Source organism: Jatropha curcas, chromosome 4 (assembly GCF_041381405.1).
Source record: "Jatropha curcas cultivar XTBG-Jc1 chromosome 4, XTBG_Jcur_1.0, whole genome shotgun sequence".
NCBI classification, from domain to species: Eukaryota; Viridiplantae; Streptophyta; class Magnoliopsida; order Malpighiales; family Euphorbiaceae; genus Jatropha; species Jatropha curcas.
Window position 1 is genome coordinate 2,087,478 of NC_143154.1, and position 72,089 is coordinate 2,159,566.

At 29.9% G+C, this 72,089-nt stretch overlaps 5 protein-coding genes and 1 long non-coding RNA gene across 10 annotated transcripts; 2 read left to right on the top strand and 4 right to left on the bottom strand.

Annotated features, from left to right (window-relative positions):
- Positions 1-12,787: 12,787 nt before the first annotated feature.
- On the bottom strand, positions 12,788-16,764 carry LOC105629025 (endonuclease/exonuclease/phosphatase family protein). Of its 4 annotated transcripts, none has more exons than XM_089720146.1 (11): positions 16,488-16,764; positions 16,260-16,371; positions 15,958-16,176; positions 15,781-15,866; positions 15,582-15,697; positions 15,398-15,478; positions 14,831-15,031; positions 14,423-14,574; positions 13,615-14,324; positions 13,217-13,325; positions 12,788-13,094 (listed from the first exon to the last, which is right to left on the bottom strand). In XM_089720146.1, exons 1-10 carry the CDS (start codon positions 16,593-16,595, stop codon positions 13,254-13,256), a joined length of 1,857 nt encoding a protein of 618 aa, XP_089576272.1. In that variant the 5' UTR covers positions 16,596-16,764; the 3' UTR covers positions 12,788-13,094; positions 13,217-13,253. The 4 variants fall into 4 exon arrangements, with proteins under 4 accessions (XP_089576272.1, XP_089576271.1, XP_089576270.1 ...); XM_089720145.1 differs by having other exon boundaries at positions 12,788-13,133; XM_089720144.1 differs by having other exon boundaries at positions 12,788-13,325.
- A 1,715-nt stretch (positions 16,765-18,479) lies between these two features.
- On the top strand, positions 18,480-20,890 carry LOC149496653 (transcription factor bHLH121-like). The gene is made up of 5 exons (XM_089720149.1): positions 18,480-18,799; positions 19,101-19,222; positions 19,806-19,933; positions 20,019-20,486; positions 20,573-20,890. Exons 1-5 carry the CDS (start codon positions 18,675-18,677, stop codon positions 20,723-20,725), a joined length of 996 nt encoding a protein of 331 aa, XP_089576275.1. The 5' UTR covers positions 18,480-18,674; the 3' UTR covers positions 20,726-20,890.
- An 839-nt stretch (positions 20,891-21,729) lies between these two features.
- Positions 21,730-27,779, bottom strand: LOC105629011 (calcium-dependent protein kinase 28). Of its 2 annotated transcripts, none has more exons than XM_089720148.1 (12): positions 27,063-27,779; positions 25,657-25,787; positions 25,423-25,464; positions 25,152-25,263; positions 24,987-25,065; positions 24,582-24,751; positions 23,889-24,039; positions 23,660-23,775; positions 23,450-23,557; positions 23,248-23,310; positions 22,683-22,856; positions 21,730-22,221 (listed from the first exon to the last, which is right to left on the bottom strand). In XM_089720148.1, exons 1-12 carry the CDS (start codon positions 27,492-27,494, stop codon positions 22,057-22,059), a joined length of 1,743 nt encoding a protein of 580 aa, XP_089576274.1. In that variant the 5' UTR covers positions 27,495-27,779; the 3' UTR covers positions 21,730-22,056. The 2 variants fall into 2 exon arrangements, with proteins under 2 accessions (XP_089576274.1, XP_012065919.1); XM_012210529.4 differs by having other exon boundaries at positions 23,889-24,015; positions 27,063-27,777.
- A 12,644-nt stretch (positions 27,780-40,423) lies between these two features.
- On the bottom strand, positions 40,424-43,606 carry F3H (flavanone 3-hydroxylase). The gene is made up of 3 exons (XM_012210526.4): positions 43,170-43,606; positions 41,378-41,806; positions 40,424-40,869 (listed from the first exon to the last, which is right to left on the bottom strand). Exons 1-3 carry the CDS (start codon positions 43,533-43,535, stop codon positions 40,567-40,569), a joined length of 1,098 nt encoding a protein of 365 aa, XP_012065916.1. The 5' UTR covers positions 43,536-43,606; the 3' UTR covers positions 40,424-40,566.
- A 5,659-nt stretch (positions 43,607-49,265) lies between these two features.
- LOC149496654 (uncharacterized) lies at positions 49,266-49,844 on the bottom strand. Its single transcript, XM_089720402.1, has one exon. It carries the CDS (start codon positions 49,842-49,844, stop codon positions 49,266-49,268), a length of 579 nt encoding a protein of 192 aa, XP_089576528.1.
- A 5,142-nt stretch (positions 49,845-54,986) lies between these two features.
- On the top strand, positions 54,987-56,954 carry LOC110008993 (uncharacterized). Its single transcript, XR_002283812.3, has 2 exons — positions 54,987-55,077; positions 56,637-56,954. It is a non-coding gene; the product is annotated as an uncharacterized LOC110008993 (long non-coding RNA).
- Positions 56,955-72,089: the final 15,135 nt, after the last annotated feature.

Genomic DNA, 72,089 nt, shown 5'->3' on the forward strand with positions numbered 1-72,089 from the left:
TTTAGAAGTCTCCAATTTTTATTTATGTAAACTATCGTGTCCTTCTGTCTTAAAAATGAAAATTTTCTACTAAATGACAAGACTAAAATATCATTCTAGATTATCTTTTACAAACTTAGAAAGAAAGGTATTTTAGTCCTTTCACTCGATACGTAACGGAGAAAATTGTAATTTTTGGAAGGATTCACCATTTAATTCATGGAATTAAAAGTAAGGGAATTTAAAATTACTTTTGAAGAATGCATAATATGAAATAGTGTGGCTCATGTATTAATTTAGATAATTTAGATATAATTTAAGGAGTTATTTTTATTTTTCCCTTTTTAGGGTTGGCAGCAGGTTAGATATCCGTTTTAAAGTGCACTTTCAAACTTAAATTTAATTACAGTATAGATTAAATGTCCGAAATCTTTTAGAAATTTACTTTTATTATTTGAATCTATTTTAAATTATATGTTCAAACCTATAAAATACCATTTAAGTTTAAAAATATTTTTTTTTATTTTTTATTTTTTAAAATAAAATATAAGTAAAAATTATAAAATTCTATTTTCACTTAATAAAATATAATATCAATAATAAATATGATTATAATATTAATTATAATTAGAAAGGTATTTTTTTTAAGAAAAATAAATTATTTTAAATATTTTTAGAATATTAATTAAATATGTAATAGATGCCCGAACCCTTAAATTCGAATGTGATTCAAAATTCAATAAAGTTAGTAAAAATACTATTTGAATATCTTCTGAAACCGTTTATTCACTATACAAATCCATCAAATTCAGGTTAGATCAGTTAATATATCCCAAAAACGGGTGAAATTGCCATCGATACCCCCTTTCCATAATTCACAAACAAGAAAGAACTTAAAAGTTAAGATTAAACTTTAGATATTATTTTTCAATGATGGATAATTAAAAAAAAAAAATCTCTAGTAGTCATTGCTTTTATCATATGCATATCAATTACTAATTTTCTTTTTGATTGGATGAGATGTCTATGCTTTTTCCTACAAAAGAAATTTAAATAATAGAAGTGTGTCCATATTCTTTCTTTATGAGCAATTAACAAGATATGTATTATATATAAATACTCCCAAAAGAAATTAAATAATTGTTTTATTGTGACGGCTTCGCACTATAAATAAAGGTTACATAGGGGCAGTTCTGAGGCCATAAGATATTTGAAATCCTGTCTCCATGAATTTTTTATTATTATAAATTTGAAAATATCTTAGCCAAGATTAAATTATTCTTAATGGAAAGTACGAAAATTCAAAATCGCAATTAATTATCAAATTAATAATTATATAAATAATACATTAAGTCAATATAAGACAGTGCATCTTAAAAAATTATCTTTAAAAAATATTTAGTATGCATGTCATGTAAATTGACTTGAAAATACTAATATTTTTTGTGAGAAAAAATCAAATTAAATAATTTCATTAAGAGCGAACTATATATAAATATGGAGTACATATCAATATATTTCTATATTTGTGTATATAAAATCTAATAATAAACTATTTATCCAAAAAATAAAAAATACAATCTTGATTTAAAGTATTTGATTGAGTTGACAGAGCATAATATTTGTGTCATAGGTGATTACTTGCTCTACTTAGTGGCTATTCATGGTTGTTCGACTCTATTGTCTTTTTAGAAGTTTGATTGATTATATTCAAATTTCTTCCTTCTATTAGAGAGGAGATCTGCACTTTTTTTTCTGCATAACTGTCAAAATAACAAAATACCCTAAACATAATGACCATAATAGACAAAAATAACTTAGGACTAAATCTGAGAATAAAACCCCAAATTATAGATAACAATAAATCATAATATTTAAGCAACAATAATTCAGATCTATATCAAAACATACAAATTTAAGGTTTATTTAAAAAAAATAAAAAAAAGGAAAGTAGTGAGCATCGTGGCCACCCATGGAAGAAGAAAGAGAAGTTTTTAAATTTTGGGAGAAAGAGAGACACGGCTTATTAGAAAATACTAATAATTATAAGTATCAAGATGGGATATTCATGAAAAATTGTTTTCCTAATGTGATAATAATGTGATGGTGTTTGGCTAATGAGATTGATATTCATAAAATAATTCATATATATTTTGATTTTGGTTACTTTGGTTTTCTTTTAAAATATAATTCATTACTAATAATATTAAGAATCAGGAATATTCATATAGATCAGACATATTATTAGTAGCTAACAAAGTTCACTGATCTTTTAACAGACCAAAAGAATTCATAATTTTTAGAACAATAAAATTAAAATTAAAGAATATAATATTCGATATTTGATTTTGGTAATCTTCAATGGATTGAAGTGTTTTAATTCACACACATGCGCTTTCATAGGATAGGGGAAAACAAAAAAGGGAATCCAAAACTTTCTTTCTATAACTTGTAGTATGAATGAGGAAAAAAATTCGATAATTCATAGAATGAAACAATACAAAATAAATACCAAATTGTCTAATAGTTGCAAAAAAATTGAACTTCAATCACAAAAATAAGTAAATGACCTAAGGGATGGACACTATATCAAAAAATGGTATGAGATAAAAAGAGAAAATTGGATATATATTCGATCACAATAGTTTTTTTTTTACGGTAAAGAGATTCGAACTTAAATCTATAATTATTAAATAATTGTAAAAACAACGAAATTCATCACAAACTAAGTAAATGACCTAACTAATTAAATGAGCTAACTAACCTAACTAATTTCACTTGCAAGTTAATTGAATGCAAATTTATATGTGATTCATTATTAATTTACCTTTTTATTATGAAGGACAAATTAATTTTAAATGTAAGTGAAAAATTATTTCATTTTGAAATGATTATTTATCAAAACAAAATTTGGTCTAATCGTTCAAATTTGTATCGACTTCCCAAACTAGCTAAATTTATTTTTATTACCATTAAATAAATAATTTGATTATTATATGTTCAAGTTTATTCTAAACCAATTATTAAACCAGTGAAAACAGAGTTCATTGGATTGGAAGAGTCATCTGGTTCAATATGGTTAAACTGAATTTTTATATATAATATTTTTAATATATTTTTTAAATAAAATAAAAAAATATTGGATTTATAACCACTAAATAATTTTTACAAATGATAAAATGTAAATTTAATATTAAATAAAAAATAAATTAATTACCATAAAATACAATATTATGCACTACCAATCAACTTTGCTGATTGAGTTTCTGTCTTGTGGTGTATTTGATTTTCATACTACGTAAAATGTTAAAGATAAATTTTAAATTTTTGATTTTTAATCCTTCGATACAGGTATGCTAGCTCGATTAATCTAGATTTGCGTTAGCACCTTACAAAAAAAAAAAGGAGCAAAATGGTCTTATCCAAATATTTAAAGAGTGTTCATAATTAAGAATCAAACTTCAGACTTCTAATCCAAAACGAAGGAATCCTAATCATCTTATTGTATCTCATTCTAAAGTTTCTTCAATAATTTTATGGGCTGATGCTTGTGTTGTCCTTTTCAAAAAAAAAAAAAAAAAAAAATCAAACGATAACATTTGAGCCCTTAATAAATAATAAATATCATTTTTTTTTTAAATGGACAATTGGTCTAAAATAATTTTCTCGTCGCTATCAAATTCACTAGAGAAAAAGACAATAGTTGAGTCACATGGAACATTGATCCTTATAATTACTTATATCCTAACACGTGTCGCATTTCCATTTGGCATTTCAATTCTTTATATAAGTAAATTTTATCTTGAGAACCGTCCTTGCATCATTATAATGTGTTATGATTTTGTCCTGAGAAAATTAACTATATTGCAACTTTTGTCGCCAATTCTTATCTTATTACCGTCAATTCTTTTATAATCATATATATCTCACTCATCAAGTCCACCAATAAACTTCTATTTTAATTAATATTGGTATTTTATATTTTTAAAAAAAAACCAACGGCATTAGTTCGAGTAGAAAGTACTCAAATTATCAAAATAAAAGATTAAATAATCTATTTTTGTAAATTAAGATAATCCTTCCGCTGTATTTTTCTGATGCGGCATGAATATGATTAAACTTGGTGCAATAAACATAATATCACTATGGGTCTGTACGATAAAATTAACTATTTTGTTAATTGTTAATTATTTTAACATTTAATTATTTGAATAACTTTTTATATGACACTAAAAATTAAATATTATAGGCATGGGAAGAGCTCCATTAGAGTTCAAGAGGCCGTACTCCTCCCCCAAAAAAAATTAAAAAAAAAGTTTTTTTTATAAAAATTATATTTTAATCCTTCAAGATTTAGAAAAGTTACATATGGCTCCCATAAAAGTTTTAAAAAATTTCACTTGGCTCCTCTAAAATAATTGTACTAGGTCCACCCTTGGTTATAAAAGTTACTTTTTATAAAATGCTACCTTAACCTGTAAAAGTTAATTTAAAAGTTATACTATAAAACACTGCAAAAATAATGTTTAGCATTTTGATTGATCAATACGTTAAAATCTAGTTAAAAAGTTGTCGCCGAATACAGCATATGGATAAGATCATTTTAGTTTTCTTTCAACCAATTTACATGGAATCACCATTTCACTTATAAAATTTTTCCTCGGACATTCAGATCAGTTTGACAATTAAGAGGATGCTCAAATTTTCTCCATGTTTAGCTTTAATAATCAAATAAATGGTGACATCTAAAAAGTTTAATAATGCAAAAGAGAAACAGAAAGATAAGAACAGACTTATAATTAAGTCATATTGGAGCCTTAGTCAGCCTTTATCCATCTTCTTCTCTCTCTTCTTATCTTCTAGACACTTATCATAGCTACACGTAAGTAAAACATACATGTGCTAATTGAGTAAGTTGGAAATTTTTCATTCAAAAAAAAAAAAAAAGCTGGAAATTTATATTAAATTTTAAAATTTCCGTAAGAAAATTCTAAGTTTAAATATTGATTGGTGTAGGGACTTATATTAAGCATCCCTGGAAAAAAAATTTTTTTAGAAACCTTTTTTTTTTTTTTTAAATTTACTTTGAAAATACTTTTCAAATAATTTCATTTTCTACCATTTGTTTGTAAAATTGAAAATGAATTAAAAATATTAAAATTTTTAGCTTATACAACAATCAAAATATTTGTAATTATAGAAATTTTGTTTTTTTAAAAATTTCTTATTAAATATGAAAAATAATAAATTATAATAGTCGTTGGTGACTGGTGATGGCCGGAGACGAAAACGATTGGTGGTGGCTACCCATAAGCAGTAAATTAATAAGTGTGTGTATACAAGATTATAAAATTTTCATATTTTGAAAAATGAAAAGTCATTTTTCTTAAAAAATTTTAAGGTGTGTTTATTTATAGAAAATAGTTTTATGTTTTTAATTTTCTGCTTTCCTTAAAAACAGTTTTCTTGGACAATAAAAACTAGAAAACAGAAAATGGAAAGAATATTCCTCACGTGGCAAAGTTGTAAGAACACCCCACCAATCCAACACCAAAATCCACATCTCGATTGATTAATTTGGAATAAAGAAGGAGAGCGTGATTAACATCTTCTATATCATTATTGCATAAGGGGAAATTTAAAGTCATTTCCTCTTAAATAAACGAAACTGCAAGGAATTTAACCTAAAAAACATTTCCAAAAAAGGAAACTTTTGCAGGTATTAAATCAGACCAAAGACAATTCAAGTTAGACAAAACCTGAGCTTCGCCCGCTAAAATTTTTTCTAAAGCATTATCGAGAATTTTTATTGGAAAAGTAGCTCTTTTATCAAAAGTCCAAACTAGGCTGCCCTCAAAAAGATGATTCAAAGAGATGGGATCCAATAAATTTTTATCTGTTTCCACATCTGATCCTCGAAACTTCTTAATTCTCTTCTCCAATTTAGAGTCCAATTCCATTTTCCTTCTACAAAAAAACCACACTCCTTCACATAAGCTCTTTTGTTGGCCAAGTGTCAGGCCAAAATCCGATTTGAGAGTCAGTTTCGACTATCCAATGGAGAAAAGTTTTTCCTGCAGGTTTCACTCTCATTCGAATTAATTAGTGTTTCATCTCTATATTTTGTAACCAGCACCCTTTTCCATAAAACTCCTTTCCTGAAAGAGCAGTATTTATCCTCCGGACTCCTTGCAAATCTAGCCTACCAAACTGTCTACTAGTAGTAAGGATTGCCGAGCTATTCAATTTGATGGTCTTTCTCCATCAAAACTCTTTCCCCAAAGGAAAGATCTTTGAATAGACCCTATCTTTCTTATAACCCCCTTAAAAACTGACATAAAGTAAAGAGGAACTGTAGAACCGTATAAAATAACTTAAAGTAAAATAAATCAATATAAAATATTTTGCTGGTTAAAAAAAAACTAAATCATTTTTAAGGAAAATGACAATTATTGTCAAGAGAGTAAAATATTTTCGGATATTGACAAAATTATTATAACTTTATAAATGCATGTTCTTTGATTTATTGATCACCAGTAGCCACTATCACCAATCACTATTCACCGTCAACCACTAGCTACTGCAGGCCACCACTACCAGTCACCAACAACGTTCATAATTTACTATTTTTTTCAATTTTTCCTTATATTTAATAATAAAATTTTTTAAATGTGAAGTTCTTATTATTCTAAATATTTTTATGCATCCAATTGGAATGCCTAAATATCTTGTTGGAAGATTGCCTTAAAGACAACTGAGACAACCAGCCAACAGTTCCACCTACTGTCCATCCATATTAACACCAAATAGCCTGCTCTTCAAAAAATTGATTTTCAATCCTGAAACCAATTGAAAACATTGTATGATTCTTTTAAGATTGAATACCTGTTCTTTATTTGCATTATTGAAAATAATTGAATCATTTGCAAATTGAAGGTCAGAAACATCTACCTCTTCATTGCCTATAGAAATTCCCGACAAAAAGGCAAGCCTTACATGATTCATTATTTCATTTTCAACATTTTTTCATTTTCAAAATCACATTTATAATGTCGATGTTGAACTTTAGGGATTGCATGTGGAAAGTTTTTGGATCATAGTTGAAAGCGTGGCATTTACTAGAGCTTAGTACTGTTGCACATCACCCGTTGTAACTCAATCCAATTCAAGTAACTCGATCTAACAGGGGTTAGGCGGGTCATTTTTATAATTCATAGGTTGAGCTGGGTTACAGATTTACTAGGTAAACCCGTAGGCCAGACCCAACCCGTAAATAATATCATATATGTGTGTATGTGTAATTATGAATTATTTAAGTTAGTTTAATTTAGTTTATAATTTTAAATATAAATACTAAATTATTTAAATATTTAGTAGGTGTCCCCATTAAAATTGTTATTTCTTCTTTGATATAAACTTGTTTTGCAATGTTGCTAATGGAACATATTGTAGTTTAAAATTTTTTTGTATAATTATGTTAATAAGTTTTCTTAATTCTATTATTTATATTTCTTATTAGAAAATTTAATTTTCCATTATTATTGCAAATTATTATTGTTGTTAAATGTTATTGGAATATCTTGCGGTTTGTAAAGATTATTGTGTGATTATATTTTTAAGTATATTGAATTTTGTTGGTTATTCCTTATTTTTATTATGTTTATCATTTATTTTAACCCGTGAATTTACATTGAACTCGTACCCAATCCGTTTATCACCCAAAGATTCACGCATTTGATGGGTTAGGTTAAGTCAAAAATATCATTGTCCTGCATGTATGTGTTGGGTACTTTAAATCGACAAACACAATCCACATGCGGCCTACTAAGCTCTAATGTCCATGTTAATGTACAGTCTACCCATAAGAGAAATTCATATTTTAGATTTTCTTTTTTTTTTCTTTTTAGTTTAATTTATTATCATAGATTTATAACAATCTTATACAATCTATAATTCAATAGGTATGGATCTTATTCTTAAGATGGCTGAAAATTTCAGCTATTCTTCCTTCACCGTAATTCTTTTTGAGTGGCAGTGGGATAGTTTGCTAGTTTTGAATGGGAAGGTTGCCATTTGGAATGCTATTCTTTTTATATCCTATGGTCTATTTGGTTGAGAAGAAATAGAGTAATTTTTTCAAATGAAGAAGTGGATGCATTGAAACTTCTAGACATTATAAAGATGAAGAACTTTAAGATTCCAAAAGCTAAATGCAAGTCCTTTTACTTTTTTTTTTTTTTTCTGGGAGCTTTTTCACTTTGCCAGTGTGCTCTTCATTAGTTAGATGTGTTGCATGAAACTTATTAGAGGAGTGGATAAGTCCTCCTGGTGGTTTTTTAAAATTTAACGACTTTGATGGTTCTGCTATTGAAAAGCCAACTTCAGCCGGTATTGAAAGAGTTTTAAGAAATTCAGGGCTAGTTAATTGCATGTTTTACAAGGAGGTAGAAATATTAGACTCTAACCAAACTGAATTGTTGGCATTGTTTGAAGCTGTTCAGATTTTTGCTTCCTCTTCTTTGTGATCTTGACCTTTAATAATTGAATCGGACTCTAAGAATTCTATAGATTGGATGCTGCATAAAAAGAAAAAGCCATGAAAATGGTGAAAATTGTTCAACAAATTAGATGAGATGGTGTTATCATGTTCCTATATTTCTTTTCCTCATATCAGAAGATCCAAAAATCATTTCGCAAATTTCCTAGCTAAGAAAGGGTGAATGTTGCAAAAGATTTCCTTGCTTGGTTGTAATGTTGTGGGTCTTATTTATTTACTCTTACCTCAATAGTTGTTTTTAGTTGTTTTCGGGTTTTATTTAACTGATTCAAGGATTATTTTAGGTATATTAGAGAAGGCTATTGGCTTGGATTAGATTTCTAAATTAGTTAAACTTTTTTCTAATTTTCTATTCTCTAATAATATTAACAAATGTATTTGCTAATAAAAAATATATTACATATATATTATTAAATCAATTAGATTCTGACTTTAAGGTAGGATTTTATGTTTATTATATTAAAGAAGAAAAAGAACTACTAGAAAAATTAATAGTATGTAGGGTGGTTGTCTAATATATCAAAAAGGAAAAAAAAACTATTAAAGTGAAAAAAATTATAGAAATAAAGGCAAAAAAGAAATTAAAGAAATAGATAAAAAAAAAAAGAAAAATTTAAGAGAAACTATAAAAATAAAAACAAAAGCGGAAAAAAAAACTATTAAAGTGAAAAAATTATAGAAATAAAGGCAAAAAAGAAATTAAAGAAATAGATAAAAAAAAGAAAAATTTAAGAGAAACTATAAAAATAAAAACAAAAGCGGAAAAAAAAATAAATTAATAACAAGTTAAAAACTAAAAAAATGTCCGAAATCATGCACCGGTAACACTTCAACACTACTTGATTTGATACTTAGGCTCCATTTGTTTACGTAAAATAACTTGTAGTAAAATATTTTTTAAAATTTTTTGTTGTTTGGGGCGTCACAAAAATAAGTGAATGAAAAATATTTTCCCAGTAAAAAAAAAATTAAGTCATTTTTTGAAAAAATAATTTTTCATATTCGAGAGATAGAAACATTTTTTGGACATTGACAAATCTTATAAATTTATAATTTTTTAATTTATTAATCAAGGTAGTCCCTATCACCAGTCACCATTTACCAGTTGCCACCGACCACCACCACCGGCCACTGGCGGCTTTCATAATTTACATTTTTTTTTTTTTGCATTCTTCTCATATTTAACAATAAAATTTTTAAATTATAAAATTTCTAGTATTGTTAATATTTTTATGGTATTATGAGATAAAAACTTTAATATTTTTAATTAATTTTCAATATTATAACCAAACAACAGAAAATAAGTCATTTGGAAAATATTTTTCAAGGAAAATGTTTTCTATGGAAAATATTTTTCAACAAATTTTTTTCTTGCAAGTTATTTTACAGAAACAGAAACAGATGGAATATTAAATTAACATTCTTTCACTATACTAAACAACACTTTAATGAGCAAAGCTGCTTAGTTTAATGATCTCAACACAGCTCTTAATGAGATTGAATCAAAGAAGAGAAACGCTATTGTTCCTTCAACACCAAATATCCCAAAAGGTCACGAACACAATGATCCAAGGCAATGGAGAGCCTTTCGATAATACAGACCCTCCCATTAGAAACCCATTTTTCCTCCAGCGTAAAATCAAGATATTAACAAATTTAATTATTGAATTATAGACAACTAATGATACCAAAACTTTTTTTATTGAACAAATATCTTTAAACACCAATTACATAAAAGATAAAAAAAATAATTTGAAATATATAGATATTAAAATGTTAATATAAAGTTTATTTATTAAACTATTAAACAAAGTTTTTCGTTGTTCACCGCATAGTCACAGTATAATACTCTCTTTCCAAAAAAAAAAAAAAAAAAAAAAAAAAAGGTCACCGTATAAGTAGATAACTTGGTAACAAAGGTAGAGGTATAGCTACAAAGAAACTCTGAAAAAAGAAATAGCCTCAGGCCGTCAGCGAGCGAGAGAAACAATGGACGAAAACTCATTGATGCTACGGCCCGGGTTTCGCTTCTGTCCTACAGAGGACGAACTCGTTAACTTTTATCTTCAATCGAAGGTTGACAATAAGCTGCCATTTTACGCAGAAGCGGTGGTGAAAACGCTTGATGATAGAAGAGGGCTTTACAGTAACAAGCCCTGGAATATCTTTTCCAAGGAGACGCCGTCAAATGGGTACTTCTATGTTTTCACCAAGTTGATGATGCGAGAGGACAATCTAACAGTAGAGCAACCGTCAGTTTCGGTTTCATTAAATGCTTCATTGGTTGATATAATGGTTGATCATGTATGGTTTAGGGATGATATTAGTACTCTATCACCAGTTGATGATGTTGATTTATGGTTTGGCGATGCTATTAGTACTCTATCACCGGACAATAGAACTAGTGAGGTTGAATCTGCAAACTCTGATCATAACAATTAACAGTAGAACTGTTGGATCAACTAGGGACTACATAACTACTGATTTGTGGTCTACGCCACCAGAGCAATATGTGCAACCTCCTCACATTGATGATTATTCATTTGTATGGTGATAGAACTTGTGCCGTCCTGTTTTTGTATGGTTCTTGTAAGGTGGAGGTTTTTTCGAGCTTTTTCCCAAAATGGTGTTTTGGGACATGTTCTGTGACAAGAATTTACCAGAATTGTGTTTGTTAGACATTTCAAAAGTCTTTTGTTCCGGTATCGTAGTTGCAACAAAAAACAAAAACAATAAATTTTAATTTATTTTAACAATGTTTTCTCCTTGTTACATGCCAATATTTTCTCTCTTCTCTCCTTGTTACATTATAAGTGAAACAATGTCACGGTGTCAAACAGATTATATTGTATGTTAAATCGTTCACACGTAAACAAAACATATTGTTACACTAACAATGACAAAATATATATATATATATATATATATTATATTTGCAGGCTGTCAATAGCAATAATTTTTTTGCTATGCGGTTGTGTGGAATCTCACCTATATAGTGTAACAATTGAAACTTTGTGTAGAAAATGTAACAATTGAACAATTGAATCTAGCTAAAGAATATATTCCGTCTGATATTGTGACATAGTGTAACATTCAACAAGAAGAGAGAAGAGAGAATTTTGGTCCATAAAGCTGTTGTATTGTTTCACTTATAGTGTAACATTCAACAAGAAGAGAGCAGAGATAACATTAGTCTATAAAGTTGTTCGACAGCTTTAAAATAATAAAGCTTTTGAAATGTCAACAAAACACCATTCTGGTAAACACCATTCTAGTAAATATTTTTCACAGAACACCATTTTGGGAAATAGTTTATTGCAAAACACCATTTTGGGAAAAAGCCTGGGTTTTTCTCTGCAGTCCAAGTTTAGGTTCAATGGGTGTAAGGGGGAAAGCCTAATGGCTTGAGTGTAGTTCCCGGTGTTGTGGAGTTTTTCCTACCTTTTCTTTGTTGAACGCTGTAGTTAGCTTTTAATCAATGGAATTTTTCTATTCAATAGATTTCTTTCAATATTATGATTATGAATTTAATTTCCATATTATATATAGATAATATGATTGGAGAGAAGTAACCCACAATTAATTTCTTGAATTGTAGATTTGGCTAATACTTGTCTTCAATCCAGTGATACGCTGTTGTGTTATTTTCTGATTTTTTCTGCATAGGGGATTGAGAACTAAAAAGCTTGTATGCTCCAACCTGCCATATACAGTAGTAATATTTTACTTTTGAATGGAACATAAGAGCCTGCTTTTCTCCAATTCGATATCAACACAGCTGCAAAGCAACAGAACATAGGTGATCATGTTTTCTATGATGCTTCTGTCATCTGGCATCTTATTAGTCCGCTGCTCTTCATGCTGGATTGGCCAGTTTATGGCAGTATTTTTGTACTTGCGTTTAGGAATGCAACAAGTTAACCTTAATTGGTGGGGAAATGATTCAGATGGTTATGTTTAAATCTGTAATTAAGAAAAATAAACTAAACTATTTATTGTAAATGTATTCATTGATTTCTCAATATGAGCAATGTATGTTATTCCTGTAACTTTTATGAACTGTAAATGCAGCTTGAACCTGCATAATGAAACTTATGTCTTCAAAAAAATTATTAAGCGACTCATATTTGGTAGTAAGGTTTTTGATTTCACTCATTTTTTCTTAACAACTTTTGTGGTATAAAAAAAATGGATTCCTAGTTATATGCATAATGGTGGAACTCATATGTGTAAGTCTTGGAAAAGTAGAGATCTAGTGAAGCTATTTTGCCATTCAAATCAATCATCAATTGGCTCCTACACAAAAAGGTGGACTCCTATTTAAAGAGGAAAATCAAAATGCTGCAGGTTTGTGCTTATGTCCATTGCACATCCAATTTTTATCATTCTGTCTTGATAGATTACATGAATTTATGCAATTTTTTTTAAGAAAGTTTTATCTACTTGTTTCAGGAAAAAGATGGCATGAATTTAGCTCTGGATGAGACACTAGGTGACTCTAATCCACATTGTTCAAGAGTCTTCAGAGAAGCAATTGCAGCAAGAGAGGCTGCACAAACTGCAGAATAATATTTACAACTAGAATAATATTCCAAAACTGCAGAATTGAAGAGACGCTTCAGAAAGAGGAGTAAAACAAAGAGATTAAGACAGGACCAAAATTCTACAAGAAAATTGTACCTTGACATTTACAGTATAAAGCCAAAAACAATCGTCATCATTTCTGCCGGGATTTTGAAGAAGCCCATTTAAAGTAACCACAGTTTGCTTCGGGATTAGATGAAGGTCCCTACAAGAATAAAATAACAAGAAGGAAGTTATTAATGCTCGACTACTGGTATGCCATGCACGCAGAGAATATCAATGCAGCTGATCGATAACCTAAAATAGGAAAATGCATTACTATTTGCGAATTGTGACTCAACTGTCATATAGATATTCAAGCCAACAGCAGAACTATTTCTCTTGACCAAATAAGCCTACCTATGTAATCTATGTAACACCACCTAGCTCAATCTCTGAATATTGGATTTCAATAACTACTGAGTGATATATGCAAAAATATTGTGTAGAAATACCTCAGCTCGAGCACAGACATAAAATCTGCAGCCAAATGTAGAACCTGGTTTCTTCACTATCCGAGCAACACATGGTTCCTTGTGGCCTTTGCAAAGAGGTATACTATTTTGCATGAGTTGCTGAATTCTTTGCCACTCCAGTAAAGCAATATTGTTTTTCTCTTTCTCTGCAGGACCATCAATTACCTCATTTTGATCCTCTGAGCCTCTACCTGAGTTCAGTTCATCATGCTTGGGACAGCTGAATTCACCATCCTTTGCAGCAGTGTCACTTTGGTGATTATTAGAGTTAGTCGCGTCTCCCTGACTAACTGAAATATCTATTGAAGAGTTTTCAGCTCTATTGCTAGAGTCTGAACTTTTCTGGAAAAACGACCTCAGAGAGAGCTGGGACCATTGACTTTTCCTTGCTTTTTTCTTTGTTTGTGCAACAGGAATCGAATTATTATGTCCACTGCATAGGTTAATGTTACGACAACTCTGATCAGTAATATCCTTGGAATGCTCACCTGTTATCAGAATAGCACCTTCGGTGTTTGCATTCAGAGAGCAAGAGTCACTTGGGGGGAGGCCAGATATATCACTGCTATTGAATGATGCAATCAGTTTCTTACTGCATTTCTTTACAGTGACGTTTCCCTCTGAAGATGAACTTGATATACTACAGGATTGAACTTGTGTAGCCGCTTGTCTTTTCATCAGAACAGATACTGCACAAGATTGAGGACTTAATGCTACCAAATAGATGAAATGGAAATAAGTGGCATTATAGTAAGGAACATTAAAGAGCAACAAAATTTTCTCACACCAAGCGTCTGTTGGAGACCATGAATCATGGGGAGATATCTAGAAGACAGAGATGGAGTGCCATGTTGAGGAACATCAGGGATTCCTACCAAACTTGTATAAACTGGAGCATGATCTGAACCTTCCAACTTAATACCCCACCCTCCCTTCCACCTGTGTAGGGAATGTAGAGAAAATTATATTATTGCATTTGCACAGAAATGCAGAGAGAAGCTCCTATATAATTTGATTGCAGATATTCATGAAATTGAGCATGCAAAAATGCAGGCATGTAGGCAAGATATGAGTGCATAAAAAGCATACAAACGTGAGAGAAAATCTTCAATATATATTAGTAATCGCACATAAAGAGAACTATGAAGGTGTTACATCATTATTCTGCTTATTACTGTAGTTGGATCAAATTTACCTCAGGCTATTTCCAGGTTTCCATCGTTTATACTCTGTCAAGATGTCGCACTCATTGACATGGCAAGTTACAAAGTTATGACCTTGCAGATTATGCTCTTGGTGCAAGCACAACCCAGCACAAAGAATGTGGTCAATTCTAGTCCCATAATTAAATTGTTCAGCACCAGTATTTGATGGCCAGCATGTGTACGCGTCTCTCCTGTAGAATAATTAGGCAGAAAAGAACTAGGTTTCAATGCAAAAATCCTCCAGAAAATAGAAAGTTCAGTGATTATGTTAAAAGACTTTGAAGATTGAAATATTTTACTCAGAGGCATCATTCAAAAATCAGAGAAAACTTTACTAACAGAGTAGTCACACGCAAATTGAGAAAATGTGCAATTAGATAAGGAAAAAAAAAATGACAGCCAAACAACAGAATTCTTTTGTCATCAAGTGCACTGAAAGATTAGAATTTCATATCTCTTTTTACTCGAATCTTGATTTTGAACAATTCCATGACAAAACAAATAATCACTCATCAATCAGCACATACATAAATGCATGTTAAGCATAAATTTGAAACCTGTCTGGATGTTTTGCTCTGAAAACATCAAAAAAGTGGCCTCCAGACTCAACTAGCATAGATCTAAACCATCTTCTGAACCTATAAAATTATAGATAACACTAACAGTAAGACAAGTCCACATAGTCATGGGCACAATATAATAGGATACAAGCTTCGGGAAGAAAAGCAGTCCACAGCTTACTCATTTTTCTCAAAATCAGGACCTGCATCACAACGATCCATGGAAGTAGGAGCAATATTGATATCACCAACAATTAATATCCTCCTTCCCTGGTGCAAAAGACTCTCCCATCTTTTCTACAAGAAAAAAAGGAAAATGAACTTTCTCAGGTCACATGACTCATAATCCCCAGGGCTAAGGAGAAACAAAAAACAATTACCTGAAGTATCTTAAAAAACAAGAGCTTAAACTGTATCCTATCGGTATCATCACTCTCTGCTCGAGGACAATACAAATTGAAGAGAACTGGCAAATGTGCAAAACCCATTAACCCCCACAGAAAATATTCCTCATAAAAATCCAAAACTTTCAACAAAAAAATAAAAAGCAGCAATACCAAAATGAACGTGATCAGTTATAATACACCGGCCCTCGCCATCAACCTTAAGAAGCTCATCTTTGTCAAAGTCCTCAAGACCTTTAACTACTTCTGGCATTTCATCTTTCCCATTTCTAGAACTATCCACAAGACCAGTAAAACCTTCCTCTGCTGCAACTGGCAATGCAACTTCAGTACTTAAAAATGCAGACTTTACACGGCAAAAGGTAGCAACACCTACAAGAAAAGGAAAGAACAATAATTAGAGAGGGAAAGCAGAAGTTCTTTCTTTCTCTGAGGCAATTTAACAAACAGGTTACCTGAATAGCCAGTTCGGCCTTTGTCATTGGTACGAGTGCAAGAGAAGAAAGATTCATAGCCATCTGCCATGGCTAAATCCGAAGTAAGCTCCTGTCTTCTCAATTTTGTTTCCTGTTAGGATCGGATCAAAATAAAAAATAAGAAGAGTTAACAAATTGTGAATTTTGGACAAGACCCGAGGCATAAAGGACCGATATTATGGAATGGAAATATAAGAGAGTAATTACCTGAAAGCAAATGATATCGGCATCGAAAGAATTGAGCAATTTGACAAGAGAGCCAAACTGGGCGATGCGTTGTCTTAGGCCATTCACGTTGTACGTTACTATCTTCATTCTTTCTTCACCTTCTCTTTCTCCCCCCTGCGGCCAAAGCCAAGGCTGGTTGTGGTTCGGGAAGAGTTGTCGTTTGGTTTTGTTAATTCCTAAGAGGCGTTGTCGTACGGAAAATCGCCCTGCAATTTTATTAGGAAACAAACAATGGAGCTGAGAAATAACATAACTGCTGTGTCTGTAATGTGCGTAGGTTAGCCACGAACACGGTTCGGTTTCAAATTAAAACCGAATCGAAATTAATCGGTCAAAACCAGCATTAAACCATATTATATGGTTTTCTATTTGAAACCATAATTAAAATAGTGTATTTAAAATTCATTTTCAGTTCTTCATTTTTTTTAAATCAGAACCAATATTTTCGGTTTGCAACTGTGAAAAGCAAATTCTCAAGGAAACTTCTAATTTATTTTTTTTTATTTTATTACAATATTTTCAATTAACTTTAAGAATTTTTATTAAATTGGTTTAATTTTTTTTGATAATAAGTATTACCTTCGTTCCATAATACTTGTCACATTTGAGAAAGTTATTTGTTTCAAAATATTTATTACATTTGTGGTTTCAAAAAGTAATAATTTTTTTTTTTATGTTTACCCTTTGTACATGACTAATAATATTTATTTCAATTTAATAGTTTTCTTAGAAAATTAACATCAAATTAAGGGTGATATAGTCAATTACTAAATAATTTATTATAACTTAGACAAATTTAATATTTTTCTTAAAAAACGTAAAATTTCAAATATAATAAGTACTGTAGAATAGAGATAGTTAATCTACAGAATTTCGCATTTGATGGGTAAATTAAGTGAAAGAAAATCACTAACCCATATGTACAGATTAGTTACTTTAAATGAATAAGTTTGAAAAGCCAATCGATGCGTAGCTTTATATGTATTGAATGCTTGTTTTGCCTTGATTAGTACTTCCAATTTAACAAAAATTGTGAAGACATCAATTAACATTAGACTTACTTATAACTCAAAATCTAAATATAATACCTTCAATTCCAACTTAACTCAAACAATAAGCCATCAAATTTCCAATTTACTCAACAATTGCCTAAGTATAAAGGTCATTGCACTACCAAGAATTTTTTTTTTTTTTTTAATCTTATTAAAAAATTACATTATGATATCTAAAAAACTTAAAAAATTATATTTTGCACCCAAAGTTTTAAAAACTTTTTATTTCGTACCTTAAATAATTTTTCCTAATTTCTTCCTTGCATCTTCTTATATCTATATATGGGATTCAGTTTATTCTTGCATTTTGTTGAAATTAATTACTTTATTTTTATTATTTTAAAAAAACTATTTTATATATGGTGTTTGATTTCGTATAATTATATTATGATTTCATCCAAATTTAGAGATTTGCATATATGAAAAACACGAGAATCAAAAGAGAAAAAGAGTAACAACCGATTCCTATTATTACACCCTTTTACAATTTACTCAATAACAAAATAACAATAATTATTTATCCTCCAAAAAAAAATAACAATAATTATTCTTAAAACGATGTATGTGAAAGAAAAATAGACGGAAAGATTATACTCTTTCCGCAATATATAGCCTAATTTGACTTACACATTTATTAATAAAAACTAATTAATATGATTGAATTATATTTTTTGTTTAGTGGTTTTTCAAAATATCCCTTTATAATATTAAACGATGGACATCAATTGAAAATGTGGATATATATTAAATAGAGATATGTTAAGAAATTAGATAATAAATTATGTTTAAAAAAGAAAATAGAATTACATTTTGTAGCAGACGAGAAAGGAAAATGAGTCCATATATGGATAAAATAGTAATTATTCGAATAATAATTAATAAATATATAATGACAGAACGTGGTGGGCACATGCTGGGTGGTGGCTCGTGGATAGCACAAGTCGTTCTCTTTTCTGATATTGCTGTGTGGGTTTTGTTAATGACAAAGAAGCCATTTTCTTAGATCCATTTTCTACACTAAAAAATTTCACAAAAATAAACCAAATTAAACCATAGAATTTTCATTACTCATCTCTTGAATCAATTAATGTCATAGAAAGATTTAAAGAGAAAGATGGATCAATGGAAGACGACGATAAATGATTTCTCTCAATCCGTAGGAGAAGCAGCAGCAGTGGATATAGTTCCTTCGACTTCTCCCCACTCTTTGCCCACCTCCAATTCAATCCCTGAATCCAGGTTTCTTTTCCAGTTTCAGTTTTTCTGCAATTGTTAGTTTCTGTAATTTTGAACACTTGTTACGGTTGATTGTTTGATCTAGTCATTCTTTGGAATTAGGTTATGAAAGAAATCTTTTTTTTTTCCCCTCTTTTGCTTTGAACAGGCGTTTACAACTAATGAAATCGGAATTGGGGTTTCTTGAATGCTTCTATTTGGGTCTTAGATTTGCAATTTTAAGTTGAGGTGGAGATTCGTTCAAATTTTGTTATTTTCAGCTGTTCATTTTGTTTTCCTAATGAAAAGCATATGTTGTTTGTAGGCAGAGGCAAGAAGCAGAGCTTAAGGATCCAATTGCTGCAAGAAAGGTTCAAAAGGCAGACAAAGAGAAGTTGAGGAGAGACCGTCTTAATGAGCAGTTTCTGGAGCTGGGAAACACATTAGGTGATATATTGTTGTTTTTGCCCCATTCTATTGTATTTACATATCTAATGGCTGACGCATGCATACCAATCAATCTTGGCTTAGTGGTACTCAAATCATTCGGGGCTATGATATTGCAACTTGGAATATCTGATAAATATATATCTTTCTGTAATTTAAAGGCAGCTTGTTTTCTTCCATTGACCTTTCCTGCAAAAGTACGAGTGCAGCTCTAGCATGCACATCTTTACTCAAGAATATGATTGTTGTTCCGTTGGATTGCTGCAGCTTCCACCGAAGTCCAAATTATATTACAATAACATATATATTAACAAAGATAATGATTTATTTCAAAATTGACTTTGAGATTCTGTTTAGTTTCTTCATTTTGAGGTCTTTTATTATTTTGCTAATGATGGATAGCAGCTGTTGGTAGCTGTTGATGACTCAGTATTTGGGCAGAGAAATATGAATATAGTATTATAATTTAATCCCTGTTGTATATTGCCTTGGCCATAAATGTGCACTTTCCTTCTTTTTTATTATTTCCGGTGAATCTGAATTGCCTGATCTTTTATTAATTATCTGTTACACTCAAATTTAGACCCAGATAGACCAAAGAATGACAAGGCAACCATTTTGACTGACACAATTCAAATGCTCAAGGATCTAACTGCTGAAGTTAGCAGACTGAAGGATGAGTATACCGCACTATCGGAAGAATCTCGGGAGGTGATTGTCTAAATGATATTCAGTTCTAATGGCTGTGCTTTTCTGGCAAATCGTTATTGTGATAAGTTGTTTTTGTGTCAAGCAGCTAATGCAGGAGAAGAATGAGCTTAGAGAAGAAAAGGCATCTTTAAAATCTGATATTGAAAATTTAAATGCTCAGTATCAACAAAGGGTGAGAGTTATGTTTCCATGGCCTGTTGCTGATCCTTCTGTTGTAATGGGTCCAACATATTCATATCCTGTTCCTGTACCTGTCCCACCTAGCCCTATTCCCATGCATGTGTCTCTGCAGCCATTTCCCCTCTTTGGAAATCAAAATCCTGCCGCAATTCCTACTCCTTGTTCAAACTTTATTCCATACCCAACTCCTGTTAATCCTACAAATGAACAAACGTCAGTCCAATATGCTTCTACTTCTCATATTTCAAGCAAACAGGAATCTAAGAGCAAGTCGGTAGATCATCCAAGGAGTAGCAATGCAGAAAGATGCGATGATTCAAATGATGTTGGAACAGAACTTGAACTGAAAATGCCAGGGTCATCAACTCAACAGGTTACTTTTAAAGTTAGGTTATTTAGTTCTTGCAGAAATGCTCAATGCATAAAGAGACAAATCTGATTGAAAAAAGATTTATGCAGGATATGTCAAGTGGAGAAAGGAAAGGCAAGCAGTTGCAGAGAAAGGAAAGAAATAGTAGAAATGGTAGCTCCACAAGCAGGTATTCTTCATCTCATGGTGTTCAGGATAGCTCCTCTAACAGCATCGGAGACATCCCAAAATCTTCTGATTGATCTGCTGCTATTAACCTATAACGAGCCTGAGTTGGCCTGAACTGTGATCCTTTCTAGGTTTTGATGTCCCCTTGGCTAATAGGTTATAAGTGGATAAAATTCTTTTTTAACGATCTGTATGAAATTGCACTACTCTTTAATTAACCCATAAGTTTAATTGTAAAATGCCTTTTCAGTTATAACTTTAATAATTTCATTGTCGTTTTACCTGCATGAACAAAAACAATTCCGCTCTGGAGATGGGAACTATTCCATGTTAAACAAAAGCCATCATATTTGCCTTTCCAGTCCAACTACGGAAACGACATAGTGAAATAGTAATGGTAAACGAACCCAAACGACGTTGTTTAGATTATTACTTCTTCCACTTAAAATGATGGAGGACTGGTCAGCACCAAGTAGATCGATAGTCATGCCAGCAAACACAGTAATCTATACATTAAAAGAGAAGCAAATTGGCAGAATAAACTTTTATTAAATGTAATTAATTTTTGCCTCAAATTGTCTGCATCAACGAGATTCGTTTACCTCTTAGAACAACATTCTATTAAATGTTAAATTTAACACTTTTAAATTTTTAAATTTATTTAGCACATAATATTTTAACCATTTTGAACAAAAACAAATAACATATTAAATAGTAAATTTTAAAATAAATAGTTTTCAAAAGTAATGGGTGTTTTTTTTTTTTTTTTTTTTTTTTTTTTGGCTTTTGTTAGCACGCATGTCTATAATAAATTCCTGCGCTCTCAAATTTATTTAACAAGTTTTGAAGCAAATCCCACGTTTTGCTACCTTTAAATTGAAATGACATCTTAAACTACTGTCTAAGATCACTAAAACCTGCCTTATGTTTCAAGTTTAAAAATTGCATTAAGCAGCAAATCCTATCAGGAATGCTAAGAGGGAGCTTAATCAGCTTTTGTACTTAAACCACCATGCATATACGAAACAAATAAGTACAAACTTATGATTTCCAAGAACACACAATGCACACAAACTGATTTCTCAACAACAGACTACTCTTTCGTACTTTATTTGTCGTCAAGTATTACAATTCGAAGGGGCTAGACGAAGAAAGTCCCCAACGCGTCGTAAAGAATGTACAATAGTATGACCACCACACTAAGAGCCATCCTCCATAGAGAACCAACCCCTCTCCACTTAATATGATACATCCTCTTTAACATAATTTCTATCGTTGAAAACGTTTTCTAGTTCCGAAAAGAGGTAAATGGTAGAGTGATGGAGAGAAGTACCACGTTTGCATGTAATCTTGAAGTTTCTGGAACTCTCTCTCTTGTCTCGATCTTCAAAACTCCATTTTTGCTCTATACCTTTCGTGAAGTTCGTTGAACAGATGGGCTTGGTGCATTTCGTGAACTAATACTTGCAGTTCTGAGAAGCCTACGAAATTCTGGAAGGCTTATCTTACCATCTTTATCAATATCAGCCTCTTCAAGAAGTGGGTCAATGGAACCTTTTAAGCCCGTGTGCTACAAAGCAACAATAAAGCATAATCAGTATTGAAGCAAGTATTTTTAGCTACAAAGGTCATAAAAATAAAAGGATATTGTTTCCGCTACCCACGGTAACCTAGCCTTGCACAAGGATATGAAGTGCATGGTAAAAAGTATGATGGCAACAAACAAAAGATGAAGGCAGGATTATTCAATAGTTACACCTATGAGATTCTGAATACCAAAACCAAATGCATCTATTCTTTCCAACCCTAGAAATTTGATTAATTAGATAAAGCTGACGGAAAGTCCCATAAACTAGGCATTAAGCTCGCTCTTCATTTAAAGCCACAAATTAGTTCAAAACAAATATTGATCATTGAACCTGGAAAGAGCCATCTAACATATGTTTTCTGTCAACCAAAAGCAATTGATTGAACTGAAAAACACTGGTGCAGTAATTATACTGATGGATATTTGATGTAAGATTTACTGACCATTCTTAGTTCCTCTGGTGTTATATAACCATCTTTATCAAGATCAAATTTCTGAAAAGCAGCCTGTGATCGCAACTGCCACTTCTCAGAATTGTGTTCCTCTAGCTGATGCACATGTAAAGCAGCCGCAACAAACTCGGAGAAATCAACAAGTCCATCCGTGTTACTGTCGATCTGCATCAGAAAAGGTAAACGAGCTGTTAGGTCCCAGTTTCACAGGCAATGTGAAAGAAGGCTAAGGAAATGTCATATTGTTGAGAACACAGATAGAGAATAACCCTTCGGAGGTAATCACTAAAGCAACTGATCCCAGGAAAAGAAAAAGGTATATCAGCAAATGTTCTAGAATACCACTGAGGTGGCCAAACCCCTTGGCATTGATACACTGTTAGAGACCATTTTTCTTGTTCCCAGAAAGAAAAAATTGCCACTATTAACAAGACCAACGAACGTTACATGATTCATTATCCAGGGGATATAAGAAGGATAAAAGTTGAAGGCTCATTTTTCCTCCTTTCTCCATAAGAAAAATATTCTTAGACAATACATAATAAATCATGCTTACTGCTTGAAGAATCTCAAGGACACGAGAATCTTTCATCTTCCAGGGCAGATCTTTAGCAAGGGCCTGCATTAAAACGATCCTTGTTAATATAAAATTACAAAACCAAACGATCCTTGTTAATATAAAATTACGAAACTATGTACATGGGAATATAGTTCATTCAGAAATAGATACTACTGGATTAACAGGAAAACAAATATACCTGTCTCATCTCTTCAAGACTGATAGAACCATTTTTATCTACATCAATTGCATCAAATTGATCCCGAAGATCAGCCAGCTCTGCATCATCAAGTGTGCTAGCTAATGCCTGCAAGCAACGTGTCAATTATTTGTGGGGGAAAAAAGGTCTACACAGAGGAAGAGTTGTCTTTTGTCCTAGAAGAATCCAGCAAAAAGTTCTTGGTTTTACCCTTAGAGCAAACTGTTTCAGACGACTGTACTTCACAAATTGTCGCATATTACTCAGGACAGATATGTCAATAGGTATTTCAGATGCATCTCCTCCTTCTCTAACCCATGGATGTGCTGCAAAATAGAACAGCATTTAATATCCAAATGGTCATGTATATACCTCAACTGTATTGCACCATAATTTATCAACATTTATTTCTTTCCTAAGAGACAAGTCAGACACATACATAGGGCCTGAGCAGCAGTAAGTCTAACACGAGGATCCTTCACCAGTAACTTCTTCACAAAATCTTTGGCACTATTGCTTATGGTTGGCCATGGTTTACGGCGAAAGTCAGGTTTATTCCTCAAGACCTGCTTGACATTAGGCATCAGTTTCTGAAAATAGTAAATATTAACGATGAAAAGATACATATCATACCATGCAATCCAATTAAATAGGAACCAGATGATCAGAAGAACTTATAAATGATCACGTTTATACAAAATAAGAACTCACAAATGATCAAGTTTATATAAATAAAAACTTATAATTGATCGAGTTTATATAAAACTTCAATAGAACATTCAAATGTTCCTTTTCTGAATTTAAAATGTAGTTGAGTACAACACATAAGGGGGCAAGTATAGCAAATCAGAATGCAGGTTGTATAAATGGAGGAATATAGGACAGTCCATTTTTGCTTCAAATGCACAAACAGAGAACTGGAGCATAAACCATTCTACAGCACCCGTAAGTCAAGCAGAAAATCGCATATATGTTGTAAAAAGGTTGGTTATAAGCAACATCGTCCAGAAAAACATAAAGCAAATCTGTTTTTGCTACCAAAACCTTTGTAGAACACATTTCAATCACAGACGTGAAGGAAAAAAAATGGGAAAAAAAAAAGCCAATGTCCAAAATTAAGGTTGAACTACACCTCCTTAAATATACCATCCTCAGTCCTATCCCAAAAAGGGCGCCTTCCACATAGCAAAATGTAAGTGATAACACCGATGCTCCAGACATCTGATTCAGGTCCAGACCTTCGCTTTAGGACTTCAGGGGCTACATAATAGGCACTGCCAACAATATCTTGAAACTTCTTTCCTGCATTCAATTGGATAGTATGATATATGGCTTCGGCAGTTCTTGAATAGAATGATCTGAAACACTAATCATAGCTTGGCAAGAGTATTAAAGTCCCTCTAGTGTAGAAGAGAAGTATCTACTCTGTTTGTGTGTGTGTGTGCCTACGTGTACAAGCATAGGTAAAGTTGTTTGTTACCCCCATCACCCCCATATAAGCACATGTAAGATCTTCATAAGAAGAACTACTGTTCACCTGGTTTTATGAAGTCTGACAAGCCAAAATCTGTGGCCTTCAAAGGTGAGTCCACCTTGGCTGATTTGAAAAGGAAATTCTACAGGCAAGTAAAATAAGCATATCATTCTCAAGATCCATCACTCTCAATATTATGAGCATCCACATTGATTGACTTTATCATACCTCTGGTTTCATGTCTCGGTGTACCAAACCATGTAAATGACACTCAGCAGCAACTTTGAGCATCTGTCGTACAACTACTGCTGCATCTTTCTCCGAATAACGACTGTCCTTCCTGATTGAAGAAAATCAAGCAGAGGCATATTAAATCATTCTACTGCAACATGATAATATACCAAAAACACTTTTCTGACAAAAATTTTAACAAGAACAATATGTTAGAAAGATAAACTGCAGCAAAAAACAATAAATTTCCAGAAGAAAAGATTCTTACTTTGCCAATATGCGGTCTAGCAATTCACCACCCTCACATAACCTAGTGAAGAATTGTAAAAAGAAAGCAAAAGTCAACCATATAGGAGAATGGTGCAATAAATAAGAAATTAATAAATGCAGATTAATTGGGGCAAAGATTTTTTTTATTATTATTTTTTGAAGAGATGCATTTGTAGGAAAAACTGCAGTAAAAATCAATTCATGGTAACAGAACTATAACAATGAGACTTACTCCATCACTATATATACATAAGAATCATCCTCAAATGCGTTATAAAACTGCACAACATTCTCATGGCCAGTAAGTTCCCGCAATATCCTGACCTCTCGCTTAACATCCTCAACAGCAATAGGAAGAATCATCTAGCACCAAAGCCAAAAGTTAGCTTTAAAATATCATAAAAGATCTATCAACAGATGAAACTAATTAAAGGAAATTTTTCTTAGAGAACTAAAAGCCACATCGCTTATTCCATCTTAAGCTTTCAAGCTTTCAATGGCCACAAGCTAAGCAATCTAGTCTCTCTACTACAATCAGAAATAACTAAAGAGTACTGCATATTGCCTAACTGAAGAACATGAGAGAAATTTTCCACTGTACAAGAACGAGAAGACAATTTTACTAAAGAACAGATATATAAGAGCCAGGACATTCCTCTGCAACTATGATGGTCTGTCCAAAACAAAGCATCTTCCCTTTTCAGAGCGAAGGGGTAATACATGCCTTACAAAACACTTTACCCATTGTAGGAACAGATTCTTACAACTCTAAAGAAATGTGATTATAGTGTAGAATCATTAGAAAAGGCATAAAAAGGAGAACTCTTAAAATTACAGGCAACAGTCTGCCAAGACGAGATGAAAAGGGAAGACACCAAACTTTAACTAAATAGTAAACATTTACTATTGCTATGCAATAATTCCCATGGATTAATATTGATGCTACCAACAAAACCAAAGCTATGACGCTGCAAAACATGCTGTTGATTCCCCAACTAAATTCAGAATGATCATTAAATAATATTAACTGAAACGAGATAAGATCGTTGATAATTATTAATTACAAATCCCAGTTAATCAGACATAGTAAGATACAGGTAAACTCAAAGAAAATCATGTCTGAAATCTCATAGATGGAAGAATTTCTAAAACATCGGATTTGGGAACAAAAATGGGGATGGACACCCAAAAGGAGACACATCAATCCCCCAGCAGAAAAGAAAACAGTAAAAGCAACTTAGTACAAGCTTGATGTTCAAGCAAATAGAGTTCATTACTATAATTGCAAATTGAGTAAATGGGAATCCATATATAAGAAAAGCAAAAGAAATCCAAGGATCTTCTGCTCAATGTCCATTATTCGAAGCCAAATCAGAATCTTCAGTAGCCAAACCACCATGAATAATAGTAATTACAAAATATTAGATTTCTCTTATACCTCATTAACTAGATAATTGAAACCCAAGTCATTTACCCAAAAGAGAAAATTAAAATGCATCTGGAAAAGACCCCAACAACCCAGATTCGCAAATACCCAATTTAGGCTATGAAACACACAAAAAAGAAAAGCATTGAGAAAAAAAAAATCAACTCAATTCGCCAAAATTCTTTATATTTATAAATGAAAAAAAAAAATACCTTATTTTTCTCAATCTTCTTTACCGCGACACAATCTCCATTGCCCTTATCAGTGGCAACATAGGTATACCCAAATTGACCATGACCCAACAATTTACCGATCGTATATCGCTTATCAAAATCCTTAGCGTACCCAAAATCCGTGCGCTTCCCACATGGGATCACCCCACTTTGTCGCCTAGAAGTTTGCTTCTCTTTCACCTTTTGCTGCTGCTGTGATTGTTGTTTACTCTTACGAGTCTCATTATTATTGTTATTATTATCTGATGATGATTGTTTTTTCGCTGTCGTTGACGGTGGCTGGGATACGGTAGTGGTAGTGGACGTGGAGCTTTCTTTACGGTGAAAGTGGTGGTGGCCAATGATGGCCGTAATGCCGGTGTTATTGCTATTAGAACCATTGACTTTGATGGTAGAGAAGCAGGCCCCCATTGAATGAATTGATGAAACAATTATTGGTAAACCTTCATTACAATCAAAAATGTCAAAAACAAAAATGGCCAATAATTTTTGTAAATATATAGGTCAATACCAAAATCAAACTTATAAAGATAAGGAGGATGATGGGGTTTTTGGGGGGCGAAACGAAGAAGAAGATAGGAGGAAGACGAGAAGAAAGGGAGGGGATGGAGAGGGTGGTGGAGGTGGTCGTGGTGGTCAAAAGAGACTTTCTTTTTGGTTTTTTTTATTTCGTTTTTTTGTTTTGTTTTCTCTCCTGAGTTTTGACAGAGACAGAGAGAGAGAGAGAGAGGAAATTTGGTTACGGAGAGGAAATTTGGTTACAGAAAGCTAACTCCGTTTCCCGTTATTTTGAACGACATGCAAACGGAAAATAAACGTTATTTGTTAATATTTTTTTAAATAGTAGTACACTTTTTTTTTTTCTTTCCAAATAAATTATTTTCTTTTGCAATATTTTCGTTTTTTTTTTATAATTACTTACGCTTATAATATTTCAAAGTTCAATAATTCATGCACTTTAAATTTTGAGTAAATAGTAACTTTTTTGAGTCCATTGATTTTATCTCTTTGCGCTCATTTGTACTTGTTTCAAACTTCCATAACTAATTTCGGTAACCATACACAAATTTTTTTTAGAATTTTACTACAGTAACCATCCTGAACATTTAAAAAAAAAAAAATGGTCGTCCTAAACATATTTAACGTACTTTTTTTTTTAAGAATGGAAAATAATTTCATTAAGAACTTACAGTGGCCAAATCAGCCATTACATAACCATGAAAAAGAGGATGGATCTCCTCAAACCAGACTTGCTCCTCATAAAGAGCAAAGAGAGCAGATTTTGCTAAGTGGTGGGCTACCTTATTACAACTTCCACTCACAAATGTAATCTGTGATGAAATAAAAACATCTAAAAGAGCTTGTATTTGCATAACCTAGTGCCTAATTCAGACAGTGGGAAGTCCATTTGGCTGATCATATTAACAACTATCTGACAGTGGGACTCAAAGATAGCATTTGAGAAGCCCAAGTCCATTGCCCGCTGCAAAGTAAAAATTATCGCCTCCGACTCAGCTTTTGCCGGCGATAGAACATATTCTGAACGTCTGAAACCTGCAGCTAAAACCTCCCCCATACTATCTCGCGCTACCATACCAGAACTGCAGTGCCCAGTATTACTCAGAGCAGCATCACAATTCACTTTTACAATACCCGGTGGAGGTGCTGTCCATGATGGCTTCGCAGGAATCAAAGAAGCAGTGGCTACAGGAGGCGGAGAAACCTACTCTGTCATAATTCTACACTGCTGGAACTGAAGAAGGAGGGACACAGCCAACTGAGAAACCTGCAAAACGAACATCTGCTTATTTTGGAATATGATCATATTCCTGTTTCGCCAAAGAGACCAGTTGATCATTTAGATTAAAGCCCTATTCCAGCACCCATTTTGGTGATCAATCACCTCCATAACTAGTGGATTCTCTTGAAGTTGGTTTGGAAGAGACAATATTCTGTAACTATAGGTTATCCACAAACTTTAAACTATTCAAATATATAACTATTGTCGTTTTAATTTAGTAATAACTACTATAATTTAGTAAGGCTCTTGATTAGGGATGGAACCAGTGAAATTTAAGCTACCTGTATCCGCTTAAAACCCATTTAAATATCTATTTAATTAACTGTATTAAAATCCGTTCAAAATACTTTTATACGGATAATACCCATGAATTTTAACTATCCAAAGAAAAGAATACATATCTAATTATCGTCTAATAATGAATAGAATATTGACAAGAAATATTTAGAGACATTGCTTTAATGTAAAATTATGGGACTGAATGGAGAACTTCATCCTTCAAGATTTTGCGAAAAGGATTTGCTTAAAGTTGTGAATAGAGAGCATATTTTTGCTTATATTGATAATTCATCCCGAACCTATTTATAACTACCTATGTCCTATTTAAACAGATCGGAGAGAACGGGTACCCAAAAATACCCGCACCGCTTCCATCTCTACTCTTGATAATTAACCATTTTTAATTTTTTTAATAAAAAATGAGAACTATATATTTCTATTTTAGGTGACTTTATAGGATTTAAAAAATTTGTATACGTGCATATATTTCTTCCTTTAATTCACTAAGCAAGTAATAATATCATTATAGCCAAAGTAATTTTCTTTTTGGACACTTATTTAGATTTTAAGAATCTACATTTATAATTTAGGGACTGAATGCTTAGGTCTAGGGATTTGATTGAATTTTATTTTGAGACCACTTCATTATAAACAAAATAAAATTAAATATATAAGAAGTAACATTACAAATCGCTTGTACGACAAAAGTCCAATATAAATTAAACAATTATATTTATTTAATCTAACTTATACTTTAATATTATATAGATAAAAGAAAATTAAAAGAGTACAAATAAATAATGAGTATAGTTAACGTGCAAGACACATCATAAAAAAGACTAGTATATATAAAAGTAGAAATGGGTGAGAGATCATTTGGATTGCCAAAAAAATGTTCATAGTAAATTTATGGATTAACAAAAATATCAATAAAGATTTTAGTTTTATTGATTGAAAAATAAAGATAATTTAATTTTAGTTGGTCATATTAATTTCTTATTTAAATCTAAATTATGTTAGATAAACTAATAAATAATGTTATATACTGTATAAAGTATATATTAAATATGGTAAACATATAATATTTTTAAAAATTTTAATTTTATTGATAAAATAAGATAATTTAATTTTAATTGATTATATTAATTATATATTTAAATTTAAATTCTATTAAATAAATTAAGAAATGAACAACCTTTTATAACTCCGACGACCTTCCAATTTGAAATGAACAACCTTTTATAACTCTGACGACCTTTCCAATGTGAAATGAACAACCTTTCCAATGTGAAATGAACACTCCTGACCTAGTGACTTGGACAAGATTTGCAATCATAGCTAGGCACTATCTCGTTACTTGTGTGAAAACAAAAATGATTAATTATTATTTATTGATACAGTATAGTGACAAGTCATGGCTTTTATGTTTTAAAAATCAATTTCATTATTGCGTTATTCTACCGTTAGTCAACTAAATAGTTATTGACTTATTGTTATTACTTCTTTTTAGTTATTTTCCCCCTACTTTAGCATTTTTGCATATATAGACAAGGCCTACCCTTCCCTTCCCTTCCCTTCCTTTCTCTCAAGTCTGTAGTTTTTCATTTACATAAAGTATATTCAACTAAAATTATATCCATTGTGCTATGCAATAACAGATTCTGGCACATTCATATATTTCAGTATGAACCTTTTTAACCATTTTCGATTTGTTTCGAAGTTTATCTTTATTTTCTAAGTACTATAATTTTCATTTTTTTGTGTAAATGACTGGTATCTAGATCCTATGCAGGTGTATTTAGTAAAACTAAATTTGAGAGCTCTTTCCACATCCTGCGTTGCCAACTGAGCCACAATCTATAAAATTATCGGCAGCTAAAATATGATATAGTTATCTTTTTTGGACTGTTATTATAATTAAACACATTTTCACTCTTAGTTGAAACATCACATTTTCGCACGCAAAATAGTCTAGTAGTAAATGCATTTTTACTCTCCAATAGTTTCAAGTAAATATATGTTTATTCGACAATAGTTTTAGATTGAAATCTTTTTCTCCTGGTAATTAAAAAAACATCACATTATCCACATTTTTCGCCAAGAAAATTTAGATTTATTAGAATAGATATATTTGGAAGTCAAATGAGAATGGTAGTGTAATGTGAATGTTATTGATTGGTGTCTGTTGTGTAGTCCCCCACTTTCTCCATTTTCATTGGAGTGGATGCTTTGATAGTTTGATTGCCTCTTTCCCAACGACCCACCGCACTTCCAATTTCACAGTGACAGCAAAGTACAAACTTGCTGATCCATTCACATCATTATTACAGATTTTCTTTTTTAATATTTTTGGAGAAAGATTCTAATCTTTATTGTTTATCAAAACCGTGTATTTGTTGCAGCAACTTCGCATTTTATATCACAAATTTTTTTACGATCATAACTGATATCTGAAAAGTCAACTGAAATACTTTAGACCTATATAGAGGGCGATTATCCCAAAATGACGATATAATAAATACCAATTAAAAGGAAATTATTATTTTAAAAATAATTTGCAAATAATCCCCAGCCTAGTGGTTGGAGTGATGCCCTACGAGCCAAGATGTCTCAGTTCAACTTGGCAATGCAATGTTATTTCCTTCCCCTTGTAGTGGGTTTTTATTTTCTTCAATGAGCTTTCTTCGTTATGGATTGTACTGTCTTTGATGAGTTTTAAATTGTTATAACTGTTGTCGATAGTGTAGAGAGTGTAAAAATAAAAATTCATTGTACATAATATCGAACTATCGAATGGTAAAGAAAACATATATTTTAAAAATAATGTATAAATATTATAGTCGAATACTGACTGACTGATGTCTGAGTATTCCTAAGAAGTATTAATTACTCCATGTAATCTATAAAGGCTCAATTTTTTTTTTCACTTGTCTCAAATTATAGTTTTATTTTTTGTAAAAGAGGTTAATCTTTATAGTTTCCTATTTTACCTCTACTTGAGATGTATCTTTGTCAATATATATTACTCTCTCTTTACTACTTTAAATGCTCATTTAGGATTTTAAACTATATTAATTATGTTTTTCCAACCTTACCTATATATTAGGTGTAATTTATTTTTATATTTACATTTAAGAAGGGAAATTTAGAAATTATACCATTTTTTATAGAAAATCACTGAATTTTAATTATTTTTTTAATCCTTGTGAAAAAATAATGCTGTTATTAAAATGGCACGGAGGGAGTAATATATTCTCTTTTGTTAGTCACTTGGAACAAACAAAATACGTATTATTGTCATTTATATTACTCAATTTCATAACTTTGAAATATTGATCATTAATATTTCATATAGAATATACCGGAAAATTAAAATTAAAGTAAAAATTATGAATTAATCCTATTAATTATATTTTCTTAATTTGTATGAGCTCTGAAAGTAAAACTAGGTTTATTATTATGGAATAAAGAAGTAAATATATTTTAATTGTTTTTTATATTCTTATCCAATAATATGCTACTCTTATTCCTATAAGTTGTAAAGAAAGACAACCCAAACCTATCCTACACGTATTTAAAAATTAAAAACTAGCAAAAGACTTTTTGACTTTGATGAAACGGAGACCGTTTCAAAATGATATATATAGTTGAAAATTTTCTAATAAAATAATATAATAACACAAAAATATTTTTAAATCCACTTTTGTAAAATAATAGATAATTATTAAATATTGTAAATAATGTTTGTGAAAATTATTAAATCCACTTTTAAAAAATAATTACAATATATACTAAAATAATTAATTAGAAAATTTTAATTTATTATTTTCTCAATTTTTATCATGCATTAAAATCCATACAAAATTTGTAACAAAGAAAAAAAACATACAGCAAATATCCAGTGAAAACCGTCAATTATGTGTAATTCGATTAATTTTTTCATTAACGTAACAATTGAAAAATCTCGAATTTAAATATTTTGGATCACATAAATTTTTATATATTTAATAAATTAAGAAAAAAACTGCTATATTGTATTGTGCAGAGAGCCACAATCAGTAGAGTAGTAAAGTAAACGAGCACGTCTATTTATACTGTTGATTAAAGATTTAAGACAGTTGTGTCCAACAGCAGTTGCCTCTGTCCAAAGTATTACAAAATGTCTAATCAATCCAAATAGGGTTATCCTGCTAAAAATATTTCCACTACATTTTGATATAGTCCCATGAAATTTTGTGGGAATTTGCTTTTAAGGATGGAACTAATTATACTTCTGTAGAAAATGCGTTCAAACAATTTTTTTTTTTGATATTTATATTTATCTTAAATTATTATGGACTTAATATAAATTTAAATTGTTTTACTCAAAAAAAATTTAAATTTAAATTTCTTACACAACAAAGAAAATATATTTTTCTGAAAATTGTTAGTCTCATATTGATTTTATAATTTTAAAATTATTGTAATTAATGATCGATTGCCAATATAAATGTATAACTATAAAAATGTTCATATTATCGATCATATTGCCTCATTAAAATTCATTGTAGTTGAGTAAACAATATTTTTTTGGAAGGGAGTTTTTTTTTTTTTTTTTTGTAGAATAAAGAAAATATGTGAGAAAAATTCTAATATTTTGTTTGGAAAGGAGCATAAGGAAAATATTAGAACAAGGAAAATAATAGAGATTGTCAACTTTCTTTTTAAAGTTATTTTTTACCCTTGTGTTTGTATATAATGAACGAAAGAAAATAAATTTATTTTCCTTTAATTGGAAAGGGTAAAATTTTAGAGGAAAAAATTATTATTAAAAATTGATAATTATATCCTCACCTAAATGATGAAATATTTAAGAAATGTTAGAGTTTGTTTTTTAATTTAGGGTGTTTGGATAATTTAATAAAAAGCGAGTGAAATTCTCATCTTTCTCTATTATTTTCTCTCTAAATCAGAGAGATTTAAAATATGTGCGTCCGAGCGGAAGATAAATAAAATATTACTCCATTCAATATTTTCCTCATAGTTTTCAAATAAAGGAAAACAACTTTTTCTAAATTTTTTCCATGGTTTAAAAAAAAAACTAAAAATACTCTCATCCAAATAAAGGGAAAGAGAAATGATTTTTCTTTGTTTGAGGAAGGTGGATAAAATATCAAATGAAGAAAAATATGCACTATTTCCCTCTTAAATAAAATATCTTCAAATTGTAAAAAAAAAAAAAAAAGAAAAAAAAAAGAATTTAGAAAATTGCGTTGTTTAACATGAAATAAATTTTATTATTTTCCTTTCATTAGCTTCTCACCAAACAAAGCCTTAATTTAGTAAATTGTTATGCTTTATTGCACGTTTCTCCATTAACCATGGAAGAAGGCAAAAGGCACCTAACTCAAGAGGGCGAGTGGGTAAAGGTAATGCTAAACTCATTGATATAATCTCATGTACAGCATTTCAGTATAGTTTAATGTAAATTGAACAAAGATACTTTAATAATGTTGTGTTATTGCTAATATATATATATATATATATTTAACCACAGTTATCTTTAGTCCATTTGGCTAGAATTAAATTCTGCTTGTACCGGGTTACCCACTAAGGGATAAAGTGTTTTTAGTAAATATTTATTTCATCCATAAGGATCGAACGCTCAATCTCACTTAAGGGAGAAGTGCCGAACACTTATCTCAACACCCGTTAGTACAAATATTCATATATTTATTAAAGACTTGGGATGTTACAAACATCCATCACAGTGGGTCTTTTGAAAAGTTATAAAAGAAATGAAACAACGAGAAGTATATGAATCTAAGATGAAGTTGCTTGACGATTCAAGCTTTAGCCTGGTGACAAAGGTCTTATGCAGGAAATGCCCTGAGTTTGAATCCACTCTCTATCAAGGGCGGATTCAAAAAATTTAATAAGTGCGGACAATATATAAAAATAATATTCAATGGAGGAAAAGGTAAAATTTAGTGAAATTAATTCAAATTGATATAATTATATAGACTAAAATATAAAATTCATGTTATTATTGCTTAAGTATAAGGGTGCTTAATATTTTTGGTTATTATCCTAAAAAAATTGGTTATTACTGAAATTCGATGAGAAAATTTGATGAAAGAATCAGTTTGTTTCTCTATTTGATGGAAAAAATAAATTTTAAATTTCATGAAAAAACAAATTTTGTCTAATATGCTACTGTTAGTTCTCCTGTAATCTTTAAATAAAGACATCATCCTACTTAAAAACGTAACGGAGGCTTTGACTTTTAAAACGAAGACCATTTCAAAGTGATTATCAATTTCTTAATATGTTCAAAAATACTAGTAGCATATATAAACCTCATTTTCAATAACATAATTTAAATTTATATAATATTTAAACTATATTATCCTATAACTAATAAATATTTTTTAAAATATTTTTTTACAATTGGACATAATAAATAATTATCAGAATATTATAAATAATATTTTTTGAGAATTATTATATTTAGAAAAATTATAAATACATATTAAAACAACTAACTACATTTTTTTAATGTATTATTTTCTCAATTTGAACCATATATTGAAACAAAAATCATTACTCAAAGCGAATTTATCAAAATTTAAAACTTAAAATCACCATTATATAAAAGATTTTATTTGAAACTTTCATTTTATCCTAGTGTGAAAATATGTATTAAATAAAAAAAAACAGGTAGTTTATAAAATATATTTTTAATAATCATTTAATAATTCAATGATAATAATTAATAAATTTTTACAAAATAACTAGGTATGTCAAGTCTAGCCAGGAATAACTAGTAACAACTGCTACTAGTAAAGTCAACGAGTCAACGCACGTTATCCTGTTCATTAGAAAATTGTGGCCTACATGAGTTGACGTTGTCCAAATTATTTGAAATTGTCAAATCACCCAAAAGAGCTCTATCGTTAATTACAAGTAGCTTCACAAAATATATACTCGCATACAATTACAATAATTAAACCTAATACAAGTTAATTATGAATAATCTGATTGATCTTTTTACTTGTGTGAAGAATAAAAAATTTTAAATTTAACTGCTCTTGACCATAATATTTTTCACCAATTTGATAAATTAAGAGAAACACTACCCTTCTTATATAGTCCACAGTGTTATTTCGGCGTATTAAACTTTTTAATTAATAAAAAAAAATTTAATATGATAGAGTTTAAACCATTTCGAACTACAATATTTATATTAATAACTTCTATTAATTCATATAACATTTAGCTTTATGAAACGCTATTAAAACAACTAACAGCTACCAAAACAGTTAATTTTGCCAAACAGACCCTTAGTTATGGACTAAACGTAGCCTGGAGACTCCTTACATATAGGGTTGAGCAAACGGCCTGCTCGGTTCAATCGAAGTTTCTTTACAACAAATCGAATCAGACCAAAAAATGCATATGAACCGGTTGATTCGGTTTATTTTTATTGATTTTTACCATTTTAGTTCGGTTTTAAATCAACCGATAAATTTCTGTGTAATCGAATTGAACAGAGCAGCAAATTCAGTTCAAAACGAACGAACCGACCAATCGAACCTCTCTTGGACACCTAATCAAAGTGAATTGAAATGGATCAATTCAGTTTTCGGTTCGGTTCGATCATTAATTTTGCTCACCCTTACTTGCATATTCCAATGAAAGAAGTCTATAATGGTAGGAGACGGATTCTGCAAAACATGCTTACCTGAATCACCATAAACAACTAAATTAGCTAGACAATCAGCTGTCTGATTAGCTTCCCAAAAACAATGTTTAAAATTCAACCTGCCAATCTCAAGCTAAGAGCTTATTACATTGAATCCACAAGTTCAATAATCTAAATACATTACATCTTATTTTATTAGGGTTCTAAAAAAATTGGTTATTACTGAAATTCGATGAGAAATTTTGATGAAACAATCAGTTTCTTTCTCTATTTGATGGAAAAAAATAAATTTTAAATTTCATGAAAAAACAATTTTTGTCCAATATGCTACTGTTAGTCCTCCAGTAATCTTTAAAGAAAGACATCATCCTACTTAAACGTAACGGAGACTTTGACTTTTAAAATGGAGACCATTTCAAAGTGAATATTAATTTCTTAATATGTTCAAAAATACTAGTAGCATATACATTTTCAATAACATAATTAAAATTTATATAATATTTGAACTATATTATCCTATAACTAATAAATATTTTTTAAAATATTTTTTTACAATTGGACATAATAAATAATTATCAGAATATTATAAATAATATTTTTTGAGAATTATTATATTTAAAAAAATTATAAATACATATTAAAACAACTAACTACAATTTTTAAGTGTATTATTCTCTCAATTGTACCATCTATTGAAAGAAAAATAATTACTCAAAGCGATGTTATCAAAATTTAAAACTTAAAATCACCATTATATAAAGATTTTATTTGAAAATTTCATTTTATCCTAGTGTGAAAATATGTATTAATTAAAAAAAAGGTAGTTTATAAAATATATTTTTAATAATCATTTAATAATTCAATGATAATAATTAATAAATTTTTACAAAATAACTGGGTATGTCAACTATAGCCAGGAATAACTAGTGAAAACTGCTACTAGTAAAGTCAACGAGTCAACGCACCTTATCCTATTCATTAGAAAATTGTGGCCTACATGAGTTGTCGTTGTCCAAATTATTTGAAATTGTCAAATCACTCAAAACAGCTCTACCTTTAATTACAAGTAGCTTCACAAAATATATTATCGTGTGCAATTACAATAATTAAACCTAATACAAGTGAATTATACATTATCTGATTAATTTTTTCACTTATACAAGGAATGAAAAGTTTTAAATTTAATTCCTTTATACCATAATAGTTTTCACCAATTTGTTAAATTAAGAGAAACACTATTCTTTTTAAGTAATCCACAGTATTACTTCGGTATATTAAAATTTTTAATTAATAAAAAAATTTAATACGATAGAGTTTCAACCATTTCATACTACAATATTCATATTAATAACTTCTTAAATTACATTTTTTTTATATATATGGAGGAGGGAAAAACCACTAACAAAGATAGCAACAAAACAATTAGGATGTGTTCGTCAATATTATTTTAGGTAACTTTTAGCTTTTGGACTAGTCAAGATGCTAAGCATTGTTTTTTTATAGTATTTGATAATATAACATTTGAACTAGCTTTTAGAGTTTAAGATAGCGTTTTGTAGAAAGTTGAATTCATATAACATTTAGCTTCTCACATTTTATGAAACGGTACTAAAACAATTAATTTTGTCAAACAGACCTTTAGTTACTAACTAAATGCATGGCTGAGCAAACGGCAAATTCGGTCCAATCGAAGTTTCTTTACAACAAATCGAACCAGACCAAAAAATGCATATGAACCGATTGATTCGGTTTATTTTTATTGATTTTTACCATTTTAGTTCGGTTTTAAATCAACCGATAAATTTCTGTGTAATCGAATTGAACCGAGCAGTAAATTCAGTTCAAACCGAACAAACTGACCAACTGAACCTCTCTTGGACACCTGATCGAAGTGAATCGAAATGGATCAGTTCAATTTTTGGTTCGGTTCGATCATCAATTTTGCTCACCCTTACTTGCATATTCCAATGAAAGAAGTCTATAATGGTAGGAGACGGATTCTGCAAAACATGCTTACCTGAATCACCATAAACAACTAAATTAGCTAGACAATCAGCTGTCTGTTTAGCTTCCCAAAAACAATGTTTAAAATTCAACCTGCCAATCTCAAGCTAAGAGCTGATTACATTGAATCCACAAGTTCAATAATCTAAATACATTACATCTTATTTTATTAGGGTTCTAAATATAATCTAAATACATTTGATTTAAGTTTTTATTTAATCATATTTTTCGCATTTTATTTTAATACCATAATAAAGAATTTTAATCAATAACAAAAAAAAGAACATCCAATTTAAAAATCCTTGAATGAAGGCTAAAAATTAATGTCTCAATGTCTTTAGACACATGTGGTATAGAAGAACTTTTAAATGATGAATTTCAAACCATTCAATTAAACAAAATCTATGTCTCTTTCACTTTTTCTTTTTGGCTGGCGCAATAATTAGATATCTTTATAAAAACGTGGCCACGTTATTTGAAAAGATCAAAAAGATTTTTTTTTTTTTTTTTTTGAGTATTAGACGAGAGGTTATAAAGTAGAATAAAATTTTTTTATTAAAATTTAAGAATTAAATTATGTGTTCTGATAATTTTTTTTTTTTTTTTTTTTTTTTAGTTTTTACGTATCAATATCCAATGTAAAGCCAAAATCGATGCTACCAAACATGGGAGGTAATAATTATTATTTTATTTCTTTATTTTATTTATTTATAGTTGCATACGAAACGCGTGTAAGAATGCCGTGCATAGTCAATGTAGACAGAGCAGACGAATTGGGCCAGTCTGTCTAGCACGGGCTTTTGAAAAAACAAAATTAATAATAAAAAATTATACTCTCGTGCTTTCAGTAATTTTTTTTAGGTTGTCTTTTACACGTATTAGGAAATACAATTAAATTAATAATTTTTCTTACATTTTTAAATATTTTTTTATATTAAGTATTAAATAATTGATCACCAAATTTACATCATACAATTATCATATCACCACCTGTCCATCTTCATCTTTTCCCATTTATTTAATCATTTCTCACTCCAATTAGATCCTGGGCCTTGATTCCAAGTATATATGCTGGGCATAATTGAGGTCCAAAGGGCTCCCGTCAGCCCAAATAAATGGTTCAGATTTTCCAACTTCAGGCTCAACTAACGCGTTGTTTGGCAAAGAGAGAAAGAAAAATAAGAGAGGAAAATAAAAAATGATTCCAGTATTCATTTTCTTTTTTATTTTTCACTCTATGATTGGATTGGAAGAAAAATAAATGGGATAAAGGAAATTTAATTTTGTACCTTGTAAATGCAATATTTTCTCTCTAAAATAGAGAGAATCCAAATTGGTGAGGCTAGAGGAAAATTATTTTCCTTCCACCCTAATTTTCTCTTGTGGCTGTGGATTGGGCTCATTTGCCTCCATGTAAGCTGCCAAATGATAACAAATGGTTCCATTTTTACTGATTCAACACTCCGGCAATCAATACTGATCGGTGCCAATCAATTGCAAATTTTTATAAATATAGACATTCATTGAATAAGTTTTTCGGCGACACATCAAAATAGAAAAAAAAAAAAAAGATTTAAACACCAAAATTATTATTATTTTTCCATATATATATTAAGGAAGTTTAAGACACTTGGCCTTCCTCAAATATGAACAGATCCATCAAAGGCTGAAAAGAAAAATTCCATATAATAACCTTATTAATTAGCAATAATATTTCAAGCAAATATCTCCTCTATTGGTTTGCTCTCCAATTTGGATTTCTCCAAGTCCTTGATTTGCTGTTCCTTAGCCAACTTTTTGAGCCTAGCTAGCTCAAGGTCTTTGCTCATCTTCCTCCTATACATCTCTGCAAATGTAATTGGCTCCTCAAGAACTGGCTTAACTCCCTCTTCTATCTTCAGTGGATAAACTATTGCCTCTGGTGCTGGGTTTTGAAACGTGGCTATGGACAGTCTGCTGCAGTTTGAGTTCACCACAGCTTGATGGTCTGCATTCTTGAATCTCCCATTGCTAAGGAACTGCCTCATAGTAAAATACCAATATATACAATCAATCACTTATATATATTAACCCTAATATAAGAAAGAGAGAGTAATTATTTAATGAAAAAATTACTATTAGGTACGTTCTTTTATAACGTTCAAATGCACCGGTTAATCTCTACTTTTGTCGATATACACATTTACATCCTCAAGTTTTGATTCCGTTCAACTTTTAAATTTTTCTGTCAATTTTTTAAGTGTTTGCTATTAATTCGTATTGAAAAGACAAAAATACACCTCATTTAACCGTTAAATCTTCACCTCTAATTATGATATAAAAATTAGAAAATTTTATGTAAAATAAAATATAAGCATCATCATTAATGATATTTCAAAATTCAATCCCCAATAGCCCAAGATGGTCTTTGTTTTTGAGAGGAGAAATGGTATATATTGACAAAAGCAGGAACCGACTAATATATTTGATCAATATATAAAGACATAATAGAAATTCTCCCTTATTTAATAATTTAAAAGTACTCACATGACCATGATCTCCAAGATTGACAACAAAAGCACCTTCAACGGGCTGAACAGTAATCCAAGTCTTGCCATTATCTCTAGTAGCTTGAAGGCCACCAACTTGGTCTTGAAGCAAGAGGGTGATAGTACCTGGATCAGTGTGGCGTTTGAGTCCAAGAGTAAGGTCTGGCTGTGGACATGTTGGATAATAATTCACCACAACTTTTTGGTCCATATCTACACATGCCTTCGTTAATGCCTCCTTCTCTAACCCCATAGCTTCTGATAGAATCTCAAGAAGCTTACAAGCAAGGCCCATTAATTTTTCACTGTACTCTGCAGTTACTGCTCTCCATCCTTCTGGCTTGTCCGGCCACCTTGAATAGTCTCTTGTCCTAAGTGGGTATGAGAAGTATGTCACAATTTCTCTCCAATCTTGGACTGCCTCTCCCTATACATAGATTATGGTTCAGAAATGTTCTTTAGAACCAATCCAAAAAAAAAAAAAAAAAAAAGAAGAAGAAGAAGAAGAAGAAGAAGAAGAAGAAGCTTAAAAGCTCAAAACCAATCAAAAGTAAAATATGAATATTAAGAAATTGCTTTTAAATATAATGTGTCCTTAAACGGGATGTGATACAAACATTTACAGTGTGTTTCCTATTGTAAATGGAGATATCAATGTCAAGCAAGAATCCTAATCATAAATACTGAGCGAGGATTTTGAGCATTAATTACAAGATTAAACGAATTTTTGACCGAATTATTCTGTCAACCGGTTTGAGTAACGGTCAGCCAATTTTTAATGATTATTGCTATTAAGAAATATATTGAGATCGATCGAGATTAGAATTATCAATTCAATGAATAGGACAATGCGATTCAATGAACATGATAGACCTAATTGGGAAGGTATTGTTTTTTTTTTTTTGGGTTGATTTTTTATATGCATTTGTTAATAATATCAATATTAATTAAAAGAGATTATGAGAATCAAAACTTAACATGATGGTAACACTATTAAATAAAAATCCATTGATTTTGACTTAAAAAAATAATATATGGATAAAGAAACATGTGGAGGGTCCTACTCCATTTTCTTCCAAAGGACAATAATAGAAAATGAAATATTGCATTCAAATCACACAAGTAAACGATATCTTTTCAAAATAAGTAAAAAAAAAAAAAAAAAGAAAAGAAAAAGAAAGTGACACAACTATATGGCAGGAAAAAACCTAAATATTACCTAAAAATTTGAAACAAAGGATAATAAATCTCTTAAATTTGAAAAGTTATTTCCTATTTGGGAGGATAATGGAAAGCAAAGAAACGTAAGAGAAAAGATTGAAACGGATGAAAATTTAATAAAGATCTTACTTCAATTAAAAATTTGAAAGAGCCAATCAGGTGGTGGTTGGTCTCCTCACTTATGGGAAGAGTGATGTGTCGAATTTGAGTTTTGTTTTCACTAATTTATTGAGTAAATGGAAATTCAAGTCCTCTCAACCATAATATTATTTCTGCCATAAAGCCTCCAATAAATTAAAAAAATTAAATATTTGAAAGAGAAAACACAATATATTAAATATAACTTTTTTTTATTTTTTATACATTTTCCTACGTTCTTTTTCTTTGTGGGTTCAATTGATGAAATTTGAAAGTAAAGGGCTCAAATGAACTTTAAACTAAACCTAAAGGGCTGGTTTGTACTTTCATCATATATATATATATATATTTTCCCACCCGCATAACGTACTTCCGGTAAGACGACATATTTTTAGGAACAAACAGTTTCAAAATGGAAATGCATAATGTACCTGTAAATGGCTAGAGACAATAAAACCGCCTTTCTTACCGCCGGACATATCAAACCGGAGCTTCTCCTCCGGCGGTAAAGCAAAGAACTCTCTAGCAAGACGAGTCATTTCCGATATTAACTTAGTATCAACGCCGTGATCAACCACCTGAAAAATTCCCCAGTCTTCACAAGCTTCAACAATTTTCTTACATATCTCAGCTCTTTTGTTTCCTTCCGAGACATCATCAATCCCCGCTAAGGATATAACGGGAATTTCATTGCTGAATTCATTATATGCAACTTTTGGACGCTCGTCTTCGTCGCGGACGAAGCTGGCTTGGAGGGTTTTCTCCTTTGAGAGGGATGTAAGAGTCGCCGGAGCCATCGTATTTGGGTGGTAAGACTTAAAAGAGAAAGAGAGGTTTTTTCTTTGTATTTGGGTTTTAGGAGAAAAGGGTTCGTATATGTATATATTATGTGAGCTTAGGAGGTAGGAGAGAGAGGGCAGAGGAGGGTGTGGTAACTACCCAAGTACCCAACTAACTCTCAAGCTCGTGATTTGAGAATTCGTTTATCTACCAATCTCTTAATAGATTATTTATAAATGGGGGATTTTTTTTTTTTTATTGGATTGGGCTATTGGGCTAAAAACTCCATAAGTGTATTTGATTTGATTATTTATATTAGCTATAATTCATAACTAATAATTAGTTTAGCTTGTTAAATCAATTATTAATTAAAATGTAAAATGAATATTAAAAATATATATACCAATTAAGTTCACAACTAATCTATATATATAAGTACGGATAGAGATGAAACATATTGGGAATGACGCAGAGATATGATTATATTTTGTAATGATAAATTGTCCTTTATTTTGATTGTTAAAAAAAAAAAAAGAAATTATTAATTTAAAAATCTTTATTAGGAATACTAATATATAGAGGTGGCCATATTACGGTTTTAGGAACCAGAACCGTCGGTTCGAACCGGTCCCAAACCGTAACCGGAATCGGTGGGAATCGGAACCGGTTCGAACCGGAACCAGAACCGGAGATTTCCGGTTTGGTTCCGGTTCCAGATTTCTAGAACCGAAATCGGCGGTTCCAGAAAATCGATCGGAACCGGATTGGAACCTCCGGTTCGAACTGGCGGTTCTAACTGTTAGAAACCGTCAGATTTGTGTTTTTTTTTTATTTTTTTAAAATTATGTTCAAACTTTTTTAAATAAAAAATAAATTCAGTTGAAGAATTTTTTTTTAAAAAATAATTATGTTCAAGTCTTTAAAAAAATAAATTTAATTGAAGTATTTTTTAATTTTTTAGGTGTATTTTTTTTACTAATAACTTTCACAAATTTATTAAATTTTGAAAACCGCGCTTCAAAATTTAAACTTTAAAATTATGCGATTCGCCGGAAAATCGATTGGAACCGTCAGTTTTGTCACCGTACCGGAACCGTTCGATTCCAAACCGGAACCGGAACTTTTCGGTTCGGTTCCGGTTCCAGTTTTTTTGGAACCGGAACCGTTCGTTCCGGAACCGTGGCCACCCCTACTAATATACAATTATAATTAACGTGATCATATATTAGAAAGACCATCATAGTTTTAAATAATTATTTAATATTCTTTATTATTTTAATAGTCAACTGCAGCGCCACCAGTATATGAAAGACAATTGGGCTCGCCTGTGGTAATTTTCATTGCTAAAGCTCGAACTCAAAACTTTTGATTAAAGGAAAAAAAGTTCAAACTATCCCATTACAATCAACGTTGGTTTAACGTTGAAATTCGGATCCTTTAGTCGGATAATAATTTCACTCTCAGGTTATCCAAACCCATGCCCAATTTATTATTTGCCAAATTTCCAATTCTTCTAGCAAAACCTTTTTTTTTTAAAGGACTCTTCTAGCAAAACTTGGAACTTGGTATTTGTATAAGGGAGTATGATAGCTTTTAGGGTTAAAAAGAACTCCTTTTTCATACCTCTCAATCTGTGAATTACAAAGTTTATATACACAACATATAATTATTATAGAATATTTACAATAATTGCGTTTGATCCTTTCCTTATTTGCTCGATCCAATTTCTTTATTTTTCTGATTCTGATCCTTTCATTATTTGCTTGAGTCTGAACCTTTCCTTATTTGCTTGATTCGATCCTTTCCTTATTTGCTTGATCCTATTTCCTTATTTTTCTAATTCTGATTGATTTCATTATTCTTACACTCCCCCTCAAGTTGGGTCATAGGGTCTCTGACACCCAACTTGACTAATGCTTGATTGAAGATCTTTCCTGGAACTACTTTGGTGAGTATATCTTCCAACTGCTCCTCAGACCGAACAAATGGCAAACAAATGCTTCCCTCTTCAAGTTTCTCCTTGATAAAGTGTCTGTCAACTTCCACATGTTTGGTCCTATCATGTTGTACTGGATTTTTAGAAATGCTTATATATGCTCTATTATCACACAGCAGTTTGCAGGGCCTTCCTGGAGGGAAACCTAACTCTGTCAATAACTTCTTCAACTAGTGACCTTCGGCTAAACCCCGTGCAATCCCTCGAAACTCTGCCTCAGCACTGGAGAGGGCTACCACCTTCTGCTTTTTACTTCTCCAGGTGACCACGTTACCGCCAACAAGAGTGAAGTACCCTAATGTCGATCTCCTGTTAATCGGATTCCCCGCCCAATCAGCATCAGTGTAGGCTTGTATTTCTAAGTGACTATGCTTCTGGAATAACACTCCTCGTCCTGGTGTTCCTTTTGAATATTTGACAATCCCGAGTGCTGCTTCCATGTGGTCAACCTGTGGCTTGTGCATGAATTGACTAACTACCCCAACTGCATAAGCAATGTCAGGTCTAGTATGTGAGAGATAAATTAGCTTCCCAACTAGCCTTTGATCTTGAGCCCATGATTGACTATCATTGGGGTTTCAATTGGCTTGCAATCCACTAATTCTGCCTCTATGAGAAGGTCAAGTATATATTTTCTTTGTGAGATGAAAATTCCCCCTTTTGACCTCAAGACTTCGATGCCCAAAAAATATTTTAGTCTCCCAAGATCTTTCATTTCAAATTCTTCGAAGAGCCTCTCTCTTAATGATACTATTTCCTCTGTGTCATCTCCTGTGATAATCATATCATCCACATATTAATAGCTCTCCTTTCTTCTTTATAAAGAGTGTATGGTCAGAATTACTTTGACAGTATCCATATCTTTTCATGGCCATAGTAAATCTCCCAAACCAGGTCCTTGGAGACTGTTTGAGCCATATAATGCCTTTTTCAGTTTATATCCTTCCCCAGCTTTGAACCCCTTTGTAAAACCTGGAGGAGCTTCCATATAGACTTCTTCTTCTAGGTCACCATGTAAGAAGGCATTTTTCACATCGAACTGATGTAATGGCCAATCAAGATTTGCAGCTAATGAGAACAACACATGTATCGTATCTATCTTGGCCACAGGAGAGAATGTCTCTGAGTAATTTATACCATAAGTCTGTGTGTACCCTTTGGCAACAAGTCTAGCCTTATATCTTTCAATGGTTCCATTAGCACGATGCTTTATTGTAAAGACCCATTTGCAACCAACTGGCCTTTTTCCTTTCTGGTAACTTGCATTGCTCCCAAGTAACATTTTTCTCCAGTGCATCTAGTTCAACTTGCATAGCTTGTCTCCATTGTTGGCTGTTCTGAGCTTCTTCAATAATTCTTGGAATATCCTCCGAATATATTGACATTTCAAAGGCCTTTGCAGATTCAGATAAGCTCCCCCTGATTAAGTTTGCCATTGGATGTCTTGAATTTCGAGGCTCATAATTAGGGTCATACCTCTTTGGTGGCACTCCCCGATTGCTTCTTGGTGGAAGAACATACCTCTTAGTTTTTGGTACCTCTTAGGCTGTCAAATTAGTCATTTCACCAGCAGTTATATCTAAAGGAGCCTCAGGAGTGAAGTCACTAACCTCAGGTGTCACGCCCCGACTCTAATCACCAGAGGAATTGTCCGCTTTGGTGTAGTCCACGGACGTCCTACACCTCACTGTAGTCCCTGCACGCCCTACCTGCACGGTTTTGTCCCGCAGGTGAAATGGGAAACTTCCCAAGAGGTCACCCATCCTGAGATTTCTATTAAGCGAGCACGCTTAACCTTGGAGTTCTTCCAACTCTCCAGCCATTACACCAAAAGGCACCTCTAATGATTAGTTTCACCCTTTTCGATATATGATTCGATTCATTCCTATGTCCCGCATTCCACTACCCTAGCTAGCCTGCCATCCTAGGATCGCTTTGCCGGGTCGGGATGTCACATCAGGAATATCGATTGGAGAGGATTCAACATGATCTGATGTAATGGACTGTTCCATGTTATCAGAAGCAGATACGGTGATCTCGCCTACTTGCTTTGTTGGGACAGTTTCAGGCAAGATTGGACTATGTAACCAACTTAGTGGATCATTTCTAGAACTCTCCCCTTAATCACTAGGTTGGTTGTGAAAATAGTAATCAGTTTCAAGAAAGTCACAGTCCATTGTGGTATACATATGACCATATTGAAGATCAAAACACCGATATCCTTTTATATGAATCCCATAGCCAACAAAAACACACTTAATAGTACATGGGTCAAGCTTGGTGCGACTAACTTTGGGGAGATGAACATAGACTATACTACAAAAAACTCTTGGAGGTAGAGTTAGGACAGGAGGTATGTTGGTGTATTAAGCCAAGGTGGATATGGGTGTTTTCATGTGGAGAATTTTGGTCGGTAAACGGTTCATAAGATAAGTTGCCTTAGCAACAGCTTCAGGCCAATAATACTTAGGTACTTTGGATTCAATCATGAGGGCTAGGGTGATTTCCAGGAGTATCTGATTTTTTCTTTCGTCCACTCCGTTTTGTTGTGGTGTGTGTGGGCAAGAGGTTTGGTGTATAAGTCCATTGTTTCGGAAAAAGGTTTGCATTTTTTGGTTTACATATTCCCCCCCATTGTCAGAACGGAGGATTTTTATTTGTTTCTAAAATTAGGTGTGAATTAAGTTGTAAAAAGCAACAAACTTACCAAAAACTTTAGACTTATGTTTCAGAAAGAAAACTCAAGTCATTCTTGTGCAATCATCAATAAATAGAAGGAAATATGAAAAACCATTTTTGCAAGTAACAGGGGCTGGACCCCACACATCAAAATGTACTAATGAAAAAGGGATATCAGTTCTAGTGTCATTAGGATAGAAAGCTTGTCTATGACTCTTTGCCAAAATACAGGTATCACAAGACAACTGATTTTTATGAGAAAAAAACTGAGGAAATAAGTGTTTGAGGTACCCTAAGGAAGGGTGACCCAATCGTCGATGCCACAGCCAAGCCTGTCTATCCACCGTCCCATGAGCAAGCATTGCGGTACCTTATTGGTTCACTTCATCAACATAGTAAAGTCAATGTCTTTCAGTACCATGCCCAATGATCCTCCCTGTTTGAATATCCCGCAAAATGCAAAAAGTAGGATACATCAGAACCACACAATTTAGTTCTTTGGTTACATGACTAACAGACAATAATTTATATGACAGGGCAGGAACATATAGATAGTTTTCTAGTTTAAGTGTTGGTGAAAAATCAATATTGCCCGCTCCCTCAACCGGTACAAGACCACCATCAGCTGTTTGAATTTATTTTTTTCGGGGTTTAATAGGAGTATGGAAATCTGAAGCATCTGGTGACATAGTGTCAGTAGCTCCACAGTCAAATATTCATTCTATCTCTTTGAGGGTTTATTTTTAGCAATTAGGCCCATGCTAGGTACCTCTTTGTAATCTTTTGTAGCCAAAGGGATAGAATGAATGTTCTCAAAAAACTCGGGGTAAATTTGCAAATTTTCCATGCTTCCAGATCCAATTGCAACATTATTATGGGTTCTGTGGTTAGTGTCCAAAGAAACAAAGTCCACAGGGTTAGTTTGTAAAATTTCAAAATTTTGAGTCCCTTTCTTAAATTTATCAGGTGTCTCCACACTAAGAACCCTAGGATTCCCTTTTTGTGTCTCAGTCGCTTCTTTGCCTCCTCCTTTCTGTGATGCTCTGCCTGCCATTCCACCAAATTCAAGAGGCTAGTTGTCTCCCCTAGTGTCGGTGGTCCCAAGATCGCCCATCGCGACGGCGATAACTCCCTTGGTCCTCTTCTTACTATCTGGCCACCACTCAGGATACCCAATTAGTTTGAAACATCCCTCTCGGTTGTGCCTTGAACCTCCGCAGTGCGAGCATTTCAGACCACTCTTATCATCCTCCCACCGGAGTGAAGATTTGGCCTCTGTCTTGGCCGTGTCTGACCGGCTTCTGGTGGTGAAGCCACTCCCTATTCCTAAGGGGTTTAACCCTGATGATGGCTCCCCTTTCATGATCTCTCTCCGAGGTATTTCTCTTCTGATCATCACATACGTTTCTTCCACCGTTGGTAGAGGATCTCGATTTAGGATATGTCTCTTGTCCTTGTCATGCCCATCATTTATCCCTGCAAGGAATTGATACAGTATGTTCCTTTGCATTAGCCCATTGTAGATCGTGATGTCCTCAGAGCATTTCATAGGATTTGGCATTCTTCTGCCAATTTCCTTCCAGATAGCTAGGAGCTTGCTGTAAAAATTCTCGATTGGATCTGAACCTTGCTTCAGGCTATTGGCTTTCATAGTCAGATTGAAGATCTATAGACCATCCTGACCACTACTGTACATTGCCTCTATTCCCTTCCACAGATCTCTTGCAGTTGGGTAATCAAGATACTGATTCACCAAGTCGGATTCTATATTCTCTATGATCCATGTGATTACATTGGAATCTGACTGTGCCATTTGGGATATTCTGGATCGGTGGTTAGTGGTGGAGGGGCTGTGATGTGTCTGAGCCTACCTCTCCCACTGATTGCCAAATACATCAGTCTGGACCATTTGGTATAATTTTGGTTGTTTAGTTTTTCTGAGATACTCACTGTTTGACTTGTCGTATTTTCTGTGGTAGGTTTGGTGTTGTTGATTTGCTGAAATAGTTCCAGTAATTGGCTCACTGGAATAGATTGCTCCATTGATTTTGTTGTAGACGAGCTAACTTCGTCTGACATTTCAGGTAAGTTTCAATGGTAGGTGATGAGCTTAGACAGAAATTGGGTCTAATGATCGAAAGACAGGCTCTGATACCATGATAGCTTTTAGGGTTAAAAAGAATTCTTTTTTCATACCTCTCAATCTGTGAATTACAGAGTTTATATACACAATATATAATTATTATAGATTATTTACAATAATTGCAATTGATCCTTTCCTTATTTGCTTGATCCAATTTCCTTATTTTTCTGATTCTGATCCTTTCCTTATTTGCTTGATTCTGATCTTTTCCTTATTTGCTTGATCCAATTTCCTTATTTTTCTGATTCTGATTGATTTCCTTATTCTTACAGAGTCATTTGATTCTCTTATGAGAATTTTTTGGAATGATCTCTATCTCTCTCGAATTGATTCTTCAAAGAATTAACTCATTACGGCGGCTTTATTGCTATTATTTCAGCTGACTTGAGTAAATCTTTAAATTGTTCAGATTTAACTTCATGAAGTGCTTATAATAAAAGTTTGAATTCAGTTGGGAATTTGATTTTGAAGATTAAGCTCGGTTAATTTAGAATATATTAAGCTCGAGTTCGATTCATTTGAAACTTGTTTTTTGCATAAATAAGTTGAGTTAGCTTGTTTAGTAGCTCATTTATATTAACTAGAGTTCTAGCTTAAATTTAGGCTCATTAAGAGCTCGAGTTAAAGCTCTTTTTAGACTCATAAGAGCTTAAGTTTGGGCTCGATAAAAATTCAACTTGAAGTTTGATAATAGTTTATCAACAATTTTAATGCTTATTTTCAATTGCTCAATAACAACAACAATAATAATTGTTATTTTGAAAATCGGATTGGACCGATTGATCCAACCGATTTAATCAGGAACCAAATTACGGTCCGATCCAAATTGAAAAGTTAAAATAAGGATTAAAAAATTATTGAGAACTGAGTAAGAACTTTAATTTTTATAGGAGCATCTGCAACTGATATGTGAGATTTAATTACTCTTTTTTTAATCAATAAATATGTTTGGCAATTCTTCTTCAATTTATAAAAGAATTAGCTTTTGAACTTCAATTTATAAAATAATTAACTTTTGAACTTCTAGTTCAAATAGCCTTGTAAGATGATTGAAATCTTATAATGATAATAATTTTTAAGTAATTTTTATTTTCAGCTATTTATTTTATTTTTAATGTTAGGATATAACAATTAATATTTGATCAAAGATGCTTCACTAGTTTAAAAATTCTAGATATTTAATTCTAGATGAAAATTTATATTTGATATATATTCTCAACTTCTTTTCAGGACACCTTAGTTTGTCGTGATGGAGCAATTAGATAATATACTACACATTCAAAAGTTATTCTATAGTAATATTTAATTCTTAACGAAAATTAATTATGAAGGGGAGAACTGATGATAAGTTGTTGGCTTGATCTAAATAAATACTATTGCATGTAATAACATATCGTTTTACAGAAATATGGATTTATTTTTATAGTAAACTTTTTTGAAAATGTTTTCATAATAATTATTATGCAATTAATTACAATCATTTAATAAGTAAAAACAACAATAAAATTGCTTTATAATTATTTCAATTAACATATATGTTGTAGTCACCAAAGGTTTTATATATAAACTAGTTATGTACCATCGCGATGCTCTATTTTTTAAATTAAATTGAATGTAATTTTAAAAAAATTATTGTAATTTATATTTGCATTGCTTTAATTTAAATAATTTTCTTTTGTATTTTTAATTAAATGATGAAATGTAAAATTGTACGCTTTTTTTGAAATTCTCAAATAATGAACTGAAATATTAATTAGTAAAATTAATTATTATAATTAAATTATTGTATCTCGATTTATATATTAGTTAATTATTTATTTTTCTCTTTGAACTTCTTATATATTCAAATTAAATGGAATATAAAAATATTTAATTTTAATAAAATAAATTTTAGTGAATTGAAATTAGTGTTATAATTCTATTTGTTAATCTAATTATATTATTAATTAATTTTTTATTAACTATGGCTTTATTATAACCCAATTAATTTATTTATAATAAAAAATTTAATGTTATATATTAATTATAATGAAATCCTTAATTAGATTTATTAGTTTGTAACTCCATTATTTAATAAAAAATTAAATTTTATCAAATAAAAAAAGATTAATTATAAAGAAAAACATGTGACATCATCACTTTTATATTCTATCACGTTGCCACATAAGCATTTATACTTTAGAAATTATATATTTATATAGAATTAATTTTTATCAACTATGGCTCTATTATAACTCCAGTAGTTTTTTTATAGAATAAAAACTATTTAATAAAAAGTTTAATATTTATTATATATTAATTATAATGAAATCCTTTATTAAATTTATTAGTTTGTAACTCCATTATTTAATAAAAAAATTAATTTTTATTAAATAAAAGAAGATTAATTATAAAAAAAACAAAAAGCCACATCATCACTTTTATGTTCTAACATATTGCCACGTAAGCATTTATGTCTTATATAGATGTAGATTCACCATCATTTGGAAGACAAGTTGTCTTAATAGTATAATCTTCTGTGTTCTTAATCAAATTTATTTCACAAATAATTTTACAAACTTCAAGTTGCAAGTTAATAATAATCATGTAATTATTTTTTAGATGCATCCATAAGATATCTAAATGGTACATATAGTAGATGAATTGATCCATAAATTGCCTTTTGTATATTCCAATAAATGCAAGCAATTCAATTTGAACTTACTTAGTGATAGCTTAATAATTAATTTACTTTGAGAACAAACTAAGTATTAAAAATTTATTTGATTCAAGGATACATCTAGTTCTTTGATAAATAACCATCTAAGAATTTTAATTTTTTTACATCATTATTAATTGGGATGGTCCTATTACTTATGCCAAATGATAAAAGTATTTGGATTTGAAAACTTTCGGTTTACAATCATATTTATTTCAATCATTATCTCTAAATGATATACATTTTAATGAACATCTTGAAATTTAATAACATTCTGAAATATTAGGGAAATAATAGTGCATTATGCATGAAATTTATTCGTTTTAATAACATTCTGAAATATTAGGGAAATAATAGTGCATTATGCATGAAATTTATTCGTCTAGATCGTAATAATTACACTTTTGGAGGCTATAGATAATTTTTACCAGCAAAACTAAATTTGTCTTTCTATATTTTGGTGTAAAATAAGTACATGACTATTATTCATACATGTCATATTATTTGTATCACTTCCGGTGGTAAGATTTATTTTCTTAATTATTTATGTGGCTACTATAATTGCTAATATTATTACTTCAACTGTGATCTTATTAATATTCTCAGCAACAAGCATATTTTTGTCATTGTTCATGTGCATACTTGATATTATGTGTTATTACATTCACTTTAAAAAATGCATTAGATCTAGCTGAATGGACGATACCATATGTTCAGTATTATATGTTATTATATTCACTTCAGTAAATCCAGTTGAGCAGACTTCATAATTTTATCAAGAGATCATTATTTTATTCAATAATAAAATGACATGGAATAAAATAAAATTATATCTTAAATCTTTACTCTCCATGTTGCTACTGCAATAGCACATTCCACGAATAAGTATCATAGACAATTTTAGGTCAAGAACTATTATAGACTTTAAACATAATAATAATAATAATAATAATATAATTAGAAAACAAATTTGATAGATTTTCAACATTGTACCTATATGAATTTATGTCCATACATAGCAATAATTATGATAAAATAATAATTTTAATGCTACAGAATTATAAACACTTGCAATTTTAAAATTTTATATTTATTTATGATGAACTTTTAATCATTATACGTTTTTTCAAATTATTCCAAAGAACAAGTAGATTTTTAACTATTAAGTATTCAATTATTGTCTTATCACAATTTTAGTTAGATTCTTGATTTTCTATATTTAATTGTGTCTTCAATCTCTATAATATCTTTCAATTGTGAATAAATTTGAACATGCAAATCTTAAATTTGGTTATTGCAAAACCAAAAATTATACCCTTTTCAAATGATTTGATTAAGAAGATGCTAGAAAAAGCATGTGCTAATAACTTATGATTTTTCAATGGTCACGTCACATAATTCTAAATTAATAGCTCTATTCGCTACTATCTTGTAATATTTCTTAATAAGTTGTAAAAAGTTATTATTTTTTGTAAAGTTGTTGAATTATAAAATTATAGCTTTAGGTTGTTTTTAATACTTTTTAAAAATTTATAAAGAGTGGATATTTCTTGTAAAGTTGTTGGATTACATAATAATAACTCCGATTGCCTATCTATATATATATATAATCCTGAAGTAAAAAATAGTTTTAAAATGCTGACATAATACTTTGCTTTGTCAGCAATTTATTTTTCTATTTTTTAGAAATTTTTGAGCTTTTCTATCCATTTTTTCTTTTTTTTTTTAAATTTTTTTGAGGTTTTTTCCCTTTTTTTCTTTGCATAAATATCTTTTTTTAAATTTTAAATTATATTATATGTTATCTATATAAAATCATTTAAATTGTAAAGTTTATCTTAATCTTTGTTTCTAACAATCTAATCATATCTCTTATAATATCTAATCTCTAACTAATCAATATTTAAGAGATTTTTCTTATAAACTACTCATCTTTATCTCTATAAAAGCTCATTTTATCTCACTTCTCTTATGGTCACAAGAGCCGTATTTCATGAGCAACGTGCAATGCTACGAGAGACAGCTTAGTCAAGCAATAAGCAGGTACCATTAGAAATTACAGTTTGAATTTGGAAGAGTTTTTAACTCTATAATTATGTTATTAAATAATGATTTTAATTTTGAATTGTTTTCATATGAATTATTTATCATTATCTTAATTTTATTACATTGTGTTGTTAATTTATGATGGTTCCATTTTAGCATTTTGTACAGAAGGAAATACGTTAAAGGTGGATTGCTTATGTATAATGTAAGAAATTGTATTAAAAGTATCAGATTGTGTGGACAAATTTACTACCTTATTATTAAAGATTAAAAGATTGGGAATTGCTACCATGTTGAGCTGAAGTATTTCTGCAAAGATAAGCTTGAGAAAGGTTTTGGTATCTGTATTGAGAGAAGACAGCAGAATTGAACTATATGCCATGTTTTTACTGTATTGGATGATTTGAACAATTAGGTTTTAAAATAAATAGTATAAGATTATTGTATAAAAAAATGATATATGATTATTGTATATAAAAATAATTAATTTTGTTTTATGATAATATTTTAATTTAATACGTTTTGGTGGTCTAATTTTTTAAAACATTTTATTTATATAAAACTAATTATATCATTCAGTTATCCAAATTTAAATTAAATGAATTAGTTTGAACTCTTACATGAAATCATAACATACTCTTAATTAAATGTGTTAGTAAGAAATAAGTTCAAGACCTATGACTAATTAAGGGATATTTAATAATATCATTCAATATTCTAATTTAAAAATTTTAGCTCTTATTACTAAATACAATAATTTTAAATTTACATTGAATAAAATATAAAATTTTACATAATATTACAATTTTAAAACTCCATCAAATTTTCTACAATCATTTTATAAAATGAGTTTAACTTGTATTTATATGTAAAGAGTTTATTTAATCTGGTTGAAATTAAATGCCTAATAATCTAAAATTTTAATTTTATTATCTAAATTTTGAAAAGTCTATATATACTATGAAACCATATATACTAAACAACTTATAAATTATAAATTAAAGTAAAAACTAAAAGTATAATATACAACAAAAATAACATGCGCAATGCGCAAGCCTTCACCTAGTGCATATATAATCATGAAGAAAAAAAAACTTCTAAAAGCTGAGTTGACATTCTATTAGTTTAGCATTTTCGTTTATCTTTTTCTTTTTACAAATTTTTAATTTTTTAATAATTTTTAAGTGTGTATATATATATAATCTAAAACTTTGAATATTAAAATTGTAAAACTTTAGAATTTTTTTGCCTATCTATATCCATATTTACCTCTCAATTCAATGATTTTTTTATGGAAAGAGTATTCTTAAGACAAAAGTTTTTTCTCCTAAGTCTTCATGTGCGGCGCGGGTGTGTTCAGTATTGTCCAACAAATTGTTTATCAAAGACCGAAGAATATGAACTTTCTAACAATTGTTTTCTTCTTATTTTTTTTTTATTTTTTCTTTAAATTATTTTGCTTTCATTTTTTAGATTTTGATTGAGCTCTACAAATTTTTAAACTTGTATTTATTTATTTATTTATTTTGATATGTATTGTTCTTGTTGCAATGCAGATAGAGGCAAAAATAAGAGCAAAGAAAAGGAATAGATATTCTCTTTCAACTAAGGTAATGTTGACTTTCTAGTTTAATTTTTTTTTCTTTATTTTTTTTTTTCATGCAAGAAGAAGTGGAGATGGAGGCAAGAATATGAGCAAAGAAAGGAAATAGATAAATAAGACTTTTTAGGAAAATAGTTTTTTATTTTTAATCTTTGTACAATTAGTTGTATGATATTGAGTATGTTTAGTAATAGTTTTTTCAATTTGTCTGTGAAATTTTTATGCTTATGAATGAAATGTCAGTCTTTAATATTAATTATTATTATTATTATTTTGCTTGCTTGCTGGGGTAGAAGATTAGAGAGAAATCTCTTTAGTTATATTAATAAAGTAAACATTTATATAATTGATTTAAAAGAAAAAAAAAAGAAAAAACATTTAATTCAATAAATACGTTCAAGCTAATAAAAGGAATTTATAAGATAACATCTAATAAATTAAAAAATAATTTACATATTATAAATTAAAAATATATTTAAATACAAATGATATTCTTAAAATTTAAATTTAAATTTTATTATCTAAATATTAAAAAATTATATATAATAATTATATTTTAAAATTAATACTCATTTACAATAATTATCTATATCTATATTTGAATTTTGAATTTTTTCTTTTTTATTAGATCACTTAAGATACTTTTTTTTTTTTAATTTTAAGTTTAAAATTATTGATTATTTAAAATAATTATCCATATTTATTTAAATTTTTAAATATTGTTTTAAATGGGATAATTTAACTTTCTTTTTTTGTCCATTTATTTATTATTATTATCTATTTTTATATTTATATATCTTTATATTATTGCATTTTATGTTCTTTAACTCTTAGCTTATTTGCAAAAATATTTAACTAATGTTTATTTGTCAACGACTTTTGTATTGTATACATTTACCCTGTTTTAGTTTATACTTATTTATTTTATAATTTTTTTATTTGTTTCTTTTCAGTTGTAATTTTTTTTATAAATATTTATTTTTATATATATAATAAAGTAACTTTTAATAAAATGTATAATAATAAAGTAATAAAATAGTTCATACAACGCACGGACTTCTATACAGTCTTATAATAATTTCAATATATTGTAAAATATGACTGCTATGTTGTAAAATTGGTGGTTTAAAGGAAGTTAAATATTTTATAATATTTTTTAAACATTTTGTAAAAGATATCTTTTTTTTTTTGGTTTACAAAATAATAGTTCTTATTATCAATATTTTGTAATACTTTCAAATATTGTATAAAATGTGATTTTTTTAAAAGTCGTTCGTTTATAAAATAATAGGTTTAGTTTTATAATATTTTATAAAAGATGACTATTTTTTTTGTAAAAGACTAAAAGTTGATAGTTAAAAAATAATATGCACGAATGTTACTATTTTGTAATATTTTCAAATATTTTGTGAAATTTTTTTTTTTCTGAGAATGAAAAATATATTTTTAACAAAAGAGCTGTTTATAAAATAATAGGTTTGAACGATCAATATTTTATAAAAAAATTACTATTATTTTATAACTGAAGTAAAATTAATGCAATTTTATTCGCATATCCCTCAAGTCAGCACAGCACGAATCTATCAGTTCACCAAAGTCGTTATGACAGTTGAGTCACGTGGCTTTTGTCACCTAACCTATCCGGTCTCCAACTAGTCTTTCGTCAAAAAAAAAAAAAAAAAAAACTAAATAAATAAATAAACTACGTGTGTAATACTTACTCCATCCCAAAATATTTAGAGTTAAATCTTTGACGAAAATTGACTTTTAATCGAACTCTTTACTCTCTGCGTTTTTTTTTTTTTATTAATTTTATTTTTCTTTTATATCTAAAAAAATAAATAACATGAGTATTTTTTGAAAAAAAAATTGAATGAGACTGCAGTTCAGAAACTTAAAATTCTATATCTACATAGAAACATTCATTTTCATTAGATTTAAACAATTTTATTGTGAATCGTTGGATTTAAAAATCTTTAATAACTTGCTATCTATAAAAGAGGTCATCATTTATTATTCATATATCTTATTACTTATTATTTTATTCATTATTAAATATTAATAGAAATTATTCAATAATAATAAAGATATTAATTATCCTTTTAATAAACAATTAAAATAAAAAATTTATTTAGTTTTCCTCTAAAATAAAATTAAAAATAAATATTTTCTACCAATATTAAGTTTTTTCTGGATTATAATAATAAAAGAAAAATTTTAATGATCAAAAATTGGTAAAAGTTATAAACAATTACGTCCCAAATATAACTTAAATTCTTAATTTTATATCAAAATTAATTATAAAAATTCTATAACTTAAATTGATAAATTTGTACTAATATATTATTTATAACTTTAATATCTTTAAGTTCCGAACAATTTAAAAAATTATTTGCAAATTATTATATGATATTCAAAATTTTTTCCTTTAGTAAATTTGGCTTTCAATCAGTATTAATTAGATTTTCATTCTAGTTCATGCTTTTACAACAAATTAGTTATAAATTTTCATATCTTTGGATACTATAAAAATAATACAAAAAATATTTTTGATATTAAATTAAGATAATCAGTTCTGTAAGGTACAAAAGATTGCAAAAAGGCCCAAGCCTGGGCTTTTGATAAGCTCGTGAAGACGCCGTCGCAGTAACCGTGGACCACAGTGCGCACCTTCAACGCGTGCCTCCCACCTGCGCGCTTCTAGGATCAGCCAGTAGGCTTCCCATTCGGCCCAAGGAGTCTAACATTTGTTCAATAAAAATAAAAATTAGTTTATAAATTGAAAAATTGAAAAATAGTATTATTTAAACAATAAAACTAGTTTATATATTGAAAAATAGTATTTGAACAATAAATTTGTAACCTGTTAACCTATTATAACAAGTTTATTAGAAATGTGTCAATAGATTAAGAATTCTGTATGGGTGCAGAATTTACTCACTTATCGACCATTATAAAAGTCAAAAATTTAGTTTTTTTTTTTTTTTCTGATCATTCATTAATAAAAAAAAACATAAAAATAAATTTAAAAAAACACTTCATTTTTTTTAATAAAATAAACTTTGGTCGACTAACATGGTCGTGTACAGGTCAACACAACTCACTTAACCTGTTTATGACATTAAGCGGGTTGCACAAGTTGTATATACGTCAACAAGACTCACTTAACCTGTTTATGATATTAAACTGGTTAAAAAGTGTTGTGTTCATATCACCTGCCTAATTTATATATCATGTTCATATTGGTAAATTTAACACAATTATTAAATGAGTCGTATTCGTATTAAACCTAATCGTGTCTCGTGTTAGGTGAATCTGTGTCAAACCTGACATGTCAACCCATTTTAACACTTTTAGGTCATACCATGCATTGATTTTGCTATTGCATACTTTGGTAAAATGTTTCATATGATATTTAAGAAGATATATCTTAGTATTGCGACTTTTTTTGCTATATCTCAATGAGATACAATTTTATAATACATTTTACGATCATTTTATTATACAATTTTATTATTTTTGAATGATGCTATAAAAGATTATTTCATCATTTAATATTATTTTGCGCATGGCGTGGACTCTAATACTAGCTGTAATAATAATAAAAAACATTTGAACGTCACGTGCCTAACCAACTATGCAGCTAAGTTGCAAAAATGAAAAATGAGCCCCCGGTTTTGAAGCACTTTGTTTATAGTTAGTATTTTCGCCCCCGGTTTTGAAGCACTTTGCTTAAAGTTATTATTTTCGTTTATAAAATGTTTCAATCATTGCCTCGTTCTTCGGTTGGCAACGCAGGCTAAATGTACGGGAAGAATTTTCGGATTCAATTCTTACTAAATACATTTGTTTATAGTTATTATTTTCGTTTATAAAATGTTTCAATCATTGTCGCATACTTCAGTTGGCAATGCAGGCTGGACGTGCAGAAAGAACTCTCAGATTCAATTTCAATAAATATACCTGGACGGAGGGGTGAAGAGCCTTAATAGTGACTATGCCTTGAGCCAGATTTAGTCGGTTTTTAGTAATAGGGTCCGAACACCAGTGGTTACAAAAAAAAAAAAAAAAAATTCAAGCTAAAATTCCCATAAAAATATTATTTAAATTTTTTCATAATCATTATTTTTAAATAATTACAAATAAAATATATAAAATATTTATTTGAAAAAAAGAATTGTTGTAGTCATTATTTTTATAAAATTATTAACTAACAATTGATAAAAAAAAAAAAGTTTTAAAATGCAGCCCTCTTAACCTCATAAGTACAATTTTTTCAAAACGGACGTTTCATTGTAAACTTTTTCCATCTAAACATAAATTGGAAAATTAAAATCGCTCAAATATAATTATTTATAAGAATTCCTCTCTATTTTATTACCGTTGAACTAAATAATGAATCTGACCACCATTTGCAGTTCATAAGATGAAATAAAATCTCACTAAACACAAAATAACTAATCAAATATGAAATAAAATTATCTTATGTTCTATAAAAAGTACTCATTTTATTGTAAAAAAAAAAAAAAAAAGAAAAATAGTAAAACAAGGCAATAGCCCCTTAGCATAATAATCTTGGGAGTACTTTGATTCAATGGAGAAGCCAAATTGAATAGACGTGATTTCGTGAGTTTGATTTTCTAATTAAATCGATTCTTTTAGAAAGATAAAAATTATTGTTTCAATTATTTTAATTTTAATTGTTAATCAATAAAATTATTTATTTTGCTTAGTTCTATTCATTTATTCATATTTATTCGATTTGGTTCAATTTTTATATTTTGAAAATTCGATTTACGCTAGGATGATTAACACTCAGTTTTAGTCATGTGCCAATGGTTGCAGTTACAGTTTGTTTATTAGTAGTTATTAGATATGTAGCTATATATCATGTATTGCAATATTTTTCTTAATTTTTTTAAAAATTAAAATTAATATATATATAATTGCAAAATTTTAGAAGGCTGGCTCGCAATAGGGTTTCTGTTCTTGGTATATATTGTTAAGGAGATTCTCCGAGGACGTAAAGAGCTCGAACATACTAGCAACTATGGGCTTAAAGATGACTCACCTTTATCGGCCAATATTTTGGGAGAGGCTTTCCAACCTAAGTTAGGATGCCTACTTTTTAGTCATTTGATGGATCCACAACCCTTGCAACCATTTGGCGACCTTCAGAACCATGAGGTATTTATAGACCAACTAAGATGAGCTCATGTACAAGGTCTTTCCGGTCACAGTCAGGAGTGGTATCAGGCATTGAAAATAAGTTATATCCGACCATTTACTTACTGGCTATGCTATTCAAAGCTTGCTTTATAACTAGTATACCATAAAAAAAGATCTCTTCCGACCTAGTCGATTTGTCGTCTAAACGGAAAAAAAAAATATTTAAAAAATTTAACGGAATAGAGAGAGTAATTAATATGATTAAGTAATAATTTTTTCCCCTAATATGCCCTTATATTAATGCCCTTATATTAATGATCCATAAACTAATGAAAAATAAATTTTTGAACACAATAATCAAGACAATAAAAGAAGACCATTTTTAGAGTTGTTTGTATACACTAATTTGTTTGATGGTTATTAATTATGGACCATTGGAGCACTACATTTATTAATATTCATGCCATTAAAGAGGGGCAAACTAGGAACTAATTAAATTGTTCACTTCCTAAAAAAGAAAAAAAAAAAAGAAAACAGCAACATCGACAGATAAAAAGGAATTAGGAAATCATCTTGTCTCAGATCTCTTATATAGTTTCTAGGCAATAACCCGCATTTCGCTCAACTATATAATATTTATATTTTTAATTTCAAGTGTAAATGTAAGTTAGTGTATTGAGTAAAATACTAAACTTCATTTTTTTGGAAGAAGCGACTGGAAATATTATTAGAAATTAAAGTAGAACGATTTACGTATTTGATTTTTATTCTTTTATAGAGATTTAACATGGAGAGCATGTTAAACTATCAAAACATAAAATTAAATTCATTATTGCATAAAATAAATTTAAATTATCTTTTATTGAACATACTTTAATCCCTGCAAAAATAAAAAAAAACAAAAATAAAATTAGCAAAATACAAAATGATAATGAAATAAGAAAAAATAAATTAAGCAAACAAAATAAACAAAGCAATAAAAAGCCATGTTGTTCTTCTTTAAACTAAAAAAGTAAACCACCAAGTTAAATTTTCGAACAAATTAGAAATAAATTTAGAAATTTTGAAAAAAAAAAAAGAAAAACAGAATAGTGAATAGAAAAAAGAATTTTAAACTTTTCCTTTATACTATATCTAAATATCGCAAATCTTTTATATATATATATATATATATATATATATATATATACCAAAACCATCGATTTCACGTCAACTTGATTTCAAATCAAAATTAGAAAAAACACATGGTCAGTCCTTTAGTTTAATGTGAATTATGCAACTGCATTAATACAAACCATAAACTGAATTTAAAGATTCCAAATATTATTGATATGGAAAATTTAATTCATTATGAGAAGAAAAATAAAAAGCATCAGAAATTGAGGGTTGAGAAAATTTGAGACTTTGTCCTTACTTGGAGTAAATTTGGGATATATATATTGGGATCAAGATAAATTCGAGTAGGATAAAGATTGTGAGAATCATACATTATCTGTTAATTAGAGTTTACCTAGGAGTATAATATTCCTTAATAGATATTTATATATTATCATTTGATATATTTTATTATTATATATTATGAGTAGTCTCTCAAAAGGAGTTGGTCATTTATGTCCAACAAATATTATAGCTGGTAGAGTGTTGTGGCTGAATTACTTAAACTGTAATGAATGGACTGCTTTAAGTCCGAATAGATGGATTAAGTCCATTTAAGTGTTGAATTGCTTTAGCCGGCGTGAACTGCTTTAAGTCTAAATTTATTAAGACTGCTTAAATGTGAGCTATTTAAGCTCGGATGGTAGACTACTTAAGTTCGAATAGGTGAGCTACTTAAGCTTGAATAAATGGACCGTTGAAGTCCATATGAGTGAGTTGCTCAAGCTCGAATAGATAGATTGCTTAAGTACGATTAAATTAGCGTGAACTTCTTAAGTCCATTTAAATTGGCATGGACTGCTTGAGTCCGAGTTGATGGACTGTTTATGTCCAAACAGATGGATTGTTTATAGATTGCTTAAGGCCAAACTAGAAAATTGGTTATGTCCGATTAAATTAGCGTGAACTTCTTAAGTCCATTTAAATTGGCATGGACTGCTTGAGTCCGAGTTGATGGACTGTTTATGTCCAAACAGATGGACTGTTTATAGATTGCTTAAGGCCAAACTAGAAAATTGGTTATGTCCAGTTTGATGTACTGTTCATGGACCGCTTAAGTCCGAATTGAAGAAGTTGTTATGTCCGGCCTAATGGATTAAGGACCACTTAAGTTCGAATTGGAGAAGTTGTTATGCCCGAATTGATGGACTACTTAAGTTTGAATTTGTTGAGGAGTGCTTAAGTCCAAATTTGCTTAAGTCCAAAATTGTTGAGGACTGCTTAAGTCTGTGTTTATTGAGGACTATTTAAGTTCAATATTATAAACTCTATTGTAGCTATCACACTTAAATATAGAGATTTCTATAAGTAAAAAATAATATATAGTAATCGAATTAATTTGTCCTTTTTTTTTTTTTTTTACATGACATATACTCGGCTTTTATTAAATAGTATAGTTATATGCATGGCTCCAAATAAATAAATAATAAATTCTCCTAATAATAAAATAATCAAAATCAAGTATGATAAAATCAATTTAATTTGTCGTAATAATGGCTAAATTCTTTTTAACCAATCAAATGGATATATTTTTTTTGGGTTAGATTTCAGCATTAATTTTTTTATTTTTATGATCACATCATATAACAATTTTAATACTACCATGTAATCAACTTATAAATTGGTCTTCCTCTCTAAAAATAAAAATGACGTTGTTTGAGCCGTCACAATTGCATTTTCATTCAAAAATTATTGAGAGAGAGAATTATCACTATTTGCATATGGAAATATAATTGTGTAAAGCCCACAGGCTAGAGGGTTCAACTTTGTTTTTGCAAACTATTAAAGGCAAGTAGATTAGATGTTATAAAGTGAAGCAATTAGTTCATCACCAGCTAGCTAAAACATAGACAAGAAAAGTATTTCTATTCAATAATTAGGGCATGCACAACAAATCCAATTAGAAGCTTATTAGTACAACATCCTTATCTCTATTTTCTATTTAGCCATGATTACTAGGTTAATGACATAAAATTATCAACATTCACAAATTTGGTCAAACATTAGCCTTTATCAAATATTAAACCGTATGATAGCTAAAATCCATTTTTTAGTTTGAGTTTTTTGTTTTTTTTTTTTTTTCAACCGCATGGGTAACACTACTCTCTAGATTGTTGCTTTATATTCCTCTATTGTTTAAATTGAATTATTATTAGTGACTCTGTAAGTATGTTCCTCTGCATGATCAATGAGTTTAAGGCTATCCTGTAGTCAAAAATATAATTTTTGCACTTAGCTAATGGTTTACGTAGAAGGCATCAGTTGGAATTATCATCTACTATATGATGTTGGATACTGATCACGCAAAACGTACACTTTTATATCTATGTATAACTTTCAATTATTCACTTGCAAAAATATGCAGTTTCTCTTGCCTATTTGTGTCCATACGCTAGCATATATTAATTCAAGTAATTCCTTTTTCTATGAAGAAACTAATGCTTCTGATGAATATAACAAGAGGACAATGGAAGAAATAAAAAAGGAAAAGAAAAAAACACAAGGAAGAAAGAAAAAGAAAAATCGAATTGAAAACTACTTCAACTAGTGCAAGAAACACAACATCCAACATTTGAAGTTTTAATATTAATTAAATTGTTCGTTATCTGAAAAGTAAATGTTCGCTTACCTCATAGCCGGCGCAAATAGCGGTTCTCTTTGTGAGGAAACATAGCCCCATTGCCTGAGAATCCAAACTCATCTCCTCCAAGCCCAAAACTTTTCTAGCATCTATACATTCTTTTAAAAGTAAAAGGTAGCTCGTATTTATATGGTGGGATATCCTCCCAAGTCCTACATCGGATAAAGAGGAGAAATGAAACCAAAATATAATGGTTCAAACCCAACCCATTAGTATGAGGCCTTTTGGGAGGTGCCCAAAAACAAATCCATGAGGGCTTGGCCCAAAGCGGACAATATCATACTAATTCAGGGTTAGATGGTACGCGCGGTCCTATCATTATAGAACATTAAAAAGGTGTGCTATATGCTCACCGCACTATTTGTTAACCATCAAAAATTGAGGGTTGAGAGAATTTGAGACTTCAGCACTATTTGTTAACCATCAAAAATTGAGGGTTGAGAGAATTTGAGACTTCATCCTGCTTGGAGTAAATTTGGGATATATATATTGGAGTTAAGATAAATTCTATTAGGACAAGGATCGTGAGAATCCTACATTATCTGTTAATTAGAGTTTGCTTGGGAGTATAGTATTCCTCAATATGTATTTATATATTATTATTTGATATATTTTGTTATATATATATATATATATATATATGATGATATATTTACCATAAACATTTGCGATCTAGGATTAGGATGGTCCAGACTTGGAAGTTCAAAGAAGTCACTTTTCAATGGATCATAACGACAGAACTTTCAGATGTCATTTAGACGCAAGTGAAAACCCTTAAAACATTAAATCTAATTGGGACAATCCCAATCCATTTTTTGGGGATGCAGTAAATTGCCATTTGCTATTTACTGTGGAGGTATTCAGTCTCTTCTCTTGGCAAGATAAACTTAGTGGTCAATTCTCTTATATTGATTTGGTGCACCTAAAAATATTTTTTTAGTTTCTTTTGATGTTTTCCGGGAGAATCAAATCCTAATTCTTTTTTTTTTTTTACTGATTGTACTAATCCCGTTGAATATAAAATTCTTAATTAATAAATGAATAGTGTCAATAAATTTTAAAATATTTTTATTATTATTACCAATGATTCCTTTTCCTTAATCAAAAGTGCTGAGGTAGAACTTTTTATCCAAAGTCTCTTTCAGTATTTGGAATAGAAAATCCTTCACCCCTTTGTAGATTTGTTTGGTGTAAATCCATATTAATTGGGCTTGTGGCTTCAAATATTATAACACTATATATATATATATATATATATATATATATATATATATATATATATAGAAGAAAAGATTTTCTTATTGCTTGGACAAATATTTATATTATCCAAACAATACAACTCTTGATAGACAGTTACTTGTAATGTAATTGTTTAAAAATTCTTTTTGAAATTTATAAAATAAAAATATTAATTAAATAATTAAAAAGAAATTATAGGGTCTTATCTTTGATTTAAAATATAATTAAACAAAATATTTGACTTAAAGAATTATAGAATTGGAAAATTATTTGGTTTAAAAATATTTATTATTATTTTTTAATTGTGTTTGATCTAAACCAACTATTTCATTATTTTTTAATTATTTTTTAATTTATATTAAAAATTTTAAATTGGCTTTTTATTCTTTTGCTGCAAGTTCAGGAGGTAAATTATACAAAAAGTTGATTTTTAGGCAAACTGAATATTACTTCTAAGTTCAAGTGGAAATTGAATATTCTTAGGCAAATTATTACTCTAAGTTTGTATTATCAACTTTTATTTGATTTCAATTGATAAATATAACAATTTATTTTTTTGAATAAAAAATTATTTACTAAGAACATAGAAAATTTCAGTTATTTCCAACTCAGACTCATTCCATTTTGTTCTATATATCTGAATTTCTATTCTATCCCGAAATATGACTACATACCTATCTATAGAGGGGTTGAAACTTTGATTTTTATGTCTCGATTTTTTATAATTAGAATGAGATCGAAAATTATGTTATTCTCTCCGAAGTGAGCTCATACCCATTATTTATTATATGGGTATGGATACCACGTGGTGCCTATGAATATAAGAGTTGGAACTCTAATTTTTATATCTCGATACTTTATAATTAAAGCGAGATTGAAAATTATGTTATCCTCTTTCCATTCCGAATCGTGCATCCTATATTATATACATAGGGATACCACGTGGTGCCTATGGATATAGGAGTATGGAACTCTAATTTTTATATCTCGATACTTTATAATTAGAGCGAGATTGAAAATTATATTATCCTCTTTCTATTCTAAATTGAACTCATACGCATCCTTTGTTATATGGGTAGGAATACCATATGGTGCCTATGGATATAGGAGTTTGGAACTCTAATTTTTATATCTCGATATTTTATAACCAGTGCGAGATTGAAAATTATATTATCCTCTTCCTATTCCGAACCCATTCATACACATCATTTATTATATGGGTAGGGATACCACGTGGTGCCTACGGATATAGAAATTGGAACTTTAATTTTTATGTTTCGATATTTTATAATTAGAGCGAGATTGAAAATTATTATCCTCTTCCCATTCTGAATTGAATTCATGCATAATTTATTACATGGACAATGACACCACATGGTGGAAAAAAAAAAAAAGGAAGAAAGAAAACAAAATCCCCTATCTATGCAACATCAAAAATCCAATTATTGGTCGCAAGTACAATCAACTCTCATGTATACCAAATTATTCTTATTTTTCTATTTTGATACAATGATTATAAGTCTCTAGCTAGAGATTTTATTTCATTATCATTTTTGTTTGTTAAAAAATCACCGAACCAAGCGGTTTATTCTTTAGCATGAGCTACTGATTATATGAAGTGAGATATTAGCCCTCCAGCTTTTATTCATGATGTATTGCTTTTTACCTTAATAATAATTAAGCAGGCATTTTCTTAAAAAAAAAAAAAATTTTCATCCTCTTCAAATACAAATTAATATATACTCAAGTTTTTTAAAATAAGAATCTCGGATTACTATAATATAAAATACATGAGAGGAAAGATTCCCTACTCCCCTTTTCTAGGGGAGAAAAATGAGATAGACGGGCAACTACTACCGTTGTTTTGTCGTATTGCATGTAGATCATTAACCCATCTACCATTCATCACCTCTTTTTCTTTGTTGTTTTTTCTTTTCCCAAACAAACAGTGCTTTAATCTGTTTCAAGTGTGTATTTTTATAATTGCCTTTAAATTTCATTTTTTTTTGATTAATTATTATTATTTTTCAGTTAAGGGTTGATTTTTTTTTTTTTTTGAATTGCATGTTTTCAAGAGAGAGAGAGAGAGAGAGAGAGAGAGAGAGAGTGCTTTGTGAGTTAAATAATTTCAAAGAGGTAATTCATTTTAATTAGATGATATAATCAAATATATTATGAAATAAAATGGAAGAAAATATTAAATATAAATATTTTGTTGTGATTGGTTTGATTATGACAATAAAGAAAGACAGCAAATATAAATGGTTTGGCCGATGTTGCACGAAAAGATTCCTATTAGCTTGCACGTTTTCAACAACTCCACCTATCTACTGCGAACTAAAACTTCTTGCTATCCTCAACCAAGAAAGCGTTCTACAATACATTTCCAGGTTCTTTTTTTTTTTAAGAGAAAAAGTGTAGATTTAAAAATTTTCTTGTGGCACTTCTATTAATTAAGAGTGTATACATAAAAACCTAGATGATAACAAAAAAAAAAAAAAAAAGTAAGAATAGTAACAAGACGGTCTGGAATAACATAGAAATGGGTTATTTGTGCCAAATTATGAATTAATAGGACTCCACCTATATATCAAACGAATTACAAACAATGTTTTTATTTAAATTAATGTATTTCTGACCATATATTAAAAAAAATAAAATAATTAAAAAAATTTTTTAATTGATTGAATGTATAGAACCACTCATACATTGAGTGTAGGTAAGAAATTTCTTATAATCTAACAATCCTCGATGACCAAGTCCCATTTTGAGCCATCATAAGTACTCAGGAGGGATGGACACAAAGCATAGGTAAGGAGGGGTATGCAAATATGCAGTTCGGTTCCGCACGAAACTGTAAAAACTGAAAATCGAAAATAGATATTTTTTGAAATTGAACCAAACTGAAATAAGTTTGGAAACTGAATTCATCGGTTGGTTCAATTCAGTAGCATCAATTTGATCAAATAGTTCGATGTTACTCAGAAAATAAATATTTTAGAATAACCGATCCAAAGACTAAAAATCAAAATTAAGAAAATTTTCAAACCAAAAACTGAATAACCGAACTAGAAACCGAAAATACATTGGTTCGGTTCGATTTTTAACTTTTTCCAAAGTTTGCTGACCGTATAGGTAAGGGAGCTGTGGCTTCAAATGATAATATATATATACATATATAAAAAAAAACTTAATTTTGCCTCATAATTAAGTAAAATTATCTTTTAGCCCCTTCATTATTGGGCTGATTCTGCCGCTGGGTGGTGGGTACATGTTTTGTGCTAATCTGTTCACAGACCCATTGAGATTTTAGTCCATATCTTGATACGCTCACTTATGCTCCGTTTCTTTCCGTAAAATAATTTGTAGGAAAATAACTTGCTGAAAAATATTTTCATGGAAAATATTTTGCTTGAAAAATATTTTTCAAATGACTTATTTTCTATTTTTTGGTTGTAATATTAAAAATTAGTTAAAAATATTAAAGTCTTTATCTCAAAAGACCATAAAAAATATTAATAATAATAGAAATTTTATAATTTAAAAATTTTATCATTAAATATGAAAAGAATGCAAAAACAAAAATATAAATTATAAAAGTCGTCGGTGGCCGGTGGTGGTGATCAGTGGTGGTAGCTGGTGGTGGTGGTCGGTGGTAAATGGTGACCGGTGATAGTGACTATGGTGATTAATAAATTAAAAAATATAGATTTATAAGTTTTATCAATGTCCGGAAAATGATTTACTCTCTCGAAAATGGGAAGTTGTTTTCCATAAAAAATGACTTAATTTTCTTTTGACCAAGAAAATATTTTCCGTTGACTTATTTTTCTGAACGCTTCAAACAACGAAAAATTCTGAAAAATATTTTGCTGTAAGTTATTTTACAGAAACTAACGGAGCCTTATTATCAATGACTTTTTTTTGTCAAGATTGGAAATGACTCGGGACCAATTGAACCAGATTAAAATTGGTTTTATAGCCCTTAATCTCAGAATTGTCAATTATGCACAGGCTACATCAACCACTTCAAGAGCTCTCTTTCTTCCAAACAAAAAATAAGGGCAGCCAGGCAAGCCCATGTTTATCTGGAAAAGAAATTGAAAAAAGTACAATACGATTCATGTGATTTGCGAAATACAATTAATTTATAGTTACTTTCATCAGATTATAAGGATATTCCGTTCAATTTTTACATCTTTTCCGCTAAGTACCTCATGAAATGACGAAAATATCCTTTTATTTTAAAAAACATAGGAACAAAATAGTTATATTTTCCAAACCATAGAAATCATAGTGTAATTTTTTTGGTATAATATTTTAGTAAACTCTCCTATGACCTCTATGCTTTCCTGTTAACTTATGAAAAAAATGCAAAAATTAGACAAAAGGATCTAATAATATAACGGAAACAATACGGAAAAATTAATATATTTTAAAAAAGACAGAAATGCACTAATTGTATTTCGTAAACCGCAAAAATCGTAATCTAATTTTTCTAAAGATATCTGCCACACAATATAAATCTAAAGACTATATTTGCTCAACTTTTTAACATAGGATTCAGTATTTTGACATCAGTCAAAACACTATCTTTGTTATTTGTAGCCTTGGGTGTGACTTAGCATTTTTGTTAGTATTTAAAGCTTGAAGTTGTAAATTATGAAACTTTAAACAGTTACATTTACTAAAACAACTAACTTACAAAAAAAGATTGAAAGAGAAAATGATCTACTCAACTTTTTTACTCGCCTTCCTAGTTGTTTATGCCGAGGTGGACAATTAGTCACTTTAAATTATTGAAATAAAAAATAATTAGCAGTAAACAATGGATTCAGTGCAATTTTTTTTCCAAAGATATTTATCTCAGGAAGAAAATATTTTTTTAATCCGATATTCATATCAAAAAGAGATATATATTTTAGTCTGATTAGTTTTCTTACTTATGTTACTTTCGACCATAAGAGTTTTCACTTTTAATAAATAAAAGAAAAGGCTGCCCGTATTTTTTACTCCATAATACTTTTTCACTCGAACCTATGAATGAATAAAGAAAAAGAAGGGACACATTTACTTAATTAAGGAAAACAAAGACATGCAAGAAGTAATTGTATGCTATCTGAAATTCTATAATTTCCTCCAACGAAGATTGAAGGGACCACTTAATAGAAATCTTGTACAAGGTAGAAATATTTTAGTGAG

Bases quoted from the DNA above. Each gene is read 5' to 3' on its own strand.
- LOC105629011 (XM_089720148.1), bottom strand. From the start codon at position 27,494: ATGGGGGCCTGCTTCTCTACCATCAAAGTCAATGGTTCTAATAGCAAT. The intron at 25,066-25,151 runs GTATGATAAAGT...ACTTGCCTGTAG, and splicing joins ACCGAGACATGAAACCAGAG to AATTTCCTTTTCAAATCAGC. The intron at 24,040-24,581 runs GTGTAGTTCAAC...TACTATTTTCAG, and splicing joins AGGATGGTATATTTAAGGAG to AAACTGATGCCTAATGTCAA.
- F3H (XM_012210526.4), bottom strand. From the start codon at position 43,535: ATGGCTCCGGCGACTCTTACATCCCTCTCAAAGGAGAAAACCCTCCAA. The intron at 41,807-43,169 runs GTACATTATGCA...ATCTATGTATAG, and splicing joins TTGTCTCTAGCCATTTACAG to GGAGAGGCAGTCCAAGATTG. The intron at 40,870-41,377 runs GTGAGTACTTTT...ACTATGAGGCAG, and splicing joins ATCTTGGAGATCATGGTCAT to TTCCTTAGCAATGGGAGATT.
- LOC149496654 (XM_089720402.1), bottom strand. From the start codon at position 49,844: ATGAAAGCCAATAGCCTGAAGCAAGGTTCAGATCCAATCGAGAATTTT.
- LOC105629025 (XM_089720146.1), bottom strand. From the start codon at position 16,595: ATGAAGATAGTAACGTACAACGTGAATGGCCTAAGACAACGCATCGCC. The intron at 15,698-15,780 runs GTAATTGTTTTT...TTTTTCTTGTAG, and splicing joins TGTTTTTTAAGATACTTCAG to AAAAGATGGGAGAGTCTTTT. The intron at 14,325-14,422 runs GTGTGAGAAAAT...AATCTTGTGCAG, and splicing joins TGGTCTCCAACAGACGCTTG to TATCTGTTCTGATGAAAAGA.
- LOC149496653 (XM_089720149.1), top strand. From the start codon at position 18,675: ATGGATCAATGGAAGACGACGATAAATGATTTCTCTCAATCCGTAGGA. The intron at 18,800-19,100 runs GTTTCTTTTCCA...TGTTGTTTGTAG, and splicing joins AATTCAATCCCTGAATCCAG to GCAGAGGCAAGAAGCAGAGC. The intron at 20,487-20,572 runs GTTACTTTTAAA...AGATTTATGCAG, and splicing joins CAGGGTCATCAACTCAACAG to GATATGTCAAGTGGAGAAAG.